Here is a 72089-nt window from a genome sequence, read left to right on the forward strand (position 1 = left end):
TTTGGCAGCACCAACACAATATTAGGCAGGTGGTCATAATGTTATGCATGATCGGTGTATGTGTGCGGCATAAGTTACAATTGTGATGCAATTCTATTATGAAGTTAGCAACCAAATTGACCATAAGCTAAACAATACAATGTGCCGTCCCGTGTGAAAGAATGCCTCCACAGACAACAAGTCTAGTCCTTGTTGTTACTAATTTGTAAACACACTTCCAAATATTGACCTTGCAGTTGTGCAAATGAGAAACTCGTACAGTTGCATCAGACAGACCTCCTGAAAACCTGGAAACTTTTTACCACCTAGTGGTGGAAATGTAGATTACAATCAATAAACAGTCAACAAAACAACAATTTATTAGGTGAATTTAAAATATCAGTTCAGACAACAACAGGTATGAGAGTTGCTGATGAAGTAGGTGACACCAAATGCTGTGAATTTATTCAAATATCCTTCAAATCTAAAGCTATGTGTATAAAATAAGATTTTTTTTTTGTTTAAATATCAGCAGAATGGTTGTATATTACTATATGATTAGAAGTGCTGAGTATTATAAATAAAAATACTATTCATACACTCACTGAGCACTTTACTAGAAACACCTGTACGCCTATTCATGCATGAAATTATCAATCGTGTCTCAAGGATTTTGATTGTGGCGTGTTTGCTGACATTTTGGCTGGTTTGAACATTCCAACTGCTGATCTACTGGGATTTTCATTCCCAACACTTTGGACCCAACCAATCATCGCTTGAATGCCATAGAGTATTGTTGCTGACCATGTGCATCCCGACATGGCCACAATTTACACATCTTCTAACGGCTATTTCCAGTATGGTAATGCACATTCAAACTGGTTTCATGAGCATGGCAATGAGTTCTTCAGTGTCATTCCCAGTGACTGGCTCTGGGTCTAATGGAACACATTTTGGGATATGGTAGATTATTAGAAGAGGAGAGCCGCAGGTCACCATGGACCAGAATCCCAAAGGCATATTTCCAAAATCTTATGGAACTCACACCACAAAGAATCCAGGCAGTTTTGAGAGCAAATGGTGGTTCTACTGAATATTAGTATAGTGTAGTATTCCCAGTAAAGCACTCAATGAGAGTATATTCTTGCATTTTGGCATTTTATAATATCGTTATTTCAAAGAATTTTTTGCCACTGTCACCAATCGCAAAGGCAACACATCCTCCACCCACTCATTTGGTGAATCCATCATTCTTTGCCATAAAGCCACTTCCTTAGCCATGGAGTCCATCCAGTCCACTTTTGTGCCATAACTCTGCCCTGGGAGAGAGATGGAAAGCAACATTATAATAATAAGCTCTATTTTTTTTAAACAATACTCTAGATTATTTTTAGCAGTAGTCGTTGAGGTAGTAGGAGTATATGTATTTTTAAATGATCATTTATTACTAGCAGTACTATGTTTGCACGTGTTAAATCCAAAGCAATCGAATAATAAAATCTCGTAAACAGAAGGTACGTATTTAACTCTGGTTCTAAAATTATGTGGAGGATCAGCAGGACACCTGGGTCACTCATTAACAGATGGAAACATGGCCTGTTCAGACAGAATGGGGCAATCAACACACTTGTTATATAGTGCGTCCAGTGTGCTGCAGTGTCATCCAAAGAATCCCGAAATAAACATAACCCCACAGGGATTGAATGAGTGTACAACCTGGGGCAGGAGTGTTTCACCTTACTATGTATTTTTTGTGAGGCAACTGTCATTCTAATTTCTACATTGCAGGGGAAAACACAAGGAGAATTCAGACAAAGCGGAAAAGGTAGGTATAGATTGCGAATGGAATTCTGACCTCTGATTGGTCGAGACATCTGTCACTCAGGATATATACAGGAAGTAGGAAATTGTGTATCTTGATTTCTTGTACATGTGTGGAGTTCTGCCTTCACTTTAAACCATTTTTTTCAATAGTGCAACTTTAAATGTTTTAAAGAAAATAACAAACATATATTTATCTTTATAAGAAAATGGAGTTCATTCAGCGCTGCTTTGAGGAAGGACGTTCATATGGTGTGATTTTGGATATACTGATATCTCACGTATATCACGTACTGACATATCACAGCGGATTAAAGATAAGTTTGTGATCTCTAAAAACACACCAGGTATGTTTGGAAGACCAAACTGTTCCAGATTAAAGGATGTACCTCTATAAGAGCAGAGCTGTGATCATGCACACACCAGTCCACTTTCTACTGCTGCAGATACTGCTGGACTTCCTGTAGATCCTGAGTGACAGATGCCTTGTCCAATCAGAGGGAAGAATTCCATTCGCAAAAACTATACCTACCTTTTCCGCTTTGTCTGATTTGTCCTTGTGTTTTTGGATGTTATTTTGTTTTGAACTGGAACTGGACCAAACCTTCGGGACCAGTGTACGCTAATATTGGCATTTGCCTTTGTCATATAGGTGATAAACGGCCACTTACAATTTAACGATTGCATCCATAATTGAAGCAGACAAACCAGAAAAAGCCGATAGCAATAGTATAATCATAAAAGGTGATCAACAAATAGACAGGGAGCCTTAATTATCATCACCAGAGAGCAGGGTCAGCTATGATACAGCACCCCTGGAGTAGAGAAGGTTAAGGGCCTTGCTCAATCGCCCAACAATGGAGCCTGGTGATGCTGGGGCTTGAACCCCATTCCACCAATCAACAACCCAGCACCTTAACCACTTGAGCTACCACTGTCCCCAAGTTACTGAATTTAATCAATTTACTAAATTGATTAAGGACTTTATGAAATGCTTTACGAAACTTTCCTTCCATAAATGCTTTAGGGTCATGTTAGATCTGGGGACTATACTTGGAATGCTATCCCCAGGGAAGGATAAGTCTGGATACGATACCAGGCTACACACAAATTTTACTCTTCCATAGAAAACAAATCTAAAAAATGCTTAAACCCCTAAATCTACTAATCATAATAATATAAGTTTATGCTAAAGTAACATCACATTAAACCAAAAGAAATAGAAACACAAGTTTATAAACTCAGCAGCTCCAGTAAGAAGTCTGTACCCGTTCCCAGGCCGAGTCTCAGTCCTCCCACCAGGTGATCAGCCAGTCGGTCACGATCCCACACTGTGAGCTCCACACAGGCCTCCTTCAGGTCCTCTGTCCTGAATCCATCATACACCATTGTGTGGTTAAAGACAGGACTTGCTGTCCTCTTTAACACCCGTGTCTTCTGGCAGCTCTTTTTGCTGGTGTCTGGCAGCACATAACTGTACACAACAAAACATGACATATTAACATTAATCTTGAACTTTTTCTTAAACTGAAAGGAAAGTCTTGTAGACAAAGGGTGAGTTGTTTAATGAAAAGAACGTGGAACAACAACAAAAATGGCTTTAAATGAACTTTATATGAATGTCCATCATAAGAAGGCATGTATTGTTTTGCACTGCTATTTTACTTGCTAACTAATACACCAGTTTAAATTATTATATCTGTAACAAACGATAGCAAAGATCCTGTTTGTGGATTCTGAAGATTCTGAATTTGCACTAAAAGGGGCTTTTCATCAAGCACAAACTTCTATTTTAACTAATTTATAAAATAGCCTTATTTTAATAATAAAATAAATTTACATAAGAGTCAGCAGTATCAATTCTGTTAGGATCTCCACTAGCTAAATCAGAGTTTCAGCTTTTACGAGGTCTGATTGCTATGATGGCATTTCAGGGCCACTGTTAAAAATAAAAGGATATATAGTAAAATAAAAGAACAACTACTTTGCCTTAAGTTTAGCTATAATTTCACTTTCTTTTTTGAATGACCTCCAGTGCTCTTACATATTGTATATACAACTGTACATATTTTAGAGTCTGAAATGTTTTTAATGTTGGACCTGGTGTGATACAGCTTATATAAGTAGCAGGGACATGATTTTAATTCTCCTGCAGTGTACAGACATGCCAGAGACCATATTTTGCAAAGGAGGACATTAAATTGAGCCGATGGCTTCGTTAGTTGTTACGATTGCACAATATAACAGCAGAGCAACAAAATGAAAGCTTAGAGTCGTAAACCAACAGCTGATGCTCTTTGAGGACATTACCATTTCACATACGGGTTTATAGTCACACCACGGATCAGAGGCAGGTTCTTGCAGTCTCGGACCCAGATGTGAATTTCACCTGAGCCTAGGGCTGATTTCGCTGGAAAAGAGCAATAAAAGCATTAATTAGAACCAATAAAATAATCTTAACTCATTCTATGGACCACTTTTTTACACCAATCAGCTATAACATTCTGGGCACTGACAGGTGAAGTGAATAACACAGTGCATGACAGGTCAGGGCTGTTTTGGCAGCAAAAGGAGGACCAACACAATATTAGGCCGGTGGTCATAATGTTATGCCTGATTGATGTATATTCACTTCAGAACGCTTTGTAGTGTTCACACTTAATGCTGCTTGTCTTGAGTTCCTAATTGAGTCTCGTTCCTCAGAAGGTTCCTCTCCATTTCTTGTTACTGTCTCTGGATGTTCATTAGCAATGTTCATTAATTCAATTTTATTTATCTATATAAGGCAACGACTCTCTGTATAATCTAAAGGCAACCCGTTCTAGACAAGGGATTTTTCTGACTCAAACTTCAAAGAAGTTTGAAAGTTTGCCTGAAGGATTTTACAAAAATTGTTCAATGTGTGGTCAGGATTAGGCTCCCAATGGCTGGATTCGAAATGTAAAGAAACTGCAGAAGTCAGAGTAAAGTCATCAGCTCTTACAAAGGGAGATGTGAGGTAAGAACCGCATGGCCAGTCTCATCTCGCCTCTTTCTTCGGTGGACAGGACGCTGCTTGTGTTCTGAAAGGACAAAATACAAATTCATTTAAATTACAAAATTCTATTACACCATTACTCAAAGTTCTTAGATGGAAATAAAATTATTTTTAGAATTGAGAAAATTAGAAAAATTATTTAAGATTTAGAGCTGAAATCATACACTTAAAAAATATCCATAATATTGAAACCAGCTGCCTAATATTGTCTAGGTCCCCCGTGGACTCCACAAGAACTGTGCTGTGGTATCTTATCTTATCCTGTCCTATCTTATCTTATCTTATCTCATAATATCCTATCTTATCTTATCTTATCTTATCTTATCTTATCTTATCCTATTTTATCTTATCTTATCTTATACTTATATTTATAGCTTTGATACATATTGAGCATAGGTTTGGTGGTTAATGGAATGAACTTCCACTAGATGTCTGAACAGTTGAGTCACTGGCATCTGGGTGAAGACCTACCTCTTCATGAAATACCTAAACTATCTTATCTTATCTTATCTTATCTTATCTTATCTTATCTTATCTTATCTTATCTTATCAGGCACCGAGACTTTTGCAGCAGATCAACTCCAAGGACCGACGCCTGCCTGATATATGCCAACCTTTGACAGGTTCCATTATAACAATCAGTGATATTCACTTCACCTGCTAGTGGTTTTAATGTTATGGCTGATCGGAGTAACATATGCATTGAATTCCTAAAAAGAGCCATAATATACCCTTGGTTTGAGGGGTAAGGAGTTAATCCGAGGGCCTTCAAAATCCCACTTAGAAAGGTCAATCTCCGCCTCTCCCAGGAAGCTGTTGCGACCAAATGTGTCATTGTGCCAAACAGACAGGTTAAGGATCTGGGATTTTAAGTACTCCATTCGAACTCTATACTGTAAAATATGAAAATATTGTGGTTAAAATTGATCACAGTATTTAAATGTGTAAAATATAAGTAAATATGTTTTTAATAATCTTTACCCTTAGAATCTCATTATACGTAGGGTTCAAGGTCTTCTTTTTCACTGACGTTTTTCTTTTTCCCAAATTGGCAGTGTCAGGTATAAGATAACTCTTAACATACCTAAAATAAGAGCAAGTATGAATAAGCACCTAAATTGGATCAAATATACACACCTGCCACTTTATTAGGGACGCTTTCATGCAGATTATCCAATCAGCCAGTCATGTGGCAGCAGCACAATGCAGAATCTCAAGCAGATACAATTCAAGAGTGGAAACAACTTTGAGGTCAGAAGAGAACGCCAAGACTGGGTCAAGCAAGACTATGGTAACTCAAATGACCAATCTTTTTAGATGTGTTGAGCAGAAATGCATCTCAGAACACACAACATGTTGAATTTTGACTGGATAATTGGATGAATGAGTCTCAGGATAAGTGTTTCTATTAAAGTCTGTGTATATTATGCGTAACAGACACTGAGGTAGTACAAACATTCTAATCTACGCACGGGTCAGATCGATTCCTCTTCACATCTACAGCAGCCAGATTTTGGCACTGTACTACAAAGATGTGGAACTCCCTCAGCTTCTGGACATAGTTGATTGAAAACTGGATAGCCCCTTGAACTTCAATATTCCCAAAGTCCACACTGGAAATACTCATTATGCTCCCGCTCATCTGTGGGTGTCAAACACATGATGTGGCAATGAGGGGCAGGAGGAGGAGTAGTAGCAGTAGCCATTGTTGTAGTAGTGATAGTAGTAATAGTAGTAGTAGTATCAGTAATAATAGCAGCAGTAGTAATAGCAGTAGCAGTTGTAGTAGTAAAAGAAGAAGAAGAAGAAGAAGTCATGGTAGTAATAAAAGCATTAATAATAATAGCAGTAGTAGTAGTAGTAGTAATAGTTGTAGTAGTAGTAGAGGAAGAAGAAGAAGAAGAAGAAGAAGAAGAGCTAGTAATAGTAGTATTAATAATAATAGCAGTGAGAGTACTAGTGGTAGTAATAGTAGAAGAAGAAGAAGTAGTCGTGGTAGTAATAGTAGCATTAATAGTAGTAGTAGTATAAGAAGGAGAAGATAAAGAAGAAGAAAAAGTGGTAGTAACAGTTGTATTAATTATAATAATAGTAGTAGTAGTAGTAGTAGAAGCAGTAGCAGTAATATTTGTATTAATATTAGCAGTCGCACTAGCAGTAGCACTAGCAGTAGTAGTAGTAGATTATGATAATATTATGATAATGGAAGTGACAGCTGCAGATAATCTGGATGACTGTTGATATCCTACAGAGACGGTCACCAGAAAATCTAAAAAATCATAAATCAAATATAAATAAAAAAATAAATAAAATCTCATACAGAAGACACTGTGGCCATGCGTGAGTTGTTGTTGAGTTCAGCCTGGGGGCTGCTGTTCTTCCAGTGCTTGCCACTGTGGGAGCTGCACTCCGACTCACTCTCATCTCCATCATTCTAGATAACAAACACAAAAAAGAAAAATCATAAAATATATAAATATATCGATATTAAATTACTGACCCTCAGTTACTGCTGAAATGAACCCTCTAACAAATCTCAGTTTTATTGTGTGCTGTGAACATCCTAACCAGTCTGAGATAGCATTCATTTATATTTCTGTAGGTTTTGATAAATCATGGAAAAATAATGCAAAGAGTTTCATCAGATATTTTCACATTTTCTCAAAGAACAAAAAGATTCCATTCCATAAAATCATAGCGTACCTCATTGTCCAGGAAAGAGGGAACGGATTTGCTGATTTTCCTCAAACGCTCTTTATCAGAGAAGGAAGAAGAAGATGGCGATGGAGTGCTGGAGACTGGATGCATGATACAAAACATAAAAAAAATACACACAAACCTCTGCTTTACACTTCAAATTCTTAGAATGTCTAGTGGAAACCTTTTTTGTATAGGTAGAAAGCGTCATACTTGCGTAGCTGCTAGGCATGAAATCATCCATATGTTTGCTTTTTTTACTTTGTCCTAAAGAAAAATAGACCACAACAAAACATATTAAAATGCCTGAGCTCCTTGTTTCTGTGCTGCACTGGACCAAAATAGGTTTACCATTACCACAGGAATGGACATGACAATGTCCAAAGACTTGTCGTTACACATCGAGGGTGAAAATCAATTACAGATATACAGATGTTGCATTGTAATCGTTTGACAGATATTTCAAAACATCCACTTAATTACATCTACAAAAGGAATTTCCACATGACTCATATTTTGTGCCACAGTGAATACAACTAATGCTCACGTGGTACCGCTGTGATGTCTTCAAGGCTTTTATGGTATACGGGTCTAGTGGACGCCCGTCTCAGCACTTCCTGAACTAGGCTCACCTCAGTGGCTGGCACACATGTGAAACAGAATTAAAAAAGAGAGCGGTAATTAAAGACTAGATCAAACCTACAATAAGGATATATATACAGGATAACAAAGCTGAAGTATACTGCAACACTGGAGTAAATACACAACAGTTCTTTCCTCCAAAACCCCCCCAAAAAATCAAACCTAGTGTTGGATTCTATTATAAAAAATAATAGATGGGTCTTACTCATGGTTTAATGTTTATATGCAGATACAAGAGTTAGTTTGTAGTAAGAACACCAAATTGCATGCCATGTGATATCAATTCACAGCTGCTAAATTCTTTGAGCTGGTAAAAATGTGAACTATGGGCAAAGTAACTCAGTTTTAAACATCCCCTTAAATTTAACGTCATTAAACTGTAATATTTTCTGAGAACAAGATCTATTAATAAGAGAATAAGAGAATAAGAGCCAATTTATTGGGACATTTCAGCCCTCACACAAGGCCTTCATATGAGCTAGAATGTCATGGTCGTAACTCAATACAGTGACTTTATTTTAGATAATGTGCACTTTTTTTTACACTATACATATAATTACAGCGAAATTAGGGCAGTCCTTACAGTGCAATTCACATATAAAGTGGTGCAAACTATACATCCATTTTAACATATTAAATAGTAATACATAAGTCAATTATCTTAAGTGACATATAAGGTATAAATAAGTATGTAGATATTTTATATACACAGATCAGGCAGAACAATCTGACCACTGACAGGTGAAGTGAATAAGACTGATGATCTCCTCATCATTGTGCCTGTTAGTGGGTGGGATATATTAGGCAGCAAGTGAACATTTTGGCCTCAAAGTTGATGTCAGAAGCAGGAAAAATGGACAAGTGTAAGGATTTGAGTGAGTTTGACGAAGGGCCAAATTGTGATGGCTAGACCACTGGATCAGAGCATCTCCAACACTGCAGCTCTTGTGGGGTGTTCCCAGTCTGCATGATGGCTGATGGCTGTGGCCTCTTTCAGCAGGATAATGCACCGTGCCACAAAGCAGAAATGGTTCAGGAATGGTTTGATGAGCGCAACAACCAGTTTGAGGTGTTGACTTGACCTTCAAATTCCCCAGATCTCAATCCAATCGAGTATCTGTGGGATGTGCTGGACAAACAAGTCTGATCCATGAAGGCCCCGCCTCACATCTTACAGGACTTAAAGGATCTTGGTGCCAGATTCCACAGCACACCTTCAGGGATCTAGTGGAGTCCATGCCTCGATGGGTCAGGGCTGTTTTGGCAGCAAAAGGGGGACTGATACATGATATTACGTAGGTGGGCATAATGTTATGGCTGATCGGTGTAGATAGAAATATATAGATATAAATAAGTCACTGCACAATAGTCGAACATAGGGATTTGCATATAATGAAAAGTGGCATTAAAATGTCACAGAATGTAAACATGTCAAATAATAGAAAATGTAAAGCACAGCAGAATGTAATCATATTGAGTAATATATGAATAGACACATACTGAGGTATACAGAGAATGTAAACTTAAAGTTTTTGGGTATAAAAATACTGGATCAGATTGCTGCGATCCTTCAGTTTGTGTGTATGTGTGTGTGTTCACAAGCCTGCAGCATTTAGCTCCTGTATGGTGCTGGAGTAGAAGCTGTTCTTAAGTCTATTGGTTCGGACCAGAGGGCTGCAGGTTAAATAAGTGACTTGCATTGTTATTTACACTTCACCTATAGCAGTTTAAAGCATTAAAGCATTAAGCATTCAATCAGTAAAGATTCAGAAACCAAAAAAAATGTATGTCTTACAGTTTGCACTTGTCCCAGAAAAGGATTCATCTCTGTTTAAGGTCATGGGCTTGACCACTTCGCTCGTATGTGCACTGGGTCGCAGTCCCCAGCTCCCTCTCTTGGTGCAAAGCTCTGCATCATCTATAGGAACATCAGCTTTCTCAGGACAGCACCTCACACTACCACCTGTCTGAAATGAGGTGCACACTAATTCACTCTTCTGCTCTGTACCTTGGGGGGAAATGTGCTTGCCTCTGTTTTCTGTGATTCCCAGATAATGCTGGTAGTCTCGTGGAACAAACGACCTGGCAAGAGGTTGAGAATCAGGATCCTCAGAAACGCTTCGGTCAGTGGCTTTATGCTTACTCTTGGTCATCTCTGGAGACTTTTTCACCTGTAAATTAACTTCTGGTGTTTTTGTAGAAGGCAACACTGTACTTTCTGTCGTCTGTGGGAGGACCACATCAGATACTTTCCTGGACTGCGAGGGTAAATCTTCACCCTCACTTTCCACGTTTATTGCAAACATGCTGGTGGCACGTCGAAGCGAATTTGCTCTTCCATTTAAAGTTCCTTTGCCACTGCTTCTAGTCTGATTTCGGAATTCTTTATTGAGCATCCCTTGAGTTCTTGGAGATGATGTGTCTTTTGGAGATAACTTTGAGCCACTCTTTGGCTGAGGACAATGGGATGATCTCAGAACATCTGGCTCAGTTGGTGAGTTAGCTGTGGTACCAATATCAGGATATATGACAGCAGTTTTCTCTCTTGAAGACACTCTGTCTGCCTGGTTTGGGCTAGCATCCACCAGTTCAAACTGAGATACCTCTTTGTGAGTTTTTGCATGTTTAACTTCCTGACTTAATGGGTTTTGAGTTTTGTTTTCAAAACTGGATGACTGCTTGCTAGATTCTGCCCAGAAGTCACGGAGCATCTTGAACTGTAAACTGTTCATACCTTCTCCTGTGGCTGTCTTCTCTATCCTGTCTCGTAGTGGAAGAACCGTAAAATTAGCACTTTCTGCCTCTGATTCTGTCCCGATGGATCTAAGATCATATTCTGATTTGGTGAACCTTTTATTCAGCTTTGTAGATGTCGCAGATGAGTTTGCTGCTGTTGATTTATTATATATGTTCGATTGCAGTTTCTCTCTTTCCCAGAATGATTTGAGCTCCTTGATCCTTTCTGCATTGTTATTTTGCTGCTGGTTGCTTTGCTTGGCTAATGGGACTGGATTTTGTTGCTGGGATTGAACACCAGATGTTGGTGGAGGTTTTAGCTGTGATTCTTTTTCCTCTGTCTTTACCTTTGGGTCCAGCTCTAGTACTGCTGCAGTTGTACATCCTTCCATTGTACTATTCCTATTTCCTTCAATATTTTCATCGCTGTGGTCTCCAACACTCTGAAGTCTAAAATCTTGTGAAGATGAGCATTTTTGGCCCAAACATTTGGTAACATCTTTGTCTGAGAGAGCCATTATGTCTTTTATCTGATTTATATTGCTTGATGGTGTTTGCATGTCTTTAGCTTTATCTCTGTCTTTTTTATTTAAATGCTCATAGCTGATGTTATCAGCTTGTATCTCACCAACATTTGAAATGTCCTTCACATGAGATTTGTTCACATGTTTTTTGTTCTCAGTTACTGAATACTTTGGACTTATGTCAACTTTGGTTGGTTCCTCTTCAACCCCAGTCACCTTCCTGCCATCATTACGTTGGACAATAGTTTCCTTTTCAGAAATTAGGTTCGGTTTGCTCACTAGAACTGGTGCCTTAATGATACCTTGATCCCACTGTGATTGCAAATTGGTAACTTTTGGTGACTGACTCACTTCTTGCAGTTCATGTTGAGTGGGTTTAGTCTTCTCATCATTTCTGCTGTTTTCTTTTTTGCTAGCAGTCTCCAGCACGTTCTCTTTTGGACTTGGTTTTTCAGAGTCCAACAGTCTATTAATGGTATCCTGTGATGATCTGTGCCTGAATAGATTAGAAGATCCCATGGCAGAAAATTCTTCCGCGTTCAATGGCTTAGTGTGATCACTTAGATCCTGAACATTCTGAAAATTCATAAAAGGCTCTTTCTTATCCACGTTCAACTCTACTGCTAAATCTCTATCTTTTAAAAATCCATCATTTGTCATATCCTCATCCCGATGTTTTGGTATGATCAAATACACATTGTTCTCTGCTTTGGGTCTTAAATTGATCTCATTTTCAAAGTCAATGTCTTCAATCTTGATATCATCTTCAGTGTCTGGAATAAAGCCCTCACAGTCAAGTTTATCACTGCTGTCTGAACTCCTGCTGAACCATTCAAGAACTTTAGCAATGGAGTTTCCTTGCTCTTCAGCAGCTTTGGGAGAATAGGGGTTGACCAGAAGAGGATCTTTGCAGTCCTTTGTCTTCATGTTAGTGTCTCGAGTTATCTTTATATCAAACGGACATGGCATGTCGTCACTTTCACATGCCACGCGGGAAGGATTAGTCTTATTGGAGGCATCAGTTGGGTTGGTGGCTTCATACACCGGTTGATCTGTAAAATCCAATATATCATTGAAAAAGAAAGAACTATGAGACATTCTATTAGTCTAAAACAACAAGCAATCATTCATAGACCGTGTGTGAAGACCAGTGTTGAGGATGGTATATGTTGCAGCTAAGCTACAGATAAATAACACTTTTGATAAAGTAACTAGTTACACTACAAGCCAGTATAAAAGTAGCTTAGTACACTGAGCTGAAAATCTATTTTAATTGTGCAGCTTTTTAATCACAGTAAATAATTTTTATTGCTTTTGACAGACGGAGTAACTTGCATTTTATACACCAATTGAGGGTTATGGGTCTTACTCAAGGGTCCAGCAATGGCAGACCGGGGATTTGAACCAACAACCAGCCAATCATTTGTCCAGTGCTTTAACTACTAAGCTACTACATCCCCTCATTGTGTATTAAGAAGCAGATAGAAGCAACCGGAAAACTGGATCGTTCCAATTCTCTTTGTTTAACTAGTTTCTGGTTATATCTGACTAGCTAGTTAATATTATTGGGCATACAGTAATAAGTAAATTATTAAATTAAATAGCTGCAATTGGTGCAACATGATAATAATGCTTCACATCATTGGATGCTCTTTCATATTAAGTTAAACCTTACTTGAGATCACGTTCATGATCCATTCAAAAGTTAGCTATTTTGTTCAATCGCTGCTTCTTATTACTTTAATCTCATTCATTTCAACAGAAAATATCCATCACCTAATGTTTTCACTTCTGATCAACCTCATAACCAGCTAGTTAGTCAACAACATTAGATACCCACCTTCATGTGACTGTGATTTACTATAAATTCGCGTGTTTAAAGACTTAAATACACTCACCGGTGTTCTTTTTACACTAATTATAATTAGATAATTATTGAATTTGGATAAATACAATAGATTGAATATTGTGACTTGTTGAATTCAAAAGTAATACAGTATAATGCAACAAAAAAAAGCTAGTTGGCTCATTTCTTGTAGCTAGTTTCTCCCCAACACTGGTGAAAACACACCATAATCTTATAATGAAATGTTATTAAAAAGTAGAAATATAAAAAATCTGTAATAAAATATTTTTTAAAGCAGAACGATATAGTTAATTGTACCTTTAACGCCCAAAGGACAGTCTAATTTTTCTTCTGTCTTTACATCTTCCCTCTTCAGGTCCTCTTTGTCCTGGTTCTTCAGTGAGATTTGAGGGGTTATGCTCTCATTTAATGGTTTGACTAACAAGGATTCAAATGGTGACTTGGCCCTTATTCTAGGAATGGAGAGAGGATCCTTCACCATTCCATCCGCTTTATTTTGTTTTTCTGGTTCGGCAGATATCAACCGATTTTCACACTTTTGCTTAGTATCCAGTACGTCTGCTGTTTTTTGTTCATCATTTGACTGTGTGCTAGAACTCAGACTCAGTCGTGGCTGAATTTTTGGCTTCTCTTTAGATGTCTGTGTTGGATTATTCAGCAGCACTGGGGATCGGACCGGCAGTCGTGACGGTGGAAAGGTAGACTTGGGTGGTTCTTTGTCTTTAAAATTGAGGAAAGACTCCTCTATACTCTCCTGCGTGACTGCATTCTCTTCAAGAATGTGTTCATGACCACTCTTGGTGGAAACCATATTGAGGGATTTGCGGGGTTGAAGCAGCCGACTCTTGGTGCTTGAGTCACAGCTGGAACTGTGTTTGAGGATACCTTTTGGTGGAGGGGACCTGATTTCTGAGTTTGTAGACATGCTCTGAGTGGACAGAGTAGACCTGCTGTCAGTGTTTGTAGAAATGCTCTGAGTGGACACAGGAGAGGTGCTGGAGCTTGTAGACACACTTTGTGTGGACACAGAAGAATTTGTAGACACACTTTGTGTGGACACAGAAGAATTTGTAGACACACTCTGGGTGGAGATCGAGCTGGTGCTGTCGGAGTTCTGGACCTTGAAAATTTTCGTTCTTTTTTTGGGCACAGGTTTTAGACGAGGGATTGTTTCTTGTGAAATATCAAAGATTTTGGTCTTGGCTTCTATTTCTAAATCTTCATGATTCTCTAGTGAAGGTGTCACTTCTGCTGGAGACGTATGCAGATAAATATACAGTAAGCGAACCAGCACTTGAAACAAGAAACTGTCCTACATAATAACTTACTTTCTAACCATGCAACTTTATTTATACACTCACCACTACTACTACTTTATGTAGAAAATCCTGTACACTATCTCATTTATTCAACAATCTAATCAGCCAATCATGTAACAGCAGCACAATACATAAAATCTCTTAGATACAGTTAATGTTCACCTCACACATCACAGAACAAACCGCCGGCAAGATTTTAGTGTATTATATTGTGGTTACTGTGTTTGCAGAAAGACGTTAACGCGATCATTTCTACACACTACACAACATATCCAGCATCTTGGTAGATCCATGCTTAGGCAAATTCACACTGTTCTGAATGTCAAATGAGGTCAAACATGCTACTTGATAGCTATACCTAATAAACTGTCATCACCCTGTATTTCATATAGTTAATAATATGGTATGTAACCTGTACCTGGTGGATTCTTAGTTTCAGGCACTGAGGCTCCATTTGTTTCATCAAAGTCTAGCTCCATTGGCATGTTGTTGAATGGATTGTGTCTTTGCTGGAAACAAAAGAAGAAAAAGCTTAAAGATTTGAGCAAGATTTTTATTAAGAGTGGTAAGAATTACTGAAAATCTTCCTCTTTAAATGACGTAAAAATTAATGTCGATCAACAATGAAGAACATTTTAGGAATCTTTTTAATGCTTACAAAAAAGTCAGCGGAAAGATATGGTGTTACAGTGAACAGTAAACAGTATGTTTACCCTGTTTCGACTTTCTTGCTGAGTCTCTGTTGGTCTCCTGTTACGTACACAAGGAGAAGGGAGTGTGAATATGCAAATTAGGTTCGTTTTATGTATTTTGGCCCTTTCCTTGATATGCATTTTTTTGCCTGCTAATTTTTAAGGTCTTTAAACAGGATTAACGAAGTACTTTTCCACAAATTAATTCATTTTCCACATTTCTTTATAAATGTATGCTTCACCTTAACTAACAAACACTGTGAAGTATATTAGCTAGACTAAATCCCTGTAAGCAGAGGACAAGGCACGGTAATCCATGTTAATTTTTAAGGTCTTTAACTGTGTCATTTAAACTGAAATGTCTATTGGGAATATGCAGGTGGAGATAACAGAATGAATGATGTATCTTTCATTTTCCATCTTTCTTTATATCTGTGACATTTGCATGCTTTTTTTAGACTTTCAGAGCTTTTTATATGTACATGAACCTTGGATTACATTATATACACCGATCCGGCATAACATTATGACCACTGACAGTGGGTGGGATATATTAGGCAGCAAGTGAACATTTTGTCCTCAAAGTTGATGTGATGAAGTTGAAGCAGGAAAAATGGACAAGCGTAAGGATTTGAGCGAGTTTGACCAAAAGGGCCAAATTGTGATTGCTAGACCCCTGGATCAGAGCATCTCCAAAACTGGAGCTCTTTTGGGGTGTTCCCGGTCTGCAGTGGTCAGTATCTATCACAAAGAAGGAACAGTGGTGAACCGGTGACAGGGTCATGGGTGGCCAAGGCTCATTGATGCACGTGGGGAGTGAAGGCTGGCCCGTGTGATCCGATCCAACAGACGAGCTACTGTTGCTCAAATTGCTGAAAAAGTTAATGCTGGTTCTGATAGAAAGGGGTCAGAATACACAGTATGTGACGGGTCAGGGCTGTTTTGGCAGCAAAAAAGGGGGACTAACACAATATTCGGCAGGTGGTAATAATGTTATGCCTGACCGGTGTACAGTTCACTATATGACTAAACACTTTGGACACCCATATTAAGGCCATGATGTTCTCATATGCTGTAGCGATACAATTTCCCTTCCCTGGAGTCTCAAGATGTTGCTCTCTGTTCATAAAGCAAGGTTCATGAAACATGGTTGCTCTGGAAGATCTCGAGTGGCCTACATGAAAACCTCTGGGATGAACTGGATCTCTGAATGCACCCCAGATCTCCTCGCCTGATCTCACTAAGGCCTTTGTGCTGAATTTTCCCATAGCCACATTCCAAAAGCCTTCCCAGATGAGTAGAGGTTACAACAGCGGCAAAAGTGGGACTAAATCTGGAATGGCACATATGGGTGTCGTTGTGAGGTGTCCACAAATTTCTTGCCAAATACTGTGGTGTATATGTCAATTAGGATTGTCAGTATTGTGAGTCAGATTGCCTTCATTCAGACAAAATTAGATGTTTATTCAATTAAACAAGAATCAAACTGTTCTAGATGTTCCTATACCAGAAAACACCTCAAACATCTTCTCGGCTATCACTTACACGCTTCCCCAATGCCGTTTTTTTTTACATGTATAGCAATAAATATAGGCTTTTAGACTCTACTGAAACCCTGTTATGCAAACGCCTGTGTTGACTCTTGTTTGAGTCAGCCGGTACTCTGAATCATGAGATTTCCACACCTCAAAAACACACACGAATAAAGTAGGACAGGAGGGAGCTACTCAAACAACCATTCTGTACATCAGGCAAATTTTCTGGCATGAGCAAAGAGTATAAATTTATTCTTCACCTAAACTAACAAACACAGAGAACTGTCAAGTATATTAGCTAGACTAATCCCTGTAAGCTGCCGATGAGACACGGTAATTCGTGTTGTGCTTAGACACCCTTAATGGGTTTTCTTTTTGAACAAACAGTGCTGAGAGAAGCAGAAAAACTGTTCGAGTATTTCTGGAAGGTTGTTTATCACCTCTCGTTTGGATTATCTGTTGATTTTGGTTGCGGTGTCATGAGATCGTTGTTAGTCTTACTGGCTCGCTCTCGCCATGACTGTGTCAAAAACTCTAAAAAGACAAACATGTTACTGTAGATAAGGTCATCGTTGTGTCAGTTTGTAGCTGTTTGTGTATTTAATGCTGTGAAAACTTACCTACTGTCATGGGTTTCTTCTGTTTCATAGATGCCATGATGATATCCGAGCCGTGAATCTTATCCTGGTGTCTCTGAGACTTTACCTCATAAAACCACTCCCCTGTGATGTACTTCAGTTTGCCCTCCTCAGGGCCTTGTTTTTGTAGATGTCTAATATGCAAATAGAATTATAAAAGTAGTTCAGTGTGAAGATGTCGATAAAATCAGGTTATGACCAGAAATCCTTGTAATTGCTTTTAGAAGTCACTATGCAGTTTATTTAAACTCTAGCGAGACATTTGGATGAAGACCTTGAAATCTTAAAAACGTAATCTAGACTTAAACTCTTAACAGACCTTACATTCCAGGAGCAACAAATATGTTTACTTTATTAGAAGTGGAACAGAAAACCTACAGTATTATCTCATTTTGAATGTCACAAAAAGTAGGGTTTTGCTGAACCCTTTAGAATCAACCTTCTTTAGAATTAAATAGAAATAGAAATTTTCTATAGATAGATACACTAAATTGCCAAAAGTTTTGGGACATCTGCCTTTACATGCCCATGAATGTAATATGGAGTTGTCCCGCCCATTACAGCTATAACAGCTTCAACTCTTCTGGGAAGCCTTTCCACAAGGTTTAGGAGTGTGTTTATGGGAATTTTTGACCATTCATCTAGAAGCGCATTTGTGAGGTCAGGCACTGATGTTGGACAAGCAGGACTGACTCGCAGTCTCCGCTCTAATTCATCCCAAAGGTGTTCTATCAGGCTGAGGTCAGGACTCTGTGCAGGCCAGTCAAGTTCCTCCACACCAAACTCACTCATCCATGTGGACCTTTGTGCACTGGTGTGCAGTCATGTTGGAACTGGAAGGGGTCATCCCCAAACTGTTCCCACAAAGTTGGGAGCATGAAATTGTCCAAAATATCTTGGTATGAAGCTGAAGCATTAAAAGTTCCTTTCACTGGAACTAAGGGGCCGAGCCCAACCCCTGAAAAACAACATCTGAACTCAATGATTTGGAGGGGTGTCCCAAAACTTTTGGCAATATAGTGTAGATAGATAGATACACTATATTGCCAAAAGTATTCGCTCACCCATCCAAATAATCAGAATCAGGTGTTCCAATCACTTCCATGGCCACAGGTGTATAAAATCAAGCACCTAGGCATGCAGACTGTTTTTACAAACATTTGTGAAAGAATGGGTCGCTCTCAGGAGCTCAGTGAATTCCAGCGTGGAACTATTATAGGATGCCACCTGTGCAACAAATCCAGTCGTGAAATTTCCTCGCTCCTAAATATTCCACAGTCAACTGTCAGCTGTATTATAAGAACGTGGAAGTGTTTGGGAACAACAGCAACTCAGCCACAAAGTGGTAGGCCACGTAAACTGACGGAGCGGGGTCAGGGGATGCTGAGGCGCATAGTGCGAAGAGGTCGCCAACTTTCTGCAGAGTCAATCGCTACAGACCTCCAAACTTCATGTGGCCTTCAGATTAGCTCAAGAACAGTGCGCAGAGAGCTTCATGGAATGGGTTTCCATGGCCGAGCAGCTGCATCCAAGCCATACATCACCAAGTGCAATGCAAAGCGTCGGATGCAGTGGTGTAAAGCACGCCGCCACTGGACTCTAGAGCAGTGGAGACGCGTTCTCTGGAGTGACGAATCGCGCTTCTCCATCTGGCAATCTGATGGACGAGTCTGGGTTTGGCGGTTGCCAGGAGAACGGTACTTGTCTGACTGCATTGTGCCAAGTGTAAAGTTTGGTGGAGGGGGGATTATGGTGTGGGGTTGTTTTTCAGGAGCTGGGCTTGGCCCCTTAGTTCCAGTGAAAGGAACTCTGAATGCTTCAGCATACCAAGACATTTTGGACAATTCCATGCTCCCAACTTTGTGTGAACAGTTTGGAGCTGGCCCCTTCCTCTTCCAACATGACTGTGCACCAGTGCACAAAGCAAGGTCCATAAAGACATGGATGACAGAGTCTGGTGTGGATGAACTTGACTGGCCTGCACAGAGTCCTGACCTCAACCCGATAGAACACCTTTGGGATGAATTAGAGCGGAGACTGAGAGCCAGGCCTTCTCATCCAACATCAGTGTGTGACCTCACAAATGCGCTTCTGGAAGAATGGTCAAAAATTCCCATAAACACACTCCTAAACCTTGTGGACAGCCTTCCCAGAAGAGTTGAAGCTGTTATAGCTGCAAAGGGTGGACCGACATCATATTGAACCCTATGGATTAGGAATGGGATGTCACTTAAGTTCATATGCGAGTCAAGGCAGGTGAGCGAATACTTTTGGCAATATAGTGTAGATAGATAGATAGATAGATAGATAGATAGATAGATAGATAGATAGATAGATAGATAGATAGATAGATAGATAGATAGATAGATAGATAGATAGATAGATAGATAGATAGATAGATAGATAGATTCTGTGAAATGGCATGGGAATTTTATTCCAAATAATATTCCACTACTCTAAACACAAGCATTAACTATCTGACTGATTAACTCTCTGATGAATGACTAACTTTATTGACAGTGTCTCGATGTTTGCTTAATATAGATAGAGAACCACTTGTCACACCAGTAACATTATACTCAACTACAACCTTTTTTATTTGTTGCCCCAGAGGTACCATGCTTCCAACCTTAAGGGCTTCATTTAATTATAAAAACATCTGTCTTATAATAAGAGTGTGATAATAATAATATCTGTGAATCTTTGCATCATTGAAAGTTCAAATTAAACACGATTTTCTCTGAACCATAATAAAATTCCTTCAACTCAACTCTAAAACATGGTCCAAAAGTTATTTAAAAAGGTCCTAATACAAATTGTCTATGAGCCAAAGCATAGTAAATCAAAGCAATTCGATTAAAGTCAGGCGTCTGAACACGGCCGGTTTCAAGGAAACCATGCTGGTCATGTGAAATGGGCAGGGCAATTATTCCACAAGGGTAGACTTAATCCTGTTATCCATGGTTGAGCAAAGCAAAGAAATCACCTAGTTGTGGCCAGTTTCTGCATTCCTCCTTTTTATGTCCATATTCTTCCATTACATGTGCAGTCTGTTTATTACTCGGCTGTTCAATACGCTTCACGCTTATAACATAGTAGAGAACCACTTCAGGTTCACCCACACGGGCATTTTTTTTGCACCATCTGAATGTTTTTCACGTAAAGCCAGAGGTAACGTAATTAGCCGACTCACCCTGAAGCAGTCCTGTGAGTGATAAGAGGTAGAGATCAGCCCAAGCTTTATTACATTACATGACAAACATCACTTTTTCACTTTGGCTTCGTCTGCTCAGGAGAGCAAAATGTTTTGTTTAGGATCTGTTGAATATGGAGGCAGGGGACTTACTTGACTCGTTCTTCCTCTGTCTTCTTCAGCTCAGCGTCCCTCTTTAACACCGCCATAATGGCCTCCTGCTCCTCCTCAGTCAGGTAGCTCAGGTCTATCATGACGATCGGTTCAGTTATCTTAATGTTCTTCAGGCTTATGTGGGACGCATGCAATGATGTCCTCTCTGGTAGGCACTGGTGCTTGAGTTCATTTACAGTTCCTGCCTTTAAAATCACACACCACTGAACATCTACAAATCACACAGCCAGAATATGTAAGATTCAACACTGTCCTGAAACCCTTTCACCAGCTAATCAGACATCTTTTGTAACATCCAATAAATGTCCAGACTCTTGGCCTCCAGAAAACATGTGACTGAATCTAATGCAATTCAAACTGTATATTCAATTGACAAATAGTTGTGCTAAAATTCGTGTCTGCCTGTACACACACACACACACACACACACAGTGGTTCCTCTGGATTGCTTTGGCCTTGACGAGAATCAGTAAAATTAAATAGAATTAAAGCTTTTTTGGCACACACAAATATATTAGCAAATCTATTTAAATATGCCCCAGAGGCATCCAGTGTGTAACTTAAAGCAATGAAAGGTCTACCTTTCTGCGTTCAGTAGTAGTTTATTACCTCAGTTTAAATGACTGACTTGTGAAACAAACTGTTTTGATGAAAACATGCGAGTTCCACCTGCTTCAGTGAGTGCTTTATAATAAAACATTCCTTGAGCCACAACCCAACACCTAACATTCAGAACTACTGCTGTCTGTTAGCTGAACAAATATTGGTGCAAAGATGTCAGATATACTATTTGCTCAGTTTTACAGCATAATCAAACAGAACAGCAACTTCATGAGAATGAAAATCGTGAATGATATTCACTATATTACCAAAAGTTTTTCAGGTGGTTGTTTTTCAGGGGTTGGGCTCAGCCCCTTAGTTCCAGTGAAAGGAACTCTTAATGCTTCAGCTTCATACCAAGACATTTTGGATAATTTCATGGTCCCAACTTTGTGGGAACAGTTTGTTCCTGTTCCAACATGACTGCACACCAGTGCACAAAGCAAGGTCAATAAAGACTTGGATGAGAGAGTTTGGTGTGACTGGCCCGCACAGAGTCCTGACCTCAACCTGATAGAACACCTTTGGGATCAATTAGAGTGGAGACTGCGAGCCAGGCCTTCTCGTCCAAAATCATCGTTCAACCTCACAAATGTGCTTCTACAGGAATGATCAAAAAATTCCCATAAACACACTCCTAAACCTTGTGGAAAGCCTTCCCAAAAGAGTTGAAGCTGTTATAGCTGCAAAGGGCGGGACAACTCCATATTACATTCATGTGCATGTAAAGGCAGACGTCCCAAAACCTTTGGCAATGTAGTGTATCATACACACACATCTTGCATGTAGTATATAGCAATGTATATTACATCACAGGTTTTTAGTTTTAGAGTAGGTGTTGTCTAATGACTGAGGATAAATGGCGACTGTAAATGCAACCCTTGCTTTAAGTATACATTCGTCATTGCAGATTGATTAGAGGAAGCAAAATTAGTTTATTATAGATTGCACTGCACATTCCACAAGGAAGGTTTTAAAGACTCTAAAGGTGTCTTTATCTTAATGGACAGGGGACAAAAGCAAGAATGATATATTGCACCAGAGGGACTACAGTGAGTAAATGTATAGAATTGTGCAGAAGAGTGACCTATATGGTAGGTTTACTTGATAAAATGCAACATAGTGTAAACTGATGTAAGCTGAAGCTAGAGAATTGTCCTTACAAAAGCCCTCAAATATCTGCTAATCCGGTACCGTTACTGCCTCACAGGCTCAGGTTACTGTCTGGGTAGTGTTTCACATGTTCTACATGGTTTTCCTCCAGTTACTCCGGTTTCCTTTCACCTCTCCCTAGGTGTAAATGAATACTAGCATGTGTGAATGTGCATGTGATCCTGTGCTACAGAATTCAGACCAGGATGGACACACCACCACCCTTATCAAGATAAAGCAATTATTAAAGATAAGCTGCCTGCTTAATATCATCACTTTTACAGTTCTGTAACTTAGATAAGTCCTAGCCTAGCTAGCTAACATTGTTAGCATAGAAGACTTAACTTCTCATTCAATGGCAATAATGAAAGCAATGTGGACTAGGAAGTATCCTCAGTTGTAGATAGTAATATCCACAATGATTTTCTCAATGTTTCATCGATGGCTCTTATGAACTGTAGATTTTCAGATCTGTTTTTCCCTGTTCAAGTATGGTGTGTGGTTTGATGCATCTCACCATCATTTAAATACTTTAGCACCTGCACTAACCTGTTTAATGTGCAGCTTTGTGATTCTAATCATTCTTGCTAGGAAAAGAAGGCTTTGTGTCCATGTTCGTGGGACAGACCCTGGATCACAACTCTGACCAGGATATACACTAAATTGCCAAATATTTTGGGATGTCTGTGTTTACATGCACATGAATGTAATATGGAGTTGGGCCGCCCTTTATAGCTATAACAGCTTCAACTCTTCTTTAGGAGTGTGTTCATGGGAATTTTTGACCATTCCTCTAGAAGCGCATTTGTGAGGTCAGGCACTGATGTTGGATGAGAAGGTCTGGCTCACAGTCTCCACTCTAATTCATCCCAAATGTTTTCTATGGAGTTGAGGTCAGGAGGCTAGTCATGTTCCTCCACACCAAACTCATCCATGTCTTTATGGACCTTGCTTTGTGTACTGGTGTGCAGTCATGTTGGAACAGGAAGGGGTCATCCCCAAACTGTTCCCACAAAGTTGGGAGCATGAAATTGCCCAAAATTTCTCTCTTCCCCAAATTGATCCCAAAATTGCCACAAAGTTGGAAGAACACAATTGTCTAGAAGGTCTTAGTATGATGTATTAATAAGATTTGTCTTCAGTGGAACTAAGGAGCCTAGTTTGAACCTGTTTCAGCATGACAATGCCTGTGCATAAAGAAAAGGTCACATGCTTTGCCAAGGTTCAACCTCAAGAAGTCCAGAGCCTGAACCCCAATGAACACCTTTAGGCAGGGGCGTAATTTCCACTGGGGTCAGGGGGGACATGTCCCCCCACTTTTCAAAATCCCGTTTTTGTCCTCCCCACTTTTCAAATTTGTTTGTTATTATTTTTTAATTGCGTGCCGTAATCACCACAGAGGAGCAGGACACAGAGTCTGCCTGGGTCGATGCGTGTGTCCGTGTCCAGGAAAGCCACGTGCACACTAAAACTGAAAGGTGTAATGAACAGGTATCGTGGTTGTGCCACAGTCAGCAATGAAACGCCAGAAGCAGCAACAGATGATTTTAATGTCATCATGGATGAAAAGAAAGAATGGAGATGTGACTTGGTTGGTTCAGTAAATTAGCTCAGGTCAGGATAATCATATTTTAAAGAAGATTCTGTGTAGCATGAAAACGAGTCTACTTTAAACCGCGCATTTTCTCTCAGACTCTGCATGTAAGTGTAATGACTCATTATGATTATAACTCAGTGGTTTTCATATCAGAGGACAGATGAGGTGGACAGTGCATGGAAAGATGTGATTGAATGGATAGATGGAGGACAATGTTCTTTATATTTTTGTCATGTTTGTGAGATTGTGTGCCAATCTTGCATCCTGTGTATCAAATAAGTAGTGTATCTACTGTGTTTCCCCATCCTTTTGGATTACAGAAGTAATGATTACAGATAGTTATTCCTACCCTGCTATAATACAATGTTGGCATAAAAATGATCTACTTTAGGTATTTGTGCTGCACAGAAAATTAGCACCAGGAATGTAAATATTTTCTTTTTTGTATACATAGTTTAGTAGTCTACTATTCTTTTTGACAGAATTTATCATTATAATCAACTTAATTATTTCCTGGATTTTCTTTTTATCACTATAGTCCCTAAATGTATGTAAATGCAGGAAATGGGATTCAAATTGAAAACCTTTTTCCAACATTTTGTGCCCCCCCATGCATCTCACACCAAAGTTACACCTTTGCCTTTAGGATAAACTGGAATGTACACCACGAGTCAGGCCTTCTGCTTGACCCAGCAGCCACAACATAATATCTAGTGGTAATCCCTTCCAGAAAAATGAGGGACCATCTCCATAATCAATGCCCAGGTGGTCATGGTCAAGTATCTTCATACTTTTGGCCATATTGCAAAATTTTATTTAACATTTTCCCTGTGGTCTCCAGCTACACCCGCTTCCCAAAAACACACTGCTAGGTGGATTGTGCTAAATTGCCCGAGATGTGAATGAAAGTGTGAGTGAGTGTGTATGGTGCCCTGCAATGGGACTGGCATCCCATTCACACCCAGTCTTCCCAGAATGAGCTCTTAATCCACCTTGACCTTGACCTTGACCTTGACCAAGTGCTGAATGCATATGGATTGTGTTTAAGTAATTTTCAGGCTCATTTTTGTCGACATTTGAATGTATATTTTTTTAAAAAACGCACTTTTACGATGGTCCCTTAAGCAGAGGCTCTCTGAAATTGTCTGTTATCAATACAACACGGAGCATGCGCACTAGAGTGGGGGTTCTGTGGAGAAAAGCCACTGAATTGTTCACGTTAACGGAGAAATTCACGTGAATATATTGCCAACATGGAGAATACAACCGTGATGAGTGTAGCGCAAACAAAAAAAGAGGATGAAACATGCAGCCGTTCAAACACTGAAGCGAATTTTGAATCTTTTGAGCGAGTCATATCAATTGACTCAGCGAACCAAAAAGAATCGACTCTTTCGGTTTAGATTAATAATAATTACAAGGCGCCTAACTATGGTTGTCCAATGAAATCTCACTCTGCTTTCTAATTAACATCATTTTTTAATTTATTTTATTTTAACAAACATTAAAATACTTTTTCTATTTCTATCCCTCTCCTAAACCACTTTACATATATTTTATTTAAGCATCAGTTCATCGATCCTGACATGCTGCCTCATACAGATAGCTGAAAGTTAAACACATCCACATTATTAGAGAGCTCAAATGTTGAAAGGATGAACTGAATGGAAAGTTTCTGATTTTCACACTAAAGTAACCGGACAGCTATAAACCCTGGCTAGCACTCGAAGTGATTCGGCTCTAAAAGTCCACCTGAAATTTCATGATGAATACAGATTCAATTAAATACTTCAGTATAAAACGCTACAAACTGCACCATTATTCCAGTTTCATTCATATTTCCTTCTTTTTAATACTGCATTTGCTTTTGTAATACAACAATTAACATATTTTTCAATTATTCCAACTCCTCAGGCGTTACTAAAACTCTACATGTGTTAATAACTTCAAGTGCACACAGATGGGCATGTAAAATGTTGATTCAGCACTTCAGGTGTTTTATAAAATATAGACTATGATGCTCTTACCTGTTTCACATTTATCTCGAAGTACGAAGATCAAAATTCTGTTGAATTCACACATTACACTCACCATAAATGCCCACACAGGTAAACATCTAAAAGTTTATCTAAACTAAACATGAAAATCTCCAAGACTGATTTTTTTTTTGCATTAAATTAACACATGAACATATTTTTCCAAACTCTAAGCTATTCAGTTTCAGTAAACTTTGCTATGTGTTTGAGTTATGAACTGAGAAGCGAGAACACTTACCTTCAGCTCCTCTGTGAGAAGATCCTGCTGTATGTTTACAGAGTAGATTGTAGATTGTAGTGTGTGTGTGTGTGTGTGTGTGTGTGTGTGTGTGTGTGGGTGTGAAGGCGCTCTCACACGGACCAAGGAAGAATTAACCACTCACTCACACACTCTTTCTCTCTCGCTCTGCTTTTGCCCCGCTTGCTTTAGCTCAGAAGTCCAGAAGTTTAGCTAGTTATAACCTTCAAGAAAATAAACTAAATAAATACATGGAGTGAGTGATATTTGAGTTTAAACTGAAGCATAAATATTGTAACAGGTTTCTTGAGGGAAAAAAAAGTCAAGATATGATATCCGTCTCATATTCCTGCATTCAGAGCATTGAATTCTGTTTACATTACATTTAACTTGCTGTATTTAAACGTTTTTTTACGGTTTCTTTAATTTTTGAGTGCAGAAACTGTTTAAAAAATATTGTATAGGTCTTAATTTGAGATTTATTGTTCCTGTAATTTCTGTGTTGATCTGGACGTGTTATGATCTATTCTTGTTTAGAGGAAACCAGGTTTGGGGTTAAAATATCTTTAGAATTTTATAAATCCCCCAAAACTGCCGTATTTGACCATTTCTTAAATAGAAAGAAAGAAAGAAAGAAAGAAAGAAAGAAAGAAAGAAAGAAAGAAAGAAAGAAAGAAAGAAAGAAAGAATAGGGCTAATACTCTAACATTTCCTGTAAAACAGTACTTTAAAGGATTGATGTTAACTAGGTGTTATTTACCATGGAACATGGACAAACATTAATTCAAGTTAATTAACAACAGCTAATAGTATATTATAATAATAATAATAATAATAATAATAATAATAATAACAGCAGCATAACATATACTGGTCAGGCATAACTTTATGACCACCTGCCCAATATTGTTTTGGTTCTCCTTTTGCTGCCAAAACAGCCCTGACCAGTCGAGGCATGGACTCCAGTAGTTCCCTGAAGGTGTGCTGTGGTATCTGGTACCAAGATGTTAGCCTCCATGGTCCCCACCTCACTTACAGGACTTAAAGGATACTTTTGATCGATACTGACCACTGCAGACCGGGAACACCCCACAAGAGCTGCAGTTTTGGAGATGCTCTGATCCAGTGGTCTAGCCATCACAATTTGGCCCTTCGTCAAACTCGCTCAAATCCTTACTCTTGTCCATTTTTCCTGCTTCTAACACATCAACTTTGAGCACAAAATGTTGACTTGCTGCCTAATATATCCCACCCACTAACAGGTGGCTTATTCACTTCACCTGTCAGTGGTCATAATGTTATGCCTGATCGGTGTACATGTATACTGTATGGACACATATTTACTTATTAAACACTGCAGTAATGGTAGGCTTTTTCCTTAGTTGAAACCAAGTGGTTGTTTCAAAAGGTATTTCTGTCGGTATGACAATATAAAAAAAGAAACAATTAATTGAATAAATAAGTAAAAACAAGCTCACGAGTAGAAATACGACAGCATGTGTTGTGGAAGCTGCACTTTATTTGAAAAAAATTACACTAGTTTTCTTACATTTTTTTTTTTTAAATATGTAAACAAAAGAAAACAATCTGTGAGGACGACAATATTCAGCAGAACGTCAATAAAGTTGGATTCAATCGAATTGCTTTCACATTTCAATCCATCCTTAGCTAAACACCCAGTATTCAGTATATACATGACGCACTGGTCAACAGCGCACAATGTTTCTTTTGGTCAAGACGTTCTCGTTTTTTTGTTGTTGTTTTTTTTTTTGTATTTTACATGATAGATATACAGTGATAAATATGACCTTTTGTCCATTACCATATCAAATTTAGGCAAGTGGGCCCAGCCAGCAGTCCTGGGGGGTGGGGGGGGGAGTGGCTTGCTTTATTCAAGTCTGAAACATGAGGGCGAATCTTCACGTTCAGAAAAGGCAGCCATCTTGAACTGTGTGTAGGTGAAACAATGGCATTCCATGCATAATGCAGAAACACATCTCTTCCCAAGTGCAACACCTGGCAGATATTTAGACAACTCAGGTCAAAAAACCCCTAGGTACGGTTATCGGCTATATAGGTCGGCGAACCAGCTTCTAAATCTTATCTGCCCAATACTTCTGAGTTGTGAATGCTTGATCTACAAAGAGTATTTCTAGACATGAAACATAGAGAATACTTAGTGTTCTATAATCGTTTAACTTACAGGTGTAATTTTCACATAGCTATTTTAAAATCTCTAATTGCTTTAATTGCCTTATACAATCCAACACCCATGTGTAATGTTAAATTATTTAACGTTTTTTTTCCCCCAATGCATACACATTCATACATGTTCTCTTTTTTGAGTATAAACCATAAATAAATACAAACGCACAAGTGAGGTCTATTTGTGAACAGAATTTTTTTAAAAGACTAAACAAAGAGGTAAAATATCATCACTGTATCCTATTTACTGTAGCCGTTTCTGACCGAGTTAGGGAGATTCCTGCCTCTCTCCCCTGTTAAAAAAAAAAAGAAAGAAAAAAGAAAAGAAGAAGAAGAAGAAGAAGAAGAAGAAAAACAAAACAGGGAACATGAACATAGATTTTCTCACACGTAATGTTAAACTCTCTCAGTCCTGTTTAGCTATCTTTACAGATTATAAAATGCACGAGGAATCCCCCATCAGGGTAAAACAGCAGCATCACTTCATATCGCAGACAAATTACAAAATGATTCTAATAAGCTCTCGGTCTTATTACACCTTCCGTTCCTGCGCCGTGGACGTTTTTAGACATGTTTGGTTCCTCTGAAGAGCAGGACAGCACAGACCACAGAGCTGCGCTGGACAATGCTTTGACTTCAGGGAGTGAATTCAGCTTGTGTTACATAAACTGCATCTGCAAGCAAAAACATTTACAAAAGGTTTTATTTTTATTTACTGATGAAATATTGATACTCAACCTAGAACTATCTGAATAGAATTTAATTTGCAGAGCAATCAGATTGACCCAATACTTGATATTTATAAATTTTAACCAACAAATATTTTGGCTGGTTATTGTTCAGAAGGTCCTGGGTTTGAATCGTGCGTTCGAACAGGCAGGGGCCTTTCTGTGTGGAGTTTGCATGTCCTCCGGGTATTCCGGTTTGCTCACACAGTCCAAAAACATGTACATTAGGTTGATTGGTAATTCTAAATGCCCATAGGAGTGAGTGAGTGTGTGTGTGGATGTCTGTCTATATGTGGCCCTGTGATGGACTGGTGACCTGTCCAGGGTGTCCCTGCCTTTCGCCCAGTGTGTGCTGGGATAGACTCCAGCAGATCCCCGTGATTCTAATTAGGATTAAAGCAGGTATAGAAAATGGATGGACGATTATAATTAAAATGTACAAAGCTACGGGTTTCTTTGCGAAATTAGTCTTGAATGTACTTTTCATCCATCAAATATCATTCTTTCAATTTTAGACAATAAAATAAGATTTTTTCAAACATTGCTCAGACAATATTCTACGTTAGACAAAAACCTACAGTAACATTATTAAAAGTCTTATTAAGATTCGTATTAAGGCTACAAATGTTAATAAGAGTGCAGTGCATAGCGTGGCCGCTTCACAGTTCCTCTGTTCCCAGGATAGACCCCAGAACCACGGAAACTCGTACCCGGATACAGTGGTACTGAAGATGAATGAATGACCGTATGCATTAGCATTCAAACAAATAAAATAGATCACACAGAAATCCTGACAGGCTGAATGTTCTAGGAACCAAAAGTACTACAAATATTAAAAATGAATATTCAGAAAACAAAATCTTTCCAGAAATCATTCAGAAATTCTTTTTGCCCTTCTACCAGGTTCACTGAGATTCGGTGAGAGAACAGAAAGGAGAACCCTTTTTTTGGGGGTCTAGATGAAAGCATATAGAAGTCATGCAGTACCTAGACAGGGGTCATGCAGTAACCACACAACAGCACAGGGGTCATGGAGCACCTACATTAAAAACACAGGGAGCGTGTAGTACCTAGACAAGAGATGAGGTTCTACAAGAAATCCTTGAGAGAGAGCTGTGCAAAGGGGTCTTGTCCTGGAGCTCGAAGAGGGCTCTGACTGGAGGGACTAGAGGCAGCAGAGGGCTAGTGTAGACAGCATGACACAAAGAGAGAATCAGAGAAAGGAAAGAGCTTAGACAGGTAAAGGAAAGAATACACAAAGGAGAGAGGCCTGCAGTCTGGAAAGGAGACCTTTTGGTCTTGTGGTTGATGTGAACACAGTGGATCTCAGTGAGCTGCCCTATTTATACAGCATATACACCGATCAGGCATAACATTATGACCACCTGCCTGCTGGTCCCCCTTTTGCTGCCAGAACAGCTGTCCTGCACTGTGTATTCTGACACCTTTCTATCAGAACCAGTGTCTTCAGCAATCTGAGCAACAGTAGCTCGTCTGTTGGATCGGATCACACGGGCCAGCCTTCTCTCCCCACGTGCATCAATGAGCCTTGTCCGCCCATGACCCTGTCACCGGTTCACCACTGTTCCTTCCTTGGACCACTTTTGATAGATACTGACCACTGCAGACCGGGAACACCCCACAAGAGCTGCAGTTTTGGAGATGCTCTGATCCAGTGGTCTAGCGTTACAATTTTTGGTCAAACTCGCTCAAATCCTTACGCTTGTCCATTTTTCCTGCTTCTAACACATCAACTTTGAGGACAAAATGTTGACTTGCTGCCTAATATATCCCACCCACTAACAGGTGTCATGATGAGGAGATACTCAGTCTTATTCACTTCACCCGTCAGTTAGTGTTCATAATGTTATGCATGATCGGTGTAAGTACACTAACAACAGAGTTTCTCCACTGGGCTATAATTTATTTATTCACAAGCAGAAACACATACCTGTGCACTGGACACAGTTCCGAATGGGTTGGACGGCCTCATTACAGGTTGTGTGTACATCATTGTGGGCTGTGTCATCATAGCCATTGAGGGCAACTGTGGGGGCTACACACAGTAAAGTTTTAAGAAACTTCAAAATTAAAGGCTAATTGGATAAATAATGTAATCAGGAACTGTGTAAAAAGTGATCATTTAAAAACAAATGGACCAAGAGGAATGGATCTATATTAGGCTGACCGTCTATAAAATCTGACAGTGTGGGACACCTCTAATTAAAGTCATCTTTCCGATACAATCCTTCTTATAAAGCTTTCTGAATGAACTAAGTTAAAATTAATTAATTAAAGAACTAATATTTATTCATATTACTTGGTGAGCATTAAGTGGTTGGTGACAGTAATTATTTTTGTATTTTGGTTGGTTGGTAATTATTTTTGTATGCCTGTATTTGGCAGATGATCTTATCCAGAGCAACTATCATTTAACACAAACTGATGGTTAAGGGCCTTGCTCAGGGGCCCAGCAGAGACAGCTTGGTGGACCTGGGATTCAAACTCACGATCTTCTAATCAGTAGTCCAACATTAAGCTACCATATCCCCCTGTCTGAACCGGCAGCTGTGAGCGCTACAGGAACCATAATTTTCCATAAGCAGCTTGCCGTTGCATTTTTCTACCAAAATCTTACATTTTGTAGCTTTAAGCTTCAAAAAATACGTACCAGGCCGTATCCCATCATGCCTGTCGGGGTTGTTGCGGGAAAGGCCATGACTGACGGAGGCTTTAAGACAAAAAGTGAGACCAGTGAGACGATAAATAATTTGCTCTGTGAAGCTTCTTTATACAACCACGATCCACAATGTTACCATTGAGACAGGGTTCCATGTAGTGGAAGGGGCCGCTTTGGGCTGCCAGTTCATTCCACCGGTCAGTTTCTTCTCTCCTGGCTGGTTCCAGTGGATATCACTGTTATCACATTAAGAACCAGTTAGTGCTTGAAAAGCGAATTTGCTTTAACCATTAAAAAATTTTAAAATTGACTTACTTTTTAGTGGTGCCATTTCCAATTCCCAAGTCTGAAATAATTGGGAAAAAAGAGATTATTAGAGATATTTTTTTTAAAATAAATGTTATAAAATAATTAGTGCAGTATGGCATATATTCTAGACATTTATTAATCAATTCTATATATAAAGACTTACTTCCAACTAGATTTGCTAAAGAGGAGTCTAGGTCATTGGACATGATCTTTTCTGGGTGCTGAGAGGAAGGCTGGTTAGAGCCGGCCATCGTGGGCTTCAGAATCCCACCTGAAAGGTTTTCCGAAATGAAAAGAAATAAAAATATCTAAGTGACATGTACAGCTTCAGCTTTCATGTGACTTGACCAAAGAGAATGTCCAATTTTTCTGAAGTACAAATAAAAGCACAGTCACACAGATGGACACTTTCTGTAATGGTGCAGTGGGTAAACAGAGTTAAGTGTACTATACCGTTGGTGTCCAGGTTATTAGAGGAAGCAGCTTTGTTTCCAAAAACAGACTCAAAGTCAACATTTAGCTCTCCTGTACTCTGTTGAGGAGGAACCTGTGGAGGTCCATATCCTGCAAAAGATGAAGAAAGGGCTTTAAGTGCAGTACAGGCATCTGTCATGTCTTTACTTTAACATGTATGCTTTGTTCATTATCAGTGGCAGTCTCATTAACTTTCTTTCTCTCTCTCTCTCTCTCTCTCCCTCCCTCCCTTCTTTCCTCCCTGCATTTCTTCCTTCCTTCCCCTTCTTTCCTTATTTTCTCCCTCCATTTCTTCCTTCCTTCCATCCTTCCCTCCCTCCATTTCTTCCTTCCTTCCATCCTTCCCTCCCTCCCTCCTCCCTCCCCTCCCTCTATTTCTTCCTTCCTTCTCCTTCGTTTAATCCAGCCAGCCTTCCTTCCTTCCTTCCTTCCTTCCTCCCTTCACCTTCCTTCCTTCCCATTCCATCCATCCATCCTTCCTCCTTCCCTCCATTTATTTCTTCCTTCCCTCCCTCCCTTCATTTCTTCCTTCCTTCCTTCCTTCCCTACCTCCCCCCCTCCTTCCTCACTCCCTCCCTCCCCATTCCTTCCATCTATCTATCCTTCCTTCCTTCCTTCCTTCCTTCCTTCCTCCCTCACTTTCTAACACCCAACATATAGCTGGGGCATAGTTAAAGACATTTACAGATCTTCTGATTTTGTGCCTCTGAAATGAAACAATAAGGATGTGACTGAAGTGCAGATTTTTATCTTAAATTCAAGGGTCAATATTGTCTTAACTGTTTTGGAAATACAGCGATTTCCCCCTTCATTTTCACTGAATCAGAAGTAACTGGATAACTGGCTGATCAGCTTCATGGCCAGATGAGGACTGTTCCCTTGTTGATTAGAAGATAAAAGATATGAGGTTGATTCCAAGTGATGAATTTGGACCGGGAACACCACAGAATACCTCATTCCAAGACAAGCAAGAGGGGAACGTTTCTGATTGTTTTAAGTTTGATATTTAGTTTATTAGGTCCAAGATTAAAGATTTGTACATAAAAAAATAGAGTGCTTGTCAATGCCTGCCAGATAAAACCTACTTTCCCAACATCTGTGATGACCTGATTATGTGGACTCATGTCATTGTGGGCAATGTTAATGTCAAAATCAATTCTCACTAGCATTTAAAGCACCTCATGAACTCATCCTATATGCGCACCAAACAAGAATTCCTCTGGCCAACAATCTATTCCTTCTTCCAGTTCCTCAACATCCCTGATCACATCTGAGAACTTTCTGAGCTGAACACGTCAAAGACTGGTCTTGCTACTTTAGGTTAAGTTGCACAAAATCCAGCCGCACAGCTCACACCATTTCAACGCCTTCTGGAGCGCGGCTACTTGGCATCACAAAGCTCTCCACGATTTACATTTACAGCACTTAGCAAACAGGAAGTGACTCAGCTGTAACCCAGAGAAAGTTCATTCCACAACCTGCTTAATATACCCCACCCCTTGACAGTGCAATAATCATTATTTACTTCAGTGGTGATGATGTACCTTGTCCTCATGTTTTGGTCTTGTTTTGATGCTAATAGACTTGAGACCTGCATTCATCAGTCAGTAAATTGTGTAGTATTGTGCATTGTGCAAGAATTTAGACCAAGTGATTTGAACAAAGCATAAGTGTTCAGTCAGGCGGGAGAGGGACATCAGACAAAAGGTGCAATAGAGGGAAACAGGACAATTGATGTGAGACATGAGAAGCCAAAAAAAAAAATAGTTATAGACAGATATTAAAGCAAGCTGCAGTCACAGGCCCCCTACCTCGGAAGAGACCTGCTACAGTGGAAGGCTCAGGCGGGAAGGGAGAAGGGTTTGTGAGATGCTGGATCATGGACGCTTGACCAAAAGAATCTAACACGACAGTGGAGAGAAGGAGAGACGGCATCTCGAACATTAGTCACACTGATGCATTTTATATTCGCCTGAAGAGTGGAAACTAGAGCCAAAGTCAATATTTGCATGGAGCACATCACCAGTCAGCATTACGTATCCGTGTTTGTTCAAAATACAAATGGCATTCAGTAGAAATGATCATTTGCTCATGATCATCCCTTTTTGCACTGACTCAGTGCCCTATGTTTCCTGAATAACATAGGTAGGGATGGTCTGCCATCATACTACCTGAGATTAAGTGTTCTATCCGCACTGTTCGTTTGTAATTGGCTGATACAGATGAGCTTGAATCAGTAAAGGGATTGTATTGATCTACAGTGGAAAAGGAAACAAAGTCACTTTTTTTACTTTTTAACCAGATTATACGCTTATCACTAAATAAATAGTTATTACTAGCTACAATGGTACAGTTGTAATATTTTTTTTTTTGGAACAGATTTTTCTAAGAATATTAGGCCATTATGATACTGTATAAGAATATCATAACAGGCAGATTATAATAAACAATATTTATCATACTGCAATTATGCTGAAACCAGGGCTGTCAAAATCAACGCGTTATTAATGCGTTAACGCAAATTCATTTTAACGGCACTCATTTTATTAACGCGCAATTAACGCAGCACGCATTTTCTGTTTGACCCTCGGCCTTGCCCGTAGTTTGGGAAATGGGAGATGCAGCAGCAAGCCGAAATTGAGAAAGAAAAATGTCTTCTTTATATATAAAACGATGTCTGATGGTTCTGTCGACAAGACAAAAGTCTGCATTTATTGTGGATGTGAATTAAGTTATCACCGCAGCACGTCGAGTTTAAAATATCACTTGATGGCGAAGCATACAGCTGATACAGAGAGCTCTCCTGCCCCTCTCCTGCCCCTCGCCAAAGGCAGACAACACTAGATTCTGTTCAGCGGAAATAATGTGAACCTGTAATGTGTAATGTAATGTGAACCTGTTATGTTCTTTTCTTCATGTGTTTAATATAGTCATGAACAAGTTATTTGAAAAACATGTCTATGTTCTTTATGCTCCATGTTTAAGGTGGTTTCAGTAATAAATGTACACTTTGCATGTTTAAAAGAAGCGATCTGAAAATGTTAACAGGCTTGTGTAAGTAAATCGCTCAGTGCTAAGAAAGAAGTAATTGTTTTCTATGTTCTTTTTTTCATATGTTTAATAGACATGAACAAAAAAAATATCTATGACCTTTGAAACATGTCTAGTCTTCATGCTCTATGTTGAATATGGTTTCACTGATAATAAACAACATACATTTCAATATTTGTCCATGCCCATGTTGATTAGAGTATTAAAAACTAAAAAAGTATTAATTTAAGGTACATTTAGAATGGATAAAAATGTGCGATTAAGTTGCGATTAATCGTGAGTTAACTCATGACAATCATGCGATTAATCGCGATTAAATGTTTTAATCGATTGACAGCCCTAGTTGAAACAAAGAACACCGTTTTCTTTATCTGGTATAACCAACATAACATACACTGTATTGCCGAAAGTTTTGGGACGCCTGCCTTTACATGCACATGAATGTAATATGGAGTTGTCCCGCCCTTTGCAGCTACAACAGCTTCAACTCTTCTGGGAAGGCTTCCCACAAGGTTTGGGAGTGTGTTTATGGGAATTTTTGACCATTCCTTTAGAAGCACTTTTGTGAGGTCAGGCACTGATGTTGGACGAGAAGGTCTGGCTCACAGTCTCCGCTCTAATTCATCCCAAAGGTGTTCTATCAGGTTGAGGCCAGGACTCTGTGCAGGCCAGTCAAGTTCCTCCACACCAAACTCACTCTTCCATGTCTTTATGGAGCTTGCTTTGTACACTGGTGTACAGTCATGTTGGAACAGGCTGCTGAACAGTCATGTTGGTGTGCAGTCATGTTGAACAGGAAGGGGTCATCCCCAAACTGTTCCCACAAAGTTGGGAGCATGAAATTGTCCAAAATGTCTTGGTATGAAGCTGAAGCATTAAGAGTTCCTTTCACTGGAGCTAAGGGGCCGAGCACAACACCTGAATTCAATGATTTGGTGGGGTGTCCCAAAACTTTTGGCAATATACTGTGTTTCTGTAATGAAGTAACTCTTTGTGCTTAAAAAGAAACACACTGTGTAGGAGAAAAGTGTGTACTACCAAATAAACTGACATCAATGTGTAATAGAGTGCTCATGAACAAACTATGTAGTGCAGAAGAAGAAAAGCAAAGTGTGTTTACCGCCAAACAGTTCATGACCTGATGTCCTAGAGGGAAAACTAACACCGTCAGACGAAACAGCAGGCGGATGAGCAGGATCAGCATGTTTGGTTAGAAAAGGGTTTAGGGTAGGGATGGAGCCTTCAACGGCTTCGGAAGAAGAAAAGGGATCTGAGCAGGCAAAGGGGAGAGACAGAGAATGAGGAAGAAAAGAATAGCACAGTCAAACTGGAAAGACGTCAGAATGAAAAACATGGAGAAGACTAGATCATGCAGAGTCTCTGACGCTAACACAGAAAGATGGAGGGGAATTTACACTACCTCCCCATGGTGTGGACAGTGAGGGCCCAGGCTGCATGGATGACTGGAAGGTGCTTTTCAAATCAAAGAGGTCACTCTCCATCTTCAAGGTGCTGGGAATAAAGGAAAGGTTATTAAAATTAGTGGAATGAAATTGGGTTAGAGTAAAATTCCCTGAACTAATACAAGACAGAGATAGATAGATAGATAGATAGATAGATAGATAGATAGATAGATAGACAGACAGACAGACAGACAGACAGACAGACAGACAGACAGACATAGATAGATAGATAGATAGATAGATAGATAGATAGATAGATAGATAGATAGATAGATAGATAGACAGACAGACAGACAGACAGACAGACAGACAGACATAGATAGATAGATAGATAGATAGATAGATAGATAGATAGATAGATAGATAGACAGACAGACAGACATAGATAGATAGATAGATAGATAGATAGATAGATAGATAGATAGATAGATAGATAGATAGATAGATAGATAGATAGATAGATAGATAGACAAACAGATAGATAGACAAATAGATAGATAGATAGATAGATAGACAGACAGACAGACATAGATAGATAGATAGATAGATAGATAGATAGATAGATAGATAGATAGATAGATAGATAGATAGATAGACAAACAGATAGATAGACAAATAGATAGATAGATAGATAGATAGATAGATAGATAGATAGATAGATAGATAGATAGATAGATAGATAGATAGATAGAGACAGGCAGACAGACAAAGATAGATAGATAGATAGATAGATAGATAGATAGATAGATAGATAGATAGATAGATAGATAGATAGACAGGCAGGCAGACAGACAGAGATAGATAGATAGATAGATAGATAGATAGATAGATAGATAGATAGATAGATAGATAGATAGATAGATAGATAGATAGATAGATAGACAGACAGGCAGACAGACAGACAGACAGAGATAGATAGATAGATAGATAGATAGATAGATAGATAGATAGATAGATAGATAGATAGATAGATAGATAGGTAGATACAGACAGACAGACAGACAGACATAGATAGATAGATAGATAGATAGATAGATAGATAGATAGATAGATAGATAGATAGATAGATAGACAGACAGACATAGATAGATAGATAGATAGATAGATAGATAGATAGATAGATAGATAGATAGATAGATAGATAGATAGATAGATAGATAGATAGATAGATAGACAGACAGACAGACTATAATTTCATTATTGCTCATATTCATTTAGAATTGTTCCATTTAAAGTTGATTACTCTATCACTAAAATGATTTCCATCTAGAACGACTGAGAACCAGACACCAACATTATTCAAAGATACAGAGGCCCTTACTCATCAAAGTAGTGTAGAGACGAGCAGAGACATGAACGTCCAGAAAAACAAGACCAATATGACAGATGTGAAGAGGACACAACCTCAACAGGAATAACAGTACGTAGATTTGAAAGCAACCGATTCAGCTGTGTGGAATCTCCTGCCACCTAGTGTCTGATTTAGATGTGGTATGAATAGGACACACCCCAGTTTTTCCTCAGGTACACATCAGTCACATGAAACACGCCCTAATTTATGCACGTGAGCCAATACAAGAAAAGCATTAGCAGGATCCAAAAAAATAAATGATGCGGAAAAACACATTTCTATGAAGTGAAATTAGAGATGTTTGAGTTATTTGGACGGTGGAGTTTTTAATGGACGGTGTCTCTAGTATCTTGGTGTTCTAGTAGAAATTCTCAGACAATACTCATTAGCTTCTTTTCTTCTCCCCTTTGTTCCCCATGGCATCACCGTGTCTGGGCGTACACAGTGAGGCTCAGTACTCAAGGGGGTACACACATCAGACCTTTATGAATTCAGGTTGCACACAAACTGGGAGCCACCCAGTCAGAGGACTGTTCACTCTGCACTTGGCAGAAGATGTACATTATGGTATTGAGACCAGGCAGAACCTTCAGACGACAGACTACACACTATAACTCTCTATCTGTGCCCATGCTAACTGATCTCCATAAAATGGGACAGCCAGTGATTAAAGCATTGCCAGTAGGTCTTTGTTAGTGTCAAAGCAGATCTCTGTAGGTCACTCCCTGGGCTTTCTATCCATTTTGTGTTTAAATTCCCAATGGTTCCAGTTGGTAGTGGCTGACTCTTTCAGTTGGGTGGTGGTGGGTATGTCACAGGTGGGTGCATGGTTTAGAGGTGTCTGGGGACGAGGCAGAGGGATAATGACTAATATGGAACACCTGAGCCCTGTTTTGCCGCATATTCTTCTAACATCCTTCTTTCTCTCTCCCGAAGCAGTAAGCATTCATGTGTGAGTAAATGGAAACAAAACACATGGAATGAGCTACAAAGATTACTGTTATAATCTGTTAAGATTACTGTTAGATACTGTTATAGTTAATAAGAGTTTTATATATATATTAAAAAGTGTTCCAATACTCAGTTGCCTCCCGACATTTGTTGTACCTTGACTTCTTGAGTCTTGTGGTGTTATGGTGATTTGAGCCACTTCTAATTCGTTAGTTGGCTATTGAACAATAGTGAATTCTGTGCTTGAGATTACGCTGGTGCTCAAGTTAATGTTTGGCATTATTGTGTATCCAGTTACCAATAAGAATACATCTACTTAATCAACCAAGTCTGTGTGATAACTCGAGGGTTTAGTCAAGTGTGGTTTGTCTTGATTCTTGATCAGAAATAGTATTTCTGTTAGATTAGGTTTGTGAGTGTTACGCCACCCCTGTACTTTTGCTTTTTAGTTTAGAAGAGTAAATTAGGGCGTTGCATACACCGAAGATCACGCTTTTCTTTTTTCCATGTTAGTGAGTTAGAGGCTAGTTATAAGGATTGTTTTTGTTTTGTTTATTTCTTTGATTCGGGTGACGCTCCTTTATTTTCTGCGTGCTGACTTTCATATTCTCTCTTTCATTAAATAATTATTTGTACACTTTCACTTGACGCATCAGTAAAATCTATTGAAGCACACCACTCTTCCATGTCCTCTTCCAGACTCAGTAACAAATGTCTCACTTAAATATTACAGTATCATCCCTCTTTAACATTGAGCACATTTATTACATTTATTGGTGGCAACGGTGGGATATTTTCTCTGTTGGGGTGATGTGTGAGACATATTGTTGCTGCTGTGATGACGGATCAATTTTGATGTCGGAACAGAGTACTGTTTGAATGGTAAGTTGGAGGCTGCTTAGTGAGTGTGTGGAACATAATCGGTATGGCTGACTTTGATTTGGATAGTTTTGTTAGTGCACTGTCGAACATTAGATACGTGCCGAAAGGATGATATATATATATATATATATATATATATACACACACACATCAGGCATAACATTATGATCACCTGCCTAATATTGTGTTGGTCCCTCTTGACCCATCATGTCTGATGTCTAAGGGCCTGCGTCTATTTTGCCAAGTCATTTTACAAAATGGAAAGACTGAAGCACTCTTATTATTAAAAACATATTCGATATTCATGATATAAGTGGAAAAGTCTAGACAAAAATTTTTCAAAGACTCACCCGTTAGAGCAGCTCGGGGTTGAGAACAGGTCAATGACAGGAGCTGTACTGATGCTGGCTGCTGTGGTGGACACAGGTGATGTGTCTGTGGTGGCAAATGAGGGTCTCTTAGAGAGCTCTTTCAACCTCTGCTCCTGGGGAAACACATCACAGGTCAGATACATGTATAATGACCATCAAAGACATTACAATTACAATATCAGTCAAAAACAAAAAGCATCAACGTCTTAAAGACATTGTAATAATCTAAAGTTGTTTCTCCACCCAAGAAGTAACTTGTGAGAAGCTGGTTGAGAAAAGCCTAATTCATCAGGAATGTATATTTTGTACGATAATATAAATCTGCATTAGCACATATACTGTAGGTCATCTGCTTAACTCCATATGTGTTATTTAATAGCATTTATTTCTTCCTTATTAGTCTAAAATTGTTAATATTATATAAAGAAAACCCTTGTATTAGCAGGTGTATCCAAACTTTTAACAGGTACCACATATCATCGTGGATGACGGCTCATCAGCTGAAACTCAATCCCAGCTAAACTGAACTGCTGGTCATCCCCAGACCAGTAATTCATCCCCAGCCCAGGATCTCTAAATCTTCACTTTGGACACTGCTCGCAACCTCGGGGTAACCATGGACAATCGACTGTCCTTGTCCTCCCTTGTTGCTAATGCCACACGCTCATGTCGGTTTGTTCTGTACACATAGGCCACTCAGGTGCTTGTTCACTCACTGGACATTTCGAGACTGGACTACTGCAGCTCTCTATCGGCAGTTCGACCTCTGAATGAGTTTGTACTCTTCAAATGATCCAAAATGCAGTTGCATGACTTGTTTCCAACCTCCCACACCTCCCTACTGCTGCTCCTCCACTGGCTTCCAGTAGCTGCATCAGATTAAAAACACTGACACTTACCTACAAAGCCAAGAATGGACCAGCTTCATCTTACCTCAGAGCTCTTATTACTCCTCACACTGTATCTCGCTCCCTCAGATCCACTAGCACTGCTCCCACCACCCTCTCAGGGTAAGAGGTAGGTATACATCTAGACTCTTCTCTGTTCTGGCACCGAAGTGGTGGAGTCACTGACCGTCTTCAAACGCCAGATGAAAACCTATCTCTTCCTGTCTCTTGTGTTCCCCGTTTGTTTTATGTATTGTTGTATGTTGATTTGAACAGCATTTAGGCTGATGGTATCCTAAATCTGTGACCTATTGGACCAGTGTTAATGTACTCGTTGATAGAGACTTCAAAGCACTCTTGTACGTCACTCTGGATAAGAGCGAATGCCATCAATGAAAAAGTAGATGTAGGTAGCAGAATTATATAGAACAATTACAACACATAGGTTTTCTGGAAGATTCTATTTTTATATCACTCCCTGTAAATAATGCGATCTGATTCAGTCACCTTGAGTGCTTTCAGACGCGCCTGCTCTTCCTCCAGGGCGGCCTGTTTTTCTCTCTCATCAACTTTGGTGAAAGACATGCCAGTGTTGGCCAGGGACGACACAGCATTGGAAAGCGTGCTTGCCCTATGACAGCCAAAATACAGTTACATTACTGAATATTACAGCTTTCTACATATTACTCACTTCAGAGAGGAAAAAAAAGCATAACTTGCTAATTAAAAATATCATATATAGTATTCATTGTGCTACAACATACCACCTTAATCCAGTCTGCATCAACAGGTCTAGGTTTTCACTGAATTGTGGAGTATTCTGGCACAATGTTGTGATTTGAGGGAATTCATGCTCTTATGAAGAGTTAAAAAAAGAAACGGTTAATGGAATCATGCTGATTCTGAAAAACCACGCCTGCGGAGCGTACCTGCTGGCCGCAGTAGAATCCTTGACCTTTTTGCCCTCCAAAGAGGCCAGGTGCTGCTCTAAAGCATCCAGGAGACTGCTGGGAGCCTGAGGCAAAGCAAGCAATTATTCAGTTCACCCATGTGCACGGGAAACATAAACCAGACGATAAATATCACAAGGAAAAGGCAATAAAATAAACTTTAAAAGGTAGCAGAAAAGAAGTGCAGAGTCAAACAAGTGAGAAGAAGAAGTACTTACACATACTGTAAACTGAAGGTGGACAGGAAGTGGAAACATAAGGATAGATACAGAATATAAAGGTGATATTGATCAGAGAAAGCATCTCATTTATTCCCTGTTTTATTTATAATAGATACATGTTATAATACTGTAATTTTAGGGCTTGAAATTGTAGCTTGTGTTCGGTTTGTATCGACTGATTGGACTGTTAGAACTGCATTTTTACAGTATAATAGTTTTCCAATCAGCTGCACTCAAAACACCTTTATTTGCTGTAGTGGAAAGTTAAGAAAAGCAAAGTGAAGATTTTTCAGTTACATGCATATCTTTACTAAGCTTCATGCATTTTTTTTTCTTTCATTTTAGCCCACTGAAGAAAACCATAAGAGCAGAGACTTGGAGAACACTATGGTCAGTTACTAGTCCAGCAAAATAAAATACTTGCAGGGGAAAATAGCAAAGAAATGCAGTGGAGTTGGGTCACCCCTACTCTAGATCTTCTCTAAGGAGCTAGTGTAGAGCAGATATATGTGGTGTTACCTGAGAGAGATCAGGAATGTCCCCTCGGTCTATCCCCACCTGCTGTCATAGGACGAGAACGTTAACGTTACAACAGCGCTCACCTTCGGCGATGTTTCGTCACACTACAGCGAGAGAAAATCACCTCTGCCACTTTGAGAAACTCCGAAATGCGGGTCATTCTGGTGAGGAATTTCTTGTAGATGTCCAGTCCTTCTTTGCACTGAATCTTCTTCATGTCAAAATACTTCTCTGTGGGGGGGGGGGGGGGGGGGTACATTTCAATACATTTCACAAAATATCAAATCTAAACAGTTGAAGCAATATCTAATGTCTAACTGAAGATGAACATACTATATCACAATATTCTGATTTATAGATATCAGTATTCTTATGAAGCGAACCCAGTCAGTGAGCAAATTATTCATATTCAAAACAGGACGTGGCAATGACACAATTTTAAGAGAAATGTGGTGTTATATTTTTTTTTTATATACACCGATCAGGCATAACATTATGACCACCCGCGTAATCTTGCTTTTTGCTGCCAAAACAGCCCTGACCTGTCGAGGCATGGACGCCACTAGATCCCTGAAGCTGTGGTATCTGGCACCAAGATGTTAGCAGCAGATCCTTACAGGGCTTCTCCTGATAGATACTGACCACTGCAGACCGGGAACACCCCACAAGAGCTGCAGTTTTGGAGATGCTCTGATCCAGTGGTCTAGCCATCACAATTTGGCCCTTTTGGTCAAACTCGCTTAAATCCTTATGCTTGTCCATTTTTCCTGCTTCTAACACATCAACTTTGAGGACAAAATGTTGACTTGCTGCCTAATATATCCCACCCACTAACAGGTGCCATGATGAGGAGATCATCAGTCTTATTCACTGCTCACAATGTTATACCTGATCATTGTAATTTAAGCTTAAGAAATTAATTTTTATTTGTTTTGTTCAGCAATGCACCGTACTCCACAACAAACCAGGAGAAAATTCCATTTTTTGACCTCAGAAACAGAGAGATGTAATAACTATGTTATTAAACAATAATAAGACGAAGAAAAGGAAGAGCGAGAACAAGAAGAAGAATAGATTATTATAAGCACTACAAACTGCAAAACAATTTCTTTTGTTGTTGCAAGTGTGTGTTAAAAGCATGAAAATCTGACTTCATGTTTCCTGGCACGTGTGGACGTGAGGAGAGCTTTACCCAGCAGGTTGATTATCCCCTCGTTGTAAGCTGCAAAAAGCCTGATTGAGTCTTTGAAGAGGAGCATGAAGGCTGCGTTAATAACCCCGTTGGTGAGCTCGTTGGCATTGACCTGGACACAGAACAATAATTCGATTTTCCTCACAGAAGGATTTGCTGCTAAACAGGTGGAAAGTGGTACAGGCTGAATAAATAGCAAACACACATCAGGAGGGTGATCGAGTACAGAATGTGACATTCGATATCAGCTATAAACTCACATTGAAGTCTAACAGAGCGTCCATCTGGTTTTGGATGATCGGGATGGTTTTAAGGAGCTTCTCTGTGTTCATGGTTCTCATCACTCCATCAACCCTAGAGGAAAACATTATGACACATCAGTTCAGTGATTTGTCCAGAGAATTAAATCATCCTGTCTACATTCTTATGAGGGCAGCACTGGACCAGAAATATTATAAAAGGAGCCTTAATACCAAACAATTGTTAACCGTAAACAATCAGTGAGCAAATTAATCATATTAAAAACAGGAAGTGAAACAATTTTAATACACCAGTCAGGCATAACATTAACCTGACTAATATTATGTTGGACCCAATTTTGCTGCCAAAACAGCCCTGACCCGTCCTGCACTGTGTATTCTGACACCTTTCTATCAGAACCAGCATTAACTTCTTCTGAGCAACAGTAGCTCGTCTGTTGGATCGGATCACACGGGCCAGCCTTCACTCCCCACGTGAGCCTTGGCCGCCCATGACCCTGTCTCCAGTTCACCACTGTTCCTTCCTGGGACTGCTTTTGATAGATACTGACCACTGCAGACCGGGAACACCCCACAAGAGCTGCAGTTTTGGAGATGCTCTGATCCAGTGGTCTAGCCATCACAATCTGGTCCTTCGTCAAACTCGCTCAAATCCTTACGCTCGTCCATTTTTCCTGCTTCTAACACATCAACTTTGAGGACAAAATGTTGACTTGCTGCCTAATATATCCCACCCACTAACAGGTGCCATGATGAGGAGATACTCAGTCTTATTCACTTCACCTCTCACTGCTCACAATGTTATACCTGATCAGTGTATTTTTTATATATTCTTGAACAGATACTATATTATGGCTAGTTGCTAACTGTGTAGCTAGTAGGGGTGTAATGATACACAAAATTCAGAGCCAATGCGATTTTGATATGTTCGTGTCTTGATACTATACATTTTTTTACCTAAAAAGACTCACCTAAGGAGTGCTTAACATTAGTTTAGTGGTTTGTCCGAAGAATCAGATCATAATGTACCTCATTTAAGCGTTTTATAACTGTTTATCGTTATTCTGAGAGCTCACATATTTAGATATAATATAAATAAGTAAAATAAAATAAGATGGCTGAAGGAACGCATGCGTCTTACCCGCGCTTTACTTTCGTAAAATCAAAAGCCACCTGTCGATACGATACAGCTTTTTCATTCAGGTATCGACTGTATCGCCGGATAAATGTTGACATGTCATAACCTACGAGAGACCGGAAACAAACACACTTAGTCTACACAATCAACCATTTTAGGCATAATCTAGTTTAACTGTAAAATATTTACTGAATAAAATGTATTATCCTGGACAGTACCTTGTAGTCCACTTTTGTCCAAAAAGTTACTGAGGTTGAATAAAGTGTTCCTGGAGGCCAGATACTGAACAAAACGCTGCAAAGCAATATAACACAGAATAGTCTTTCTTAGCATGGTAGCATTTAAATGAATAACCTTGAGGAACTGTTGAAATGGGCACTGACCTCGTTGCCGTAGACCATGAGGTGATGTGTCGTGATGAGGGACTTGAAGACGACCACCCAGCTGGTGTTGGTGGTCCTCTCAAACAGCGAGTCAGCCAGCTGAGGAATGTTCACGTTCATCTCGTTGGTACAGTGGATCAGATCTATAAAGGAGATGAAATAATGTGAGAGTCGCTAAGAGGTTCCAGAGAAACATACTTTGGTGTCCTGTTAGTGCCGTTTGTTTCGCACCACAAAGCACAAAACTGTTTATAAGACGGGAGTCAAAAAATATTCTAAATACATTTCCTGAAACAGGCTGGACGTTTCTAGGGCTGAAGCATCCTCTGTGTGATTCAGAGAACACTCCATTTAATCCCTAAGCTTTGTTTTTTATTTAAAACTACACTGATCAGGCATAACATTATGACCACTGAGAGGTGAAGTGAATAAGACTGATGATCTCCTCATCATGGCACCTGTTAGTGGGTGGGATATATTAGGCAGCAAGTCAACATTTTGTCCTCAAAGTTGATGTGTTAGAAGCAGGAAAAATGGACAAGGATTTAAGCGAGTTTGACGAACGGCCAAATTGTGATGGCCAGACCACTGGATCAGAGCATCTCCAAAACTGCAGCTCTTGTGGTTAGTATCTATCAAAAGTACACTTTAAGTCCTGTAAGTATCCTTTAAGTGCTTTAAGTTGGAGACCCCCATTGAGACCCCACCTTGCAACTTGCGGGACTTAAAGAATCTGCTGCTAACTTCTTGGTGCCAGATACCACAGCACACCTTCAGGTGGAGTCCATGCCTTGACAGGTTAGGGCTGTGTTGGCAGCGAAAGGGGGAGCAACACAATATTAGGCAGGTGGTCATAATGTTATGCATGGTTGTTCCAATTCTGTACACGTATGTGATAGCGTATCACACCGCTCCAGCGTGGATTACTGTGTCATGTGATTATGTCTCTCAAGTCTACTTAAGTCACATGAATGAGTGACTGCTAAAACAACTGTATTTAAAATATTAAAAAGAGAAACCAAGACTTTGGATCAACTGGAGAACAGACTGCAATCACAAGTTATGGAGAATGACATCACATATGGCGCATTATCTTAGATAATGTCAAACGAAAGTCCTCAACAGAGTCGAATAAAATTTCCAGCGCTATGCACAGCTATGAAGAGCACTATCACTGACATGCGCAACGGACTGAGAATTGATCGATAAACAATTCAAAATGTTCAATGTTCAACTACAATAATTGCCGTGAGTAAATAAGGATGTAATATGAAGTAGGTGACCCAGAGGTGGACCGATATGCAGGTACCTGGTATCTCTGTGCTGTGTGCTGGAATCCAAAGTTCACCTTTAAATAAAGCTGAACAAAACAAACCCCGTTAAGGCGAATCTTCTGCGTTAAACTGCTCACATGGTGCCGATATTCACCATTTGCTTTGTGAGTGAGTGAGTAAGCCTGACATCTGATAACGCATTTGAAAATGTTGATATATGACTTCTGCCTCAGAGGACAAGCAATCCTTCAGCGTACATGGTTTGCAGATACTAATATAGACCAAAACTTCAAACAAAGTTTTTATACTACAGCCCATGGGCTGAATGCGGCCCACCCCCACTCTAAACCAGTGGTTCCCAACCTGGGGGTGATGACCCCTACTAGGGGTTTCTGTGATATGATATGATATGATATGATATGATATGATAGTACTAATGTTCTCTTAATAGGCTATACACTGATCAGGCCTAACATTATGTCTAATATTGTATTGGTCACCCTTTGCTGCAGAAACAGCCCTGACCCGTCCTGCACTGTGTATCCTGACACCTTTCTATCAGAACCAGCATTAACTTCTTCAGCAATTTGAGCAACAGTAGCTCGTCTGTTGGATCGGATCACACGGTCTAGCCTTCTCTCCCCACGTGCATCAATGAGCCTTGGCCGCCCATGACCCTGTCGCCGGTTCACCACTGTTCCTTCCTTGGACCACTTATGATAGAAACTGACCACTGCAGACCAGGAACACCCCACAAGAGCTACAGTTTTGGAGATGCTCTGATCCAGTGGTCTAGTCATCACAATTCGGCCCTTCGTCCAACGTCGCTCAAATCCTTACGCTTGTCCATTTTTCCCGCTTCTAACACATCAACTTTGAGGACAAAATGTTCACTTGCTGCCTAATATATCCCACCCACTAACAGGTGCCATGATGAGGAGATCATCAGTCTTATTCACTTCACCTGTCACTGCTCACAATGTTATACCTGATCGGTGTGTATCTCTTGAAAAGTGATCATTTGTCTGTACGGAACACAACAAACTATTCTATTAGGAGGTGTAATAAAGACATTTAAAATCATAATAAAATCTCCACAATAATACTATAGGTCACTCCAGCCCATGTCATTTTCGGGTACAGATTGATCCGGTCCACCATTAAAGAAAGGAAAAATGATGTGACCCTCTCAGAAAAAAGACAAGACTTTAGTAGCTCAGCAATGAAAGAAACTGTGTTGGGGAGAGAAATGAAAGTTAAGGAAAATATGAATTTGTTAAAATGTTTACTAGTGACCTCGTGGTTACAGACACATTACACACTGTCCACCACCAGACAACTCACACAAACACGAGTCAAATACACGCGTTTATGACAACAGTGTAACCTGGATTTAAGAAACCGGTGGACATTTAGACACCATGAGCAGGGCTTATCCCTAAGGCTATGCACAGTTCCAGTCTTACAGGACAACAGGATTTGAATGTATTTGCATTTTCCATGCATATAGTTTTACAGTCCCGATTCAGCACGTGACATGGCTTCATAGTTCACACATGATCTCAATCAGTCGGAAAACTCTGGAAGCAAAGGAAACTTCATGTAAAATGAAGATGTGGAAACTCTGGAAGCAAAGGAAACTTCATGTAAAATGAAGATGTGGAAACTCTGGAAGCAAAGGAAACTCCATGTAAAATGAAGATGTGGAAACTCTGGAAGCAAAGGAAACTTCATGTAAAATGAAGATGTGGAAACTCTGGAAGCAAAGGAAACTTCATGTAAAATGAAGATGTGGAAACTCTGGAAGCAAAGGAAACTTCATGTAAAATGAAGATGTGGAAACTCTGGAAGCAAAGGAAACTTCATGTAAAATGAAGATGTGGAAACTCTGGAAGCAAAGGAAACTTCATGTAAAATGAAGATGTGGAAACTCTGGAAGCAAAGGAAACTTCATGTAAAATGAAGATGTGGAAACTCTGGAAGCAAAGGAAACTTCATGTAAAATGAAGATGTGGAAACTCTGGAAGCAAAGGAAACTTCATGTAAAATGAAGATGTGGAAACTCTGGAAGCAAAGGAAACTTCATGTAAAATGAAGATGTGGAAACTCTGGAAGCAAAGGAAACTTCATGTAAAATGAAGATGTGGAAACTCTGGAAGCAAAGGAAACTTCATGTAAAATGAAGATGTGGAAACTCTGGAAGCAAAGGAAACTTCATGTAAAATGAAGATGTGGAAACTCTGGAAGCAAAGGAAACTTCATGAAGACGTGTGGAAGGCTGTGAGCTCAAATCCCAGCAAATCTTGAGCAAAACTCTACACCTGCCTAACTACCAAAAAACACCTGCCACATGGATAAATGTAATCTCAGTGTGAGAAATGATATAATCTCTGGGATGTCCTGGACAGGGATTGTGAACCACTCTAAAGGATACTGCCCAAGCTGTCCAGATATCAATGCAATCACTTCACTTAACACTCAAGTCAGAGGTCCATCAACCTACATAGATACAATTGTGTATCTTTACCTCCTGCTTGCAGTCATGAGGACTTACAAAATGTAGAGTAATGTAACCTGGCGCTCATAAAACTCAATCTCCACGAGATTCAGTCCTTCATTCAGACAGATGTGAAGCTGATTCCGTTTCCTGCAGCTGCAATGTGAAATCCTCCAGAGATTATTTTCATCTTTGTCTTCTACATCCCAGGCTATAGCTGGGCCTACATCAATCTCAGCCGTACAACTAGATATCCCCCTATTTCCATACGGATCGTCTTAATTTTATTCTAAAAAATAAGATTTGCAAGAAGCAAATCGACGTTTAAGCTGCTGTTATAATAACTATTAGCTTAGCTGCCCATTGTGGCCAGCGCCATAACAATACGAGCCCGAGCATCTTTCCATGTTTACTGCGCCAAAGCTTCACCTGTCAGTTTAATGAAATACTTACAGTCCAGATGTTTCTTTTTAGGTCCCATAATTTCGTGTGTGGTCGCCTTGCACACGGTTTTGGACACGGCCGAGCCGGTAACGCTGTGCTGAGCGGCCGTTATCCTGTCCGTAATGCTCTGGCCCGACATCTTCAGCGCGTCGACGCTGTTAAAGGGGGGGGGGTGTAAAAAAAATTGGGATATTTTTATTTAAAAAAAAAACAAAAAAAAAAAACAATGACAACACGAATATGTCCTTGGTTCAAACCCTGGTCCGAGAATAGGGGTGAAATAAAAATGAAATATATACAGAGAGGTATAGAGGAGAAACGAAGCCTGTGAGCTCCAAGCGCGCGCGGCGAGACGAAAAATCCCGAAACTAGCCGAGATAATATCTGCTAACGTTACTAAATCGTTACATTGTTAAAAACGCTGACGGAAGAAAAGGAAACATTTCACAGCTTCTTTGACTCATCTTCCATCCCCCAAAAATCCCACTGTCTTCTTTTCCCTCCTCCTTTTTCTTCCCCTCGCCACCCTACAGGCGTGTTAAAAGGACCAGAAAGGCGTTCAGTGAAATGGCGGGCCTGTGCGGCTTCCTTCAATATAGGACACTGCGCTACAGGCTGATCCTGGATCAGGCGATGGCCCTATCCCAAATTCCTCCTCATTCCCTACGTAGGTGCACTACATTAGGTAAGTAATAATGGCTCTTCCAGCCTATGTAGTTAACTATATCTCCAGGAGAAAGCCACTTGAGATTCTTCCATTGTAACTAGGCTCCACACCTTGGCCAGGAAGGAAATCATTAATGCACTTGCTCTAATCTTGTTCATGAAAAATATATAAACCTCGGGTTTCTTTCAGCCTGACCTAACAATTTCATTTATAGCTCCCATGAAATGAATTGGTCAAGTGATTTTAATTGCTTTTTAAGGTCACTTTATTAACACCGTATACATCTGTTTTCAGTTTAATAGATTTCAACCTGATGAGAAGCTTCAAGCAAAAAAAAAAAAAAGCAAGTCATTAATGAATATTCAGCAGCCATGTAATCAGGATAAAGGAGGCGGATTACACAAATGACGAGGGTTCATTGTGTGATTTTTGCACAGGGTTTGTTTCTGATGAAGTAGTCATAAGCATGCTGACATAACTCCACGTCCACAAGGGGGCGATGTCTTCCCATGTTCAAAAAGTTCTTCATTTCAACTTGTTTATTACATTGTACCCACAGCTTACAAGTGAAAATACAATGCATGCATTAAGCTGAGTTGTTAAGGTTTAACTCTAGCTAAAAGCACTTAGGATTAAAGCAAAACCACATTGAAATAGATTAAATATATTATATTGCCAAAAGTTTTGGGACACCGCTCCAAATCATTGAATTCAGGTGTTGTTTTTCAGGGGTTGGACTCGGCCCTTTAGTTCCAGTGAAACCTCCAGTGAGGTTTCTTCTTTCTCGGGGAGTTTTTTCCTCACCACCATCACCTCAGGCTTGCTGATCAGGGATAAAATAGTAACTTAACTTTAAACTTTATCATTTTTTTTCTTTTCTATGTTACTGTACTTCTGCAAAGCTGCTTTGAGACAATGTCCATTGTTAAAAGCTCTATACAAATAAATAGAAAATATCACATCTGCTACAGTAACAGTAATGAATGCTACGTGACACAGTAATGAAGGTTCACATCAAGTGATTCTGCTCTAAAGCTATAGAGCTCCAAATACTCAACATCATGTCCTATTTTAAAAACACAAGCAAGCCTGTTTTTGTTAAAATGATGTACACAAGCAATGTGACTTGCTCCTCTGAACTCCTCTACAGTACAGACTGGAGTGACCTCTGACCTGGTCAATTAGAGAAGCACAAATACAGACTGAGTCACGTCTGTAACATAATGCTGAATCAATAATAACTCCTACAGTGTTGAGTTACCTAAATGTGCAACCCAGTGTATCTACCCAACAGTGTCTTCATTATGACCCACCCAAATACTGGATTTTAGGCATTTTTTATTTATAAAATAAATCAAACCAATTCAAACTATACTGAGAATGTATTTAGGTTATTTATCATACATTCATCTTTAGTAGGAGCTTCATTCTAGTCAGGGCCGTGGTGGATCTCAATCTGGGAATACACCCAGGATACTACACTAGTCCATTGCAGGAGACAACACACACATACTCACTAAAGATCAAATAAAATAATGTTGGACAATGACACATTTGGCTTAACATATAGTGCCAGGGTTATGTAAATATAACCGGAACATTTTTAAAGTCAGCTTAAATACATACTGTTAAATAAATACACCAATCAGGTATAACATTGTGAGCAGTGAGAGGTGAAGTGAATAAGACTGATGATCTCCTCATCATGGCACCTGTTAGTGGGTGGGATATATTAGGCAGCAAGTCTACATTTTGTCCTCAAAGTTGATGTGTTAGAAGCAGGAAAAATGGACAAGTGTAAGGATTTGAGCGAGTTTGATGAAGGGCCAAATTGTGATGGCTAGACCACTGGATCAGAGCATCTCCAAAACTGCAGCTCTTGTGGGGTGTTCCCGGTTTGCAGTGGTCACTATCTATCAAAATTATCCTTTAAATCCTATAGGTTACAGAATTTAAAGGATCTGCTGCTAACATCTTGGTGCCAGATACCATAGCACACCTTCAGGGATCTAGTGGAGTCCATGCCTCAATGGGTCAGGACTGTTTTGGCAGCAAAAAGGGGAACCGACACAATATTAGGCAGGTGGTCATAATGTTATGCCTGATCAGTGTATTTGTATTCACCAAAGTTAGTCGACACTGTTAAGAAGTCTAAATATATCATCATACTAAAAACAATGAATAAAATATTCAGTCTTTGTTCTACATCATCCATATCTGATAATATTACAGTATTGACTAAAAACATTCTGATTAATAATAACATTCCGATGTCTGGAAAGTGTTGCAGATACATTGAAAAGAGTCAGTTATTCGATGTGGTTTAGAGCTGTCTCAGTAATAATGACTGAGTATAAATGCTTGAACATAAAAATCAGTACCATCGAGATGTCTGAAGTGGATGGCCATCAGCTGGAGCCTTACATTAGCTGACATGCATACTGACACAGCATATGGAAACTCCATTCTATAGGCAATAAAGCTGTGTGTGAAGAACCTGTATCGCTGGGTGGATGATGAGCAATTACACAAGGAGTTCTCACCATGTGGTGCCATCATCAACACAAAGGTCACTTATAATAATAATAATAATAATAATAATAATAATAATAATAATATGAAGAAAAAAAAGAAGTAGGAGGAGGAGAAGGAGGAAAAGAAGAAGAATATGTACACACAGTAAACACCTTATATTGCCAAAAGTTTTGTCTGCCTTTACATGCACATGAATGTAATATGGAGTTGTCCCCACCCTTTGCAGCTATAACAGCTTCAACTCTTCTGGGAAGGCTTTCCACAAGGTTTAGGAGTGTGTTTATGGGAATTTCTGACCATTCCTCTAGAAGAGCATTTGTAAGGTCAGTCACTGACGTTGGACGAGAAGGTCTGGCTCACAGCCTCCGCTCTAATTCATCCCAAAGGTGTTCTGTGGGGTTGAGGTCAGGACTCTGTGCAGGCCAGTCAATTTCCTCCACACCAAACTCCCTCATCCATGTCTTTATGGACCTTGCTTTGTGCACTGGTGTGCAGTCATGTTGGAACAGGAAGGGGTCATCCCCAAACTGTTCCCCCAAAGTTGGGAGCATGAAATTGTCCAAAATGTCTTGGTATGAAGCTGAAGCATTAAGAGTTCCTTTCACTGGAACTAAGGGGCCGAGCCCAACCCCTGAAAAACAACACCTGAATTCAATGATTTGCAGGAGTGTCCCAAAACTTTTGGCAATATAGTGTATATTTCAAAAGTTTCCTTCTTGGTAGCATTCAAATCAATTTTTTTAACGTGAAATATCATACTGTTAACTTGCCAATAACATTACACTAGAATCATAATAGTTGGTATAATGAAGTATAAATCCAGTGTAGGAAGGTTTGGCAGCTTTCCTCGTTTCTACACCTGACCTGTGATTATGAAAGGTTGGCCGCTCCAAAGGTTTGTTATTTATGTCAGGAGGAGGCAGAAAATGCTGTAATGAGATGGAGATGAATGGTAGGATACTTGGCATGGGGCCACAGTGTGCAAACCGAAGCACCGGCACATTTCACCCATCAGCTTATGCAGAGCCTGTCAAGATAAAGTGCTGTACCTAACTTTGTATGGAACCCCTATGAATTTGTACCACTGTCCAGGTGATTGTTGGTGGCCCTCCAGCAGGTACACACTCATAAAACATTCACAGACACTGATTAGCTGCTGAACTACACTTGCTGCAAATGATAAAAAGGCTTTAGCTTCAGAACCAGATAACAATCTGATTTGCACAGAAAGTCAAGGCAAAATAAATAATATATACATTATATAGCCAAACATTTGTGGAAACCTTCCCAACACTGTTGCCTGAAAGCTATGATTGTTTAGAATGTCATAGTTTTTCTGTACCATCCCTTCAACTAAGGGAGTCCGAACATGTTCCAGCATGACAGTGTTGCTGTGTACAAAGCAATCTCTAGAATGGTTGTTAAGGTTAGCGTGGAAGAATTTGAGTGGTCTGCACAGAGCCCTGACTTCACAGCACTGACTATATGCTTGGCCGTCTTGTCCAACATCAGTGACTGACCTCAGCAAAGCTCTTATGGTAGAATGGGAACAAATCCCTACTGCCAAATTCCAAAAACTAGCATTAAGCCTTCACAGAGGAGTGGAGATTGAGAGGCGAACAAATTGGTTTTGGAACTGGAATGTCCAATGTGTGGTGTCTCGCTGCAATCCAGTCAAGTATAGGAATGTCGACCGGGCACGTGAGAGCCGAGCCAAAGTACAAATACAGACTAGACTAGACTTTGACACCTATGTTACCAGGGAAGCACATACCACTAAACAAGTCCCTGGTAAACACACACATACACACACTCAACTATTATTATTAGCTGCAATGATGATGATCACACAGTGGCTGCCTTTAGATGTCAAGATGTAGTAACCCTATATTCAAGCACAAATCAGATTAAATAAAATGGAAAAGGTGTCCTCAGTGATGATTAGTGAAAACTGGCCATGTGTCAATAACTGCTTCCATGATCATTGGTTATGTGATATTGTGTATTATTTTGTGAACACAAAACTCCAGACCTTTGGTAGCTCCCAGAACATCAAAGTCCACTAAAGGGGGTAGAGCGTTTTCGTATTTAGCTCTCAAACTTTGGAACAGTCTTCCTAACAGTTTTTCAGTGCTTGCACACACTCTCCCAGTTTAAATGTAGATTAAAATCAGATCTCTTTAGCCATGTACACATAATACATTCCATAACCTTGTGCGCCAGTACATCTGATCAAATGCACATTATCATCTAGTGCTTGCTAATATTATGAACAGCAGCTACACTAATTCCTCTCCACTTGCTTTTCTTTTTCTACCCATCCCGAGACATCTAGAGATCCAGTTGTGTTCCTTCAGTAAGAAAAGCCCAACCCTGTGAGTATCCCGAGCCATCCAGAGATGTCCCAGCTCCAGCTGGACTCTGCTTCATGAAGATTTCGGACATTCGAAAAGAAGATGCCAACCCCATGTGGATTTTGAGGACGACAACTTCTTAATCAATACACATAATAACATTCTACATATGCTGTATCTCCATCATTGAGCTTTTGAAAGCTTCAGCATGGAGGAGTTGGTGTTGAATCTATAATGAACTCAGATGTATGAATTGCTCAGGAGCTCCTGCTTACAAATCTCTAACTGACTGTATACGACTGTAAAAAAGGACATTATTTCATAATCACACTCTGGTGTTTATATTTTAAGTTACACTCTCCAAGTCACCTAAATGAGGATGAAGTTCTCTTTTGAGTCTGGTTCCTCTCAAGACTTCTTCCTCTTACCATCTGAGGGAGTTTTTCCTCACCACAGTCACCCTAGGCCTGCAAATTAGGGATTAATACAAATAATTTTAAACGTATTGTGTCATGTCATGATACACAAACCTAAGAAGACAAGACAAGGAAAACTAACTAAAAGAGACAAGAGTATTAACAGAGCAACACTACTCACAAAAATCCAACCTTACAACGTAACATAAAAACATAACCACAGTGTTCAGCAACAAGGGAAACAAACCGCAGAACTTATATCGGGAAGCTGATCGAGGGTACACATAACTGGTGTGCACATATACAGGAAGTCAGATGGACAACGAAGGAAGAAGACCAAAATCTTCAAGCATTTGAAGCAGAATTAGAGGGGGATGTTTTAATTAGAAGGGATAGTTTATGCATATTCACAAGTGGTCAACAGCAATGGAATACTTTGACACCAAAAGCCACGTAGTTGTGTAATCCTTCCAGGTTTACTGTAATAAACAAGAATTAGAAGTTAGCATCAAGCTCAACATTAGCTGCAGATAATTGGCCTGATGCAGTAGATGAACCAGAGGCCCCAAAGTCAGCTGCCTGCCCATCCATCCTGACATGATAGACAGACCCAGAGAAAAGCCAGTTTAGGCCCTTCAGTGGCCGATGAAAACATAATTCCCTGATTTAGCCCCCTGCTGAGTGCAGACATTAGTGCCTGATGACAGCAGCAGATCAAGGCATGAGGATAAGAGTGGGAAATTGTAAAAGAGTTTCATGTTTCCAGGCTTGTGAAAAGATTTGTTCAAGCCACTCCAATTTGATGCATTTTCCCATGTTGTTCAGGACAGCTCATATTGTTGAAGAGTTCTGATAATGACTGTGTGTCTTGGCCCTAATCAGGCTGCTGGATTGTAGATGCCATCTTCTTGGAGCTTGTGTAGCCATTCGCTTGCAGGCAGCAGGCTGGAGCACATGGGGTTCTGCTAAACTCACAGAGGATATCAGTAAGTCACGCAAACTTCTACCACAGTTTTTTTTTTGGTGTTCCTGGATGAAAATTGTGACGTCTCTTTCCAGGTGCTGACATGGAGCTAATATGCCTCCTCCTTTTCTTAATACATGGAATGCCTTTGGCTTTTACTCAGTTTAATGGCTACAACTGTGATCCTGGCCTCCACAGCAGGTTTCCAGGTAAGGAGATACCAACACCTGAGCACTGCAGTTTCTCTTTTTTACCAAGTGCTGCTCTTGAAACTTTTAAGCTATCCTTTTTCTCTACTTTATCTCTACCTGAAGCTGAGCGGGATATCACTGTGTACTGTGGTGTGCAGACCATCACACTGAAGATCAACTTCTGTCCAGTGCTCTACTCGGGCTACACTGATGCAGATCTGGCCTTGAATGGGCATCACGGTGACGCTCAGTGCCGTGGCTTCATCAACAACAACACGTTCCCAACAGCGGTGCTGTTCAGCATCAGCCTCAGCACACTGGAGGCCTGCGGAAACATGCTGGTGGTAAGAAATGCGGAAATTTTTTTATGTTACTGTGACAGGTGAAACCAAGCCCCTAGTACACTGTTTAAAGTATTCATGGTGCAGTTTGTTTTAATTAACAGTTACACCAATCAGGTATAACATTCTGAGCAGTGAAGTGAATAAGACTGATGATCTCCTCATCATGGCACCTGTTAGTGGGTGGGATATATTAGGCAGCATGTGAACATTTTGTCCTCAAAGTTGATGTTAGAAGCAGGAAAAATGGACAAGCGTAAGGATTTGAGCGAGTTTGACGAAGGGCCAGATTGTGATGGCTAGACCACTGGATCAGAGCATCTCCAAAACTGCAGCTCTTGTGGGGTGTTCCCGGTCTGCAGTGGTCAGTATCTATCAAAAAGTATCCTTTATGTCCTGTAAGTTGTGAGGTGGTGACCATGGAGGATCTGCTGCTAACATCTTGGTGCCAGATACCACAGCACAACTTCAGGGATCTAGTCCATGCCTCGATACTGTTTTGGCCAACACTTTGGCCAATATTAGACAGGTGGCCATAATGTTATGCCTGATCAGTGTATGTAACAGAGGAATTTGGAGCAAACTGGCGACTCTTTAAAATCTACAGTAATATTTGTAATATTAAAATATTTTGTGATATCACTTGAGTTATAAAAATGCATCTTTCGGCAGGTCTCGGCAGCTCCTAGCTACAACGCTTTTGGAAATATATCCCTGGTACAGATAGGGAATGTTTCAGGCTACATCGACACCCCTGACCCTCCAACTATCATTAGCTACCTGCCAGGATTGCTTTATAAATTCAGCTGCAGTTATCCTCTGGAGTACCTGGTTAACAACTCTCAGCTGGCATCGTAAGTCTAATAAAATAAATCGTCAATTATTTCAACTCCATTTGCTCACCATCAAACTTTTACAGCATTTTAAATCAATGAAATATTAGATGCACGGGTTTTTTTTTTGCATACCTACCTCAATGCAATGTATGCTCTTTGTACTTTTTCAAGATCATCAGCAGCAATAGCAGTAAAAGACAACAATGGCACCTTTGTGAGCACCTTGAGCTTGATTCTATACAATGTGAGTGATTATTTTTGCTTTATGGAGAGAGAGAGAGAGAGAGAGAGAGAGCAGTTAGTGTAATCATTTACACAGTTGTCTATTTTAGCCGCATGTCCTATTTACATTTAGTGAGTATTGTGTAAATGATACTGTGGATTATGTGATAGAAAAATATCTAACCACTTGACAGCTCTCTCTTGGTGAAAATAAAACCCTTACACTCCTTTTCTTTGTTTTAATATGTGCATGCTTTTTCATGGTCATTGTTTCGTAGATGGGTAAATTAAATTTGACTGAATGTTAACCCATAATTTAATAATCTCTCAGGATTCATCCTTCAGTCAGCAGCTGTCCGTTCCCATGGCCGGTCTGGCTCTGAAGACTAGAGTGTTTGCTGCTGTCAAGGCCACAAATCTAGATCGGAGGTATTGTTTGAAGAAGGCTCCACGTTATTAGATAAACCTAGTTATGAAACGCAGTATAGAGTTACGTGACAGATCACTTACTCGTTTTCTGTTTCTGAATACGGAGTCTATAAGTTAACGTGAACAAATACAGTTGTTACGACAAAACGTGGATACTAATTACATATATAATGTTTCACTTCTCTCCTTTCGAATCATATATAGCGTATTTCAAAATGTATAAGATCAGATATTTGACTGGTTTCGGTAACACAAATGGTTGTTTCACTCCCCCCACCCCACCACCCCTTCCCCCCTAGGTGGAATATCCTGATGGATTACTGTTACACCACTCCCTCTGGGAATCCCAATGATGAGATACGCTACGATCTTTTCTTCGGGTAATTTCACATTATCTAAAGTGGTGCGTTAAGAGACGAGCAATAACCAGCAGAGAGCTCATTACCTGCTTAAACCAACCACTCACTATACAAATCTCTTACAATGGCCTGCCTTATCTCTCTGAGTGTGTGTGTGTGTGTGTGTTCAGAGAGAGTCTAATTCTTAGTTTCATTATCCTAATAGATGTCACAAAGACCCACAGACTACAGTTTTTGAAAATGGGAAAAGCCAGATGGGTCGCTTTGCCTTTGAAGTTTTCCGGTTTGTCAAACACAAAAACCAGAAGATGTCCACTGTCTTCCTGCACTGTGTCACAAAGTTGTGTCGGGTTGATGACTGCGCAATGTTGATGCCGGTATATCTGGGTTCTGTTTCGACTAAATAACCAATCCAAAAACACAAGACAAAGCTGAAAAGGTAGGTATAGTTTGTGAATGGATTTCTGACCTCTGATTGGACGAGACATCTCTTACTCAGGCTATACAGGAAGTAGGAAATTGTGTATCTACCTTTATTTCTTGTACATGTGTGGAGTTCTGCCTTCACATTAAACCATTTCTTAAAATCTTATATTTATCTTTATAAGAAAATGGAGTTCATTCAGCGCTCCTTTGAGGAAGGACGTTCATATGGCGTGATTTTGGATATACTGATAGCGTATTATGGAGTAAAGATTTCTCTAAAAACACACCAGGTATGTTTGGAAGACCAAACTATTCCAGATTAAAGGATGTAAGGAGCGCTATAAGAGCAGAGCTGTGTTCATACACACACCAATCCACTTTCTACTGCTGGACTTCCTCTATATCCTGAGTGACAGATGTCTCGTCCAATCAGAGGGAAGAATTCCATTCGCAAAAACTATACCTACCTTTTCCACTTTGTCTGATTTGTTCTTTTGTTTTTGGATTTTTTATTTTGTTTTGCACACCTCAGCCACCATAATTTTGTCACTAAATAAAGGAATGTTAAGCAGGAAGTGATGTTTATACTTAATGTTTTCTTTTAATCTCAGATCTGTGGAATAAGAAGAAAGAGGGAGGACCCCATACCTCCTCATGCTTCCACTGAAGATGCTATCATAACAGCTGGCCCTATAATCACCAGAGGTGGTGAGATAATAGTAAAATGAACTGTCCTGTGTTCATCAGTTTGCTTGTTTAGTTATTTGTCTTAACTCATACTAGCATTAAAGTTTTTGTGTTCACTATTTACTAATCAGAATTTCTTAAGATTTGATTTTCTATGTTGACATACTTCCTTTTTAAACAGGAAGTCAGACTGACAGAGTCCAGCAGCAATCCAGATTAGCCAAGCCAATTTTTTTGTAATTAATAAACTCTAATCAGTTTTTCTCTCAGCCAAGTAACAGCTGGAAATGGGAAAGATGTACTTAAAAAAAATGACCATGACAATGTGACATATTATCTCAACAGCATTTGATTGGATGAACACTTGATGAATTGATAATTCATCAAACAGATTAGGACTAATTTTCCAAGAACTATGGAATTAAAAAGAAAATCTCAGGAGCATTTTGACCATCCACAGAATTTGTGACAAATATTTTTTCTTGTGCATATACACAGATCAGACATAACATTATGACCACCTGCCTAATATTGTGTTGGTCCCCCTTTTGCTGACCCATCAATGCACTGTGTATTCTGACACCTTTCTATCAGAACCAGCATTAGCTTTTTTAGCAACAGTAGCTCATCTGTTGGATCGGATCACACGGGCCAGCCTTCGCTCCCCATATGCATCAGTGAGCCTTTGCAACCCATGACCCTGTCTCCAGTTTACCACTGTTCCTTCCTTGGACCACTTTTGATAGATACTGACCACTGCAGACCGGGGACACCCCACAGAGCTGCAGTTTTGGAGATGCTCTGATCCAGGGGTCTAGACGTCACAATCTGGCCCTTTGTCAAACTCGCTCAAATCCTTATGCTTGTCCATTTTTCCTGCTTCTAACATCAACTTTGAGGACAAAATGTTGACATGCAGCCTAATTTATCCCACCCACTAACAGGTGCCATGATGAGGAGATCATCAGTCTTATTCACATCACCTGTCACTGCTCACAATGTTATACCTGATCGGTGAATATATGTCTTCCACTTTATCTTAACGTGCTAATTTCTGTTTCTTTTGTAGATGAAACCTCAACCACCAACTCACAGCTTGGTAAGGTGTTTCTTTGTTTTGGGTTTTTTTATTGCTTTTTTGTTCACTGTGTATTATTAACAGATCCAGTATTTTGTTCTATGCAAAGATTTTGTTGCCCAAAATTCCCAAAATCAGATTAAAATAAAGTAGGAGTGTAAAAGAACAAGTTTTACAAAAAAATTTTTTGTCTACTTCAAATCAAACAACTTCAGTTGTTTAGTGTAAATTAATGGCCCCCAGTGAATCAAGGAACATGTTGAAACATAATGCTAACAATAACAGTTTTATTCTAGCAGAGTGCCAGAGACAGTCCCATGGATGGAATTATGCCTGGGCATCCTGATAGTTGGCAAAGGACATCCCAGAGCTCTTTGTTAGCTTCATCCACTTGGCTTAGAAAGAGGGTTGTAGGTAGGCTAGGTTAATGTTAACCTCAAGTTTTTCCATGAATCATTCCCATACTTGGGATGTAAATTGGGCTTCTCTGTATCTCACAATGCTTTCCAGGATGCCAAAGTCCTTGAAGACATGATTAAAGCTCTGCAGTAGAAGGAGGTTCAGGGAGGAGGGGCAGGTGAATGGACTAGGAAAATGGTTTATTATTAGCATTAATAATTGTATTGTTTGGAGACATGGGGAGGTCATTAGCAAAGACAACATATATACAACATATATATAGAACAAGGGGAGTAGTGCAGGTGGGGTTTGGGGTACTTTGGCTTGGCTACATAAAGAGCATGACCAGATAAACTTGTAGATATCTTGGAGCCACCAGTATTTAAACTAAAGGAGTTGAAGTTCTGTGAATGCTAGGGTGTCTCGTTGCTGGGGAGGTGTGAGTCCAAATGATGAGCTTCTTTCTGTGGTGTGAAGCCAGGTATTTCTTGTCTGTTGGGCACTGTGCAAGAACTCTCACCTTAGTTGTGTTCAATGTCTCAGGTTATAGCTGCTATAAAACGAGATGGTGCTAGGGGTCCATTTGTAAGCATGGGAGTTAGGCAACGGTGCGGAAATCCCTGATTAAGTTTTTAAACCCTAGGAATATTTGAAGATCTGTATCATTGGTTGGAATGGACACAGTTAGTAACAGCTGTGACTTTGTCCTGGTCCATAAATACTCCTTTGAGGCTCATGATGCATCAGCATCTCTGAAACCTGAAATTCACCTTTCTCCCATTTAAAATAGAGTTGGTTCTCCATGAACTGAGCAAGGACCTTTCGGACACAGTGGGTGTGTGTTTCTTACCCAAGATACACTATATTGCCAAAAGTATTCGCTCACCCATCCAAATAATCAGAATCAGGTGTTCCAATCACTTCCATGGCCACAGGTGTATAAAATCAAGCACCTAGGCATGCAGACTGTTTTTACAAACATTTGTGAAAGAATGGGTCGCTCTCAGGAGCTCAGTGAATTCCAGCGTGGAACTGTGATAGGATGCCACCTGTGCAACAAATCCAGTCGTGAAATTTCCTCGCTCCTAAATATTCCACAGTCAACTGTCAGCTGTATTATAAGAACGTGGAAGTGTTTGGGAACGACAGCAACTCAGCCACGAAGTGGTAGGCCACGTAAACTGACGGAGCGGGGTCAGCGGATGCTGAGGCGCATAGTGCGAAGAGGTCGCCAACTTTCTGCAGAGTCAATCGCTACAGACCTCCAAACTTCATGTGGCCTTCAGATTAGCTCAAGAACAGTGCGCAGAGAGCTTCATGGAATAGGTTTCCATGGCCGAGCAGCTGCATCCAAGCCATACATCACCAAGTGCAATGCAAAGCGTCGGATGCAGTGGTGTAAAGCACGCCGCCACTGGACTCTAGAGCAGTGGAGACGCGTTCTCTGGAGTGACGAATCACGCTTCTCCATCTGGCAATCTGATGGACGTGTCTGGGTTTGGCAGTTGCCAGGAGAACGGTACTTGTCTGACTGCAGTGTGCCAAGTGTAAAGTTTGGTGGAGGGGGGATTATGGTGTGGGGTTGTTTTTCAGGAGCTGGGCCCTTAGTTCCAGTGAAAGGAACTCTGAATGCTTCAGCATACCAAGACATTTTGGACAATTCCATGCTCCCAACTTTTGTGGGAACAGTTTGGAGCTGGCCCCTTCCTCTTCCAACATGACTATGCACCAGTGCACAAAGCAAGGTCCATAAAGACATGGATGACAGAGTCTGGTGTGGATGAACTTGACTGGCCTGCACAGAGTCCTGACCTCAACCCGATAGAACACCTTTGGGATGAATTAGAGCGGAGGCTGAGAGCCAGGCCTTCTCGTCCAACATCAGTGTGTGACCTCACAAATGCGCTTCTGGAAGAATGGTCAAAAATTCCCATAAACACACCCCTAAACCTTGTGGACAGCCTTCCCAGAAGAGTTGAAGCTGTTATAGCTGCAAAGGGTGGACCGACATCATATTGAACCCTATGGATTAGGAATGGGATGTCACTTAAGTTCATATGCGAGTCAAGGCAGGTGAGCGAATGAATACTTTTGGCAATATAGTGTATCTTCAATGTATACTATTACAAATTTAGAAACCCCAGAATGTCATGGAGAGCATCACTGATAAGACACAAGAATACTGAAGGTCCTGAAAAGGGCATATATATATATATATAATAAAGCAGTACTGAAAGCAACCAGAGGTGCTAAAGGCCATTTCCATTTGTCACCCTTGTATACAATCCAAGTTGTAGGCACTGCATAGGTCCAAAAACTTAAAGATTTGCCCTCTCTGTGACAGAGGAGAGGGAACCAGTCTTCGGTAATCTATGCACAGCCACAGACTTTGCCTTTTTTCTAAGTGAAATAAAAGTGGTAAAGTTCAAGGCCAAATGTACCCCTGTATCCAAGCCTCTTGGATTTTTACGTCCATGGCTTTAATAAACAAGAGGCAACTCCATGAGCTGTCTTTTCTCCTTTAAGTCATGATACTCCACTTTCCACCATGGACTCAGGGTTTCAGGGCTCTTGACTGTGGTTGAAGTTACACACACTTTGAAACAGTGTCACAGACAAGGTGATGACCAGTTTGCAATCTCTCTTTCTGCGCAGGAGATTTGAGGATTGTGTGCATGCATCCAGGGATATCCCAGCACTATGCAGAACTTGATTAATGACAGTGATGAGGGGAAATATTTGCTCTTAGTCAGGGGAACTGACAAGGAGATTGAATGGCTTGGTACAATGGGTGATGGAACCGCAACCCTTGTTGACCTGACCTAGTTGCATGGGTTCTGCAATTTAAGCTGCTTGGGAAGAGCTCACGTCTTCTTCAACCTCTTCTTCTTCTTCTTCTTCTTTCAGCTTTTCCCTTCAGGGAGTGAATCATCTCCCTCCACCTATCTTCAGCATGCTCAACACTTACACCCACTAGCTTCATATCCTCATTTATTCCATCCATATACCTCCTCTTTGGCCTTCCTCTCCTGCCTGGCAGCTCCATGTCCAACATCCTCCTACCAATATACTCACTCTCCCTCCTCTGAACATGTCCAAACCATCTTAATCTGGCCTCCCTAACTCTGTCCCCCAAACGTCCAACATGAGCTGTCCCTCTGATGTACTCGTTCCTAATTCTGTCCAACCGTGTCACTCCCAGATAGAAGAGCCCAACTTCAACCTCTAGTTTTAAGAAAGTTAGTTTGTGCAGGTTATCATAGTTTGCAGCGGCCAAGTTTGTAGTCCGTGTTGTGTTCTGTAAGTTGTAGTATGATACTGATTACTATGTTTTCCTCTCTGTCATAAAGTAACAAAAAAAGAAAAAAAAAGTTTCTTAATAAAATCCTCTCTGTCCCTGATTCATTAATAGCGTCACCAAGTGACCCCTCCTCACCACTGGACACAGTGACGAGTGCTCTTGTTGCCGGGGTGGCAGTGTTGGGCCTGATGAGCTTGAGCTTCTTCATCCTTTCCATCAGGCTTCTACGCAGATCCAGTCCCACATCACTGGCTGGCATATGGAACCCCAGCTTTAAATAAAACACACAACCCTACTGCATAATCTCTGCCTTCTAAATCTTTTCCATCCGAGTCACTGCCATTTACAGAAAGTAAGTTTTGGCAGGGCCAGAATTCAGACCACTGTCTGTTATGTATTTTGTTTACTATTGTTCTTAATAATAATATTATGTTACTCCTTTTAACGTCTTTATATCTTCTTCTACTTCCTGCAGCCATTGGGTTTGCCTTACACCTTACTCTTACTGTACTTCTGTAAAAAAAGAAAACGTAGACACAAGCAGCCAAAGTTTTTGTTTATTACCTCATCTAGATATAATTATACACCCTTCATGAAAATGAGGATAAAGTTATATAGTTAAGTGATTATACATAAATCTTTGAGCTTGAACTTACACAAACTTTGTATGGACCATAGTTCCCTGGAGAGAATAACAACACAGAGTCTGTCTGTAAAATCTAACAATGTTGGAGACACTTCTAGGGAATAATGGCCCGTGGAGATGGAGATAGTTATTGCAAAACAGTGATTTATCTTGATTTTATTATATACTGACTCATCTTCTTTCTGAAAGCTCTATAAATATGACCAAGTCTATGTCAGAGGTTACCAGGTTTTGGGCTAAAATACGCTGGGGCTTATATTAATGCCATCAATCTGCAACAAGAGCTGCTGAACTACCGGCAACAAAACAGCCCCAAGGGTTACAATTTCTTTGTATGGAGTCCCGAAAAGGTTTTTTAAGGAAAGAAAAGGACCCTTGTGACCAAATTTTGGACTCTTTGACTACAATATAGAAGTTGTAATGATGCTTCCAAAATATGAATTATAAAAAACCCACAAGAAATCCAAAAATAATAGCAAAAATAATAATAATAATGATAATAATAATAATAATACAGGGAATAATAATAAAAAAAGAAAAACAATAATGTTTTTCAAGATTTAAATATTTTCTAGGGGTATCAATAAGTTAATAAAATATATGTTTGAAAGAAAATACTATATAATGTGAGTTACGGAGGTTACAGTTTATTTTATACAATACATTTTTACAAAATCTTACATTTTTATTTTATACAATCATTTTTGCTCATTTTTATGAAGGGTGCCAATCATTCTATATGAATTTGTATATGTCACTGTGTACGAGCAGCAATTTGTTTATGCTGTGGAAATGCACTGTGTGTATCTGTGAGAACTTTTAGACTTTTAGAAGTAATTCTTGTTCTTAGTGGACATTGTTTAAATGCCATATACAACTATAACCTGAGTTTTGTTTGTTTTATTGTTGATTGGTTTTTGTAAAAAGCTATTTTGCATCGCAAATTTATGTATGTATGCAAGTATGTTTTCCATAAACACATTACATTTGACTTATTGTTGTCCGCAATTAGCTATTAGCATTTCAGAAGTCAGAAAGAGCTTTATTACGTATGATTTACGCACACAAGGAATCAGACTTGGCGACAGGAGCTCCAGTGTAGAAGAAAGTATGGACATAGTGCAGACATACATAGGAACTAATATAAAAAAAAAACTAAGAAAATTAAATAATGCACTGTATACAGAAGTACAAATATATAGAAGAAGAAGAAGAACTGAGGGCATGAAGCCTTCATTATCGCCACACATACATTACAGCACAGTGGAATTCTTTTCTTCGCATATCCCAGCTGAGGAAGTTGGGGTCAGAGCGCAGGGGCAGCCATGATACAGCACCCCTTGAGCAGAGAGGGTTAAGGGCCTTGCTCACTGCCCCTATATATTGTTTAAATGAATGTTATTTATGAAGAGGATCCAGCATGGGTCCAGTGATGTTCTTCAGGTAGGTCAAGACCATTCTCTCAAATGACTTTATGACCACAGATGTGACCACAAAGCGACAGGTTTGTAGTCATTAAGTCCAGTTATTTGGGGGGTTTTCAGGGGGACCGGAATGATAGTGGAGCGTTTGAGGCAGCACAGAGCTCCAGTGATCTGTTGAAGACCTGTGTGCAGATATTTAATCAAACCAGGTCCTGGTCTAACTTCTGCAACTCAAGAACAAGTCAATTCAAGTGCAATTCAATGGCCTCTCTTATCACTAAAGCTGTGACACACCCCACTAGCACCCTTAGCACATGCCCAGTGCCACTGGGCATAAATTTACCACAGATATGTCCGTTTAACACAATTATAACAGTACATGCATACTCAGTGTCCATTTAACACAATTATAACAGTACACGCATACCCAGTGTCTATTTAACACAATTATAACAGTACACGCATACCCAGTGTCTATTTAACACAATTATAACAGTACACGCATACCCAGTGTCCACTTAACACAATTATAACAGTACACGCATACCCAGTGTCTATTTAACACAATTATAACAGTACACGCATACCCAGTGTCTATTTAACACAATTATAACAGTACACGCATACCCAGTGTCTATTTAACACAATTATAACAGTACATGCATACCCAGTGTCTATTTAACACAATTATAACAGTACACGCATACCCAGTGTCTATTTAACACAATTATAACAGTACACGCATACCCAGTGTCTATTTAACACAATTATAACAGTACACGCATACCCAGTGTCCATTTAACACAATTATAACAGTACACGCATACCCAGTGTCTATTTAACACAATTATAACAGTACACGCATACCCAGTGTCCATTTAACACAATTATAACAGTACACGCATACCCAGTGTCTATTTAACACAATTATAACAGTACACGCATACCCAGTGTCCATTTAACACAATTATAACAGTACATGGATACCCAGTGTCCATTTAACACAATTATAACAGTACACGCATACCCAGTGTCTATTTAACACAATTATAACAGTACACGCATACCCAGTGTCTATTTAACACAATTATAACAGTACATGCATACCCAGTGTCTATTTAACACAATTATAACAGTACACGCATACCCAGTGTCTATTTAACACAATTATAACAGTACACGCATACCCAGTGTCTATTTAACACAATTATAACAGTACACGCATACCCAGTGTCTATTTAACACAATTATAACAGTACATGCATACCCAGTGTCTATTTAACACAATTATAACAGTACACGCATACCCAGTGTCTATTTAACACAATTATAACAGTACATGCATACCCAGTGTCTATTTAACACAATTATAACAGTACATGCATACCCAGTGTCCATTTAACACAATTATAACAGTACATGCATACCCAGTGTCCACTTAACACAATTATAACAGTACATGCATACCCAGTGTCTATTTAACACAATTATAACAGTACACGCATACCCAGTGTCCACTTAACACAATAGTGCATGAATTACCATGACACCAGCACACATCTGAACTTAGTAGCATATGTTCAAGTATTATTCCTTTGGACCTGTGGATGCAGATTCTCATCCCCAGCTCTCACCTGTTCTTGGACCAGTGTCCACTTGTCCTCAGTTCAGTCATGGTATGTTGTTGTAAAGCTACCAAGCTTTTGAGCTGCTTTTTGAACTACTATCCTTTAGTTCTCCTTCCTGTGAATCCAGAGACCTTCAGCAAATCTTCATTGTTAGGCTACCTTCCCCCTCTACCAGATAACTCTCAAGATCTACCATAGTCAATGCAGGAACCTGGGACACTTCTTGTACACTTTGTAGGGCACTCCGCTCGGGACCGGAATGGGTCTGGAGGCCTCTGATGATGCCCTGGATTTTGAAATGAGGGATGGATGTTTGGCCTTTCTACTGCCTGCATTTTAAACCAAAGTTCTTCCAATACCTGCCTTTCCCTGACATTTATACCTACTATATCTGGCTAATCTTCTCTGCTTTGTGGTTCTCCACACAGTGGGTCTTGTCACCATTGCTCCCTACAGTCTAAACCTTTCCGATTCGAGGCTGATGGTTGATATTATTTAGAGTTCCTGTAGCATGTCCCTTCAGTGTTGCTTCCAGGATATTGGACAAAAATTCATTTGTTCATGTTTGTGTTACACTTTTTTTGGGTCACCAGAGCATTTTCATTTTGCAGTGACCCTGGATTGTCCACTGACATTTGTCCTTGTCCGGTTTGAGGCATTCAGATATTTGTCATCATCTAAGGTGAAACTATCTTGTCCTTTCTTTCCCAGCACAGTATTTTGGTGAACTGATTTAGGGCTCCCCCATGTGTGAAGCTTTGTTCTCACTCGTTGTCAGTATATTCTTGCACCTTGGCTTGATGAGCTGCCAGCCAGTTGCACGATGTTGCATCACTCTAAGTTGATACTATGGCAGGTGACACATGTAGTTTTGTCCTCAGCTAGCATTTGAGCAGATGTTCACTTGGTACAATTCCTGTGGTAGCATGTCATGTGGTGTGATATTGGAGCGGATAGTTTGTGACTTTCTACAGTTCCAGGATTGCTCTCTGGACACAGCCCTGAAGAACATTATTACAGTGGTCCACTGCATTGTTGGCTTAGTAAAAGTACAGTGAGATGTTTCTATCTCATAGGTGCATTTGATTGTCCTAGTCATTGAAAGCCGAGGATGTGTAATACAGGGTAATGATACCAGGAAATGATGTGACTTTCTATAAATCGGACTGTCCTGCACAGAGAATTAGCTCAGGGCAGGCCAGAACCATCAAGATGAATTTGTGTCAATTTATTCCCTTTAATCATTGCATCATTTATCACCATTCACTCAAATTGATTCACTCATTCACACCTAGGGCAATTATCTTATCTTAGCCAGTCCACTTATGTTTTGAGCAGTGAAAGGAAACCGGAGAACCCAGATTTCATTGCAGACACAGAGAGGAACTCTAAAGAAACTTCATCCACACAGAAGCACAAGCTCTTTGGACCTTAGAACTGTGAGGTGGTGAGGCTACTAAACACACTGCTATGCCACCGCATACACCGATCAGGCATAACATTATGACCACCTGACTAATATTGTGTTGGACCCCATTTTGCTGCCAATACAGCCCTGACCCGTCCTGCACTGTATATTCTGACACCTTTCTATCAGAACCAGCATTAACTTCTTCAGCAATTTGAGCAACAGTAGCTCATCTGTTGGATCGGATCACACGGGCCAGCCTTCGCTCCCCACATGCATCAACAAGCCTTGGCCGCCAATGACCCTGTCGCCGGTTCACCACTGTTCCTTCCTTGGACCACTAGCAATCACAATTTGGTCCTTTAGGTCAAACTCGCTCAAATCCTTACGCTTGTCCGTTTTTCCTGCTTCTAACACATCAACTTTGAGGACAAAATGTTCACTTGCTGCCTAATATATCCCACCCACTAACAGGTGCCATGATGAGGAGATCATCCTTAGTTATTTTCCCTTTGTGATAAATGTAGTAATGTCATTTAAAAGAAAGAAAGACCACCACCAAGCTGCCATTGCTGGGCCTTTGAGCAAGGCCCTTAACCTTCAATTGCTCAGTTGTATAAATGCTCTGGATAGGTGTGTCTCCCAAATGTTAAGTGAGAAAGAAAAAGAACAGTTATACTATATTTAACATATACCAGGAGATGGCGCTATGGCTTCGCCTCATGCATTTTGCAGCTTTCTTTTTAATGTTATTCTCACGAAAATGAAGGAAAATTTGAACCACACCCGAAGCCAAACGGACACAACTTGCTTAAATGCATATTCATGAAGCATTAGAAATATTTGCATGTCAAATCCGGTTAGGAGTGAAGTGTTTCTCTGAAGAGATCAGAGTATAGCTTCCAAAGAAGCTTCTACAGCATCTTTTTGACTCTTTTAGGTCTCACTCAAAACTTTTCACTGAACACATTCACCTCTATGAAATAATATTTCCATATGTGACTTGTAAAATAGTCAAATGTAATATTTTTTCATCAATGGTATTTTAACTGATGGAGCCATTTTAAAAGT

General features: G+C 39.8%; 3 protein-coding genes across 23 annotated transcripts; 1 reads left to right on the plus strand and 2 right to left on the minus strand.

Moving 5' to 3' along the window:
* Positions 1 to 336: 336 nt before the first annotated feature.
* sytl2b (synaptotagmin-like 2b) lies at positions 337 to 26581 on the minus strand. 10 transcript variants are annotated; one of them, XM_058414156.1, is made up of 21 exons: positions 26478 to 26578; positions 26231 to 26268; positions 20834 to 21065; positions 17470 to 17621; positions 17290 to 17383; positions 15336 to 15372; positions 15041 to 15131; positions 13601 to 14554; positions 10185 to 12488; positions 9972 to 10094; positions 8082 to 8174; positions 7748 to 7801; positions 7541 to 7635; positions 7158 to 7271; positions 6310 to 6479; positions 5819 to 5921; positions 5569 to 5730; positions 4784 to 4862; positions 4111 to 4210; positions 3069 to 3274; positions 337 to 1298 (listed from the first exon to the last, which is right to left on the minus strand). In XM_058414156.1, exons 3-21 carry the CDS (start codon positions 20932 to 20934, stop codon positions 1150 to 1152), a joined length of 5181 nt encoding a protein of 1726 aa, XP_058270139.1. In that variant the 5' UTR covers positions 20935 to 21065; positions 26231 to 26268; positions 26478 to 26578; the 3' UTR covers positions 337 to 1149. The 10 variants fall into 10 exon arrangements, with proteins under 10 accessions (XP_058270139.1, XP_058270138.1, XP_058270137.1 ...); XM_058414155.1 differs by adding an exon at positions 20474 to 20692 and having other exon boundaries at positions 9972 to 12488; XM_058414154.1 differs by having other exon boundaries at positions 9972 to 12488; positions 13601 to 14551.
* Positions 26582 to 27956: 1375 nt separating this feature from the next.
* On the minus strand, positions 27957 to 51288 carry picalmb (phosphatidylinositol binding clathrin assembly protein b). 12 transcript variants are annotated; one of them, XM_058414080.1, is made up of 24 exons: positions 50717 to 51288; positions 46493 to 46635; positions 46328 to 46403; positions 46113 to 46215; positions 44972 to 45065; positions 44712 to 44823; positions 43644 to 43750; positions 43520 to 43561; positions 42998 to 43009; positions 42759 to 42844; positions 42337 to 42460; positions 40922 to 41049; positions 37345 to 37436; positions 37045 to 37194; positions 35045 to 35128; positions 34685 to 34774; positions 32853 to 32963; positions 32563 to 32670; positions 32406 to 32436; positions 32227 to 32326; positions 32082 to 32141; positions 31362 to 31466; positions 30481 to 30592; positions 27957 to 29356 (listed from the first exon to the last, which is right to left on the minus strand). In XM_058414080.1, the coding sequence occupies exons 1-23, from the start codon at positions 50844 to 50846 to the stop codon at positions 30500 to 30502; spliced, it is 2181 nt and encodes a 726-aa protein (XP_058270063.1). In that variant the 5' UTR covers positions 50847 to 51288; the 3' UTR covers positions 27957 to 29356; positions 30481 to 30499. The 12 variants fall into 12 exon arrangements, with proteins under 12 accessions (XP_058270063.1, XP_058270061.1, XP_058270060.1 ...); XM_058414078.1 differs by having other exon boundaries at positions 40922 to 41055; positions 43520 to 43558; positions 50717 to 51287; XM_058414077.1 differs by having other exon boundaries at positions 40922 to 41055; positions 50717 to 51286.
* A 6456-nt stretch (positions 51289 to 57744) lies between these two features.
* Positions 57745 to 67002, plus strand: zpld1b (zona pellucida-like domain containing 1b). Its single transcript, XM_058414033.1, has 10 exons — positions 57745 to 57852; positions 57958 to 58178; positions 58848 to 59029; positions 59183 to 59255; positions 59565 to 59662; positions 59962 to 60042; positions 60227 to 60398; positions 61059 to 61155; positions 62204 to 62233; positions 66024 to 67002. Exons 1-10 carry the CDS (start codon positions 57747 to 57749, stop codon positions 66191 to 66193), a joined length of 1230 nt encoding a protein of 409 aa, XP_058270016.1. The 5' UTR covers positions 57745 to 57746; the 3' UTR covers positions 66194 to 67002.
* Positions 67003 to 72089: the final 5087 nt, after the last annotated feature.

Source organism: Hemibagrus wyckioides, linkage group LG17, assembly GCF_019097595.1.
Source record: "Hemibagrus wyckioides isolate EC202008001 linkage group LG17, SWU_Hwy_1.0, whole genome shotgun sequence".
Lineage (NCBI taxonomy): Eukaryota > Metazoa > Chordata > Actinopteri > Siluriformes > Bagridae > Hemibagrus > Hemibagrus wyckioides.

Excerpts from the sequence above, each read along its gene's own strand:
- sytl2b (XM_058414151.1), bottom strand. The coding sequence starts at position 20,934 with ATGATAGACCTGAGCTACCTGACTGAGGAGGAGCAGGAGGCCATTATG. Across the intron at positions 17,622-20,833 it reads ACAGAGGAAGAACGAGTCAA|ACATCTACAAAAACAAGGCC; the intron begins GTAAGTCCCCTG and ends TTTGCATATTAG. Across the intron at positions 5,731-5,818 it reads CGTATAATGAGATTCTAAGG|TATAGAGTTCGAATGGAGTA; the intron begins GTAAAGATTATT and ends CATATTTTACAG.
- zpld1b (XM_058414033.1), top strand. The coding sequence starts at position 57,747 with ATGGAGCTAATATGCCTCCTCCTTTTCTTAATACATGGAATGCCTTTG. Across the intron at positions 57,853-57,957 it reads CCTCCACAGCAGGTTTCCAG|CTGAGCGGGATATCACTGTG; the intron begins GTAAGGAGATAC and ends CTCTACCTGAAG. Across the intron at positions 59,663-59,961 it reads GCCACAAATCTAGATCGGAG|GTGGAATATCCTGATGGATT; the intron begins GTATTGTTTGAA and ends CTTCCCCCCTAG.
- picalmb (XM_058414077.1), bottom strand. The coding sequence starts at position 50,846 with ATGTCGGGCCAGAGCATTACGGACAGGATAACGGCCGCTCAGCACAGC. Across the intron at positions 32,671-32,852 it reads TAATAACCTGGACACCAACG|GTGGGATTCTGAAGCCCACG; the intron begins GTATAGTACACT and ends AAAACCTTTCAG. Across the intron at positions 31,467-32,081 it reads GCATGATGGGATACGGCCTG|CCCCCACAGTTGCCCTCAAT; the intron begins GTACGTATTTTT and ends TACTGTGTGTAG.